We start from the raw sequence: 72089 nt of genomic DNA on the forward strand, positions 1-72089 counted from the left end.
GGGGGCGTGGGAAAATAAGAGACACCTGGGAAAACTAATAGACAAGACAGGGAACACTAATCATGACATAGCCCCCCCACAAAGGAGCGGCTTCCAGACGCTCCAAACACGAACCAGGCGGGGGGCAGAGCGAAAGCGATCCTGGGGGAGGGACGGAGGGCCAGGCCCGTGCAGGGGAACGGGACCAGGACACAGGCAAGGCGGGCCTGGGCCATGGAGCGTGAGAGACCAGGGCGGAGCATGACGTGACGGCGGCCAGGGCGGAGCATGACGTGACGGCGGCCAGGGCGGAGCATGACGTGACGGCGGCCAGGGCGGAGCATGACGTGACGGCGGCCAGGGCGGAGCAAGACGTGACGGCGGCCAGGGCGGAGCAAGACGTGACGGCGGCCAGGGCGGAGCATGACGTGACGGCGGCCAGGGCGAAGCATCCTTCATGGCCCTCCAGGGCGAAGCATCCTTCATGGCCCTCACAGGGCACCTCCTGCCCCCCCCCAAAAAATACTTGGGGAAATCCAAGACCTCCAGGCTGGGAACCGCCACCGGAAAAGGCTCCCGAAGCCCGAGATGCGCAGGTAAGGCTAGACGCAGAGGTGGGGCCGGCAGGGCGAGGCGCAGAGGCGGGGCCGGCAGGGCGAGGCGCAGAGGCGGGGCCGGCAGGGCGAGGCGCAGAGGCGGGGCCGGCAGGGCGAGGCGCAGAGGCGGGGCCGGCAGGGCGAGGCGCAGAGGCGGGGCCGGCAGGGCGAGGCGCCTGGGAACGCCCTCCGGAGCCTGGCGAGCCCAACGAGTCCTCCTCCTCCTTCTGCGACGGCGCTTCACTGGGCTTGATTCATTACAGGATGCAGTAGACTCAGTAGAAACACAGGATGCACTTGACTCAGTAGACTCACAGGATGCACTTGACTCAGTAGACTCACAGGATGCACTTGACTCAGTAGACTCACAGGATGCACTTGACTCAGTAGACTCACAGGATGCACTTGACTCAGTAGACTCACAGGATGCACTTGACTCAGTAGACTCACAGGATGCACTTGACTCAGTAGACTCACAGGATGCACTTGACTCAGTAGACTCACAGGATGCACTTGACTCAGTGGGTTCGTCGAGACTGACGTAAAGCTCTGGTCCGTCGAGCGCGGTCTCGGCTGGGTTGACGTGCAGCGCGGGTTCGGCTGGGCTGACGTGCAGCGCGGACTCGGTGGGAACCTCCCGCGGCGTAGGCTTGGCCGAGCACGTGAGAAGCACCGGTTGAATGTAGCCCACGTGAAGCACCCGTACCTCCTCCGCTAAGCCCACTGCGGACGACGAACCGCTCATAGAAAGAGCCCACTCGACATACTGGATCAGAGTCACGGAAGGATCAGGTCCGGGCATCTGTGACCGAAGTGGGTCTGATAATCCCCCGTGGAAGAATATCTTCAAGCACTGGGTGCTCATTTGCGCGAGAGGCGCCAGTCTCATGAACTCCGCGACGTACTCCTCTATGGAGCGATTCTCCTGATGGAGACGGAGAATCTGCACGTCTGGATTCCAGGAAGGCATGGCTGCTGGATCACGTTGCGGTGAGTTCTTCTGTAACGAAGGTGCGGCTGAAGCAGAGAAGAGGCAGGATCCAGATGCAGCACACGTTTTATTAACACACTAGAAAACAGGATAACGGGACTCGGGAACGAGAACAACCAACATCAACGTTAAACATTAAACAAGAACTCACAAGGACAGGACAGAAACACAGGTCTTAAATAATCAGAGACAAACGAGCTAAACAGGATAACAAGGGGGCGTGGGAAAATAAGAGACACCTGGGAAAACTAATAGACAAGACAGGGAACACTAATCATGACAGTAATATACACATATCTGGAGACATTCAACAATATTATTGATCTGACTGCACTGACACTATTGGATGAGAACGTAACTGTGCTGGACGACGATATCACTGTTTTACTGCAGAAATGCTTTATAGATTAAATGAACTAATTTAATAATTGATTATCTGTACAACAGAACTGAATCAACACTGAACTGACTTCAGCTGAACAATGACACTGTTTTACTTCAGAGCCGCTGTTCAGCCAAAAGGAACTCTATTTGTCACCTGTCGTCACTGTAAATCTGCTTTTTCAATCTGTACTGTATAAAGCGCTACAAAAAAGGGTGGCTTGACTCTCTTTGTGGACTGAAAGTGGGACTAAATAATGTGAATCTTAATTAATCTGCCAGTACTCACATTACTCATCTGTCAAGATCTCAGGTCATTTGTGTTTGTGTGAAAGTTTGATCACAACTCAACATGGCTGCAACTAAGCAACAACAACCAATCTGGATGATTCATGCCCTGTCATGTGACTCGTTTCACATCTCATTCAATTCAGCTGTGACTTACTGTATGCTGCTGTATGCACTTTTGATTAAATGTAATGCCTTGCTGAATAAAAATGTTAAGTTCTTTTTTTTTTTTTTATGTGATACCAACTTTTGTTTATGATTATGAAACAATGACGACAGTGTAACATGGTTTCCACAAAAGTATGAAGCAGCACCCCAGCAAACACATTTACGTTGTGGCAAAGTCTGTGGCACGTTGGATTTCTACTATGGTAACGTCGCTGTACGTGCTGGCAACATTGTAACAACGTAGAATTGTATGCGACAGGGCTGTTGTTGCGCGACATTCAGCAACTTGTACGTTGATGGGCGTTCCAAGTTTACCGCTGTGGCCGTGGTTTTGAGCCAGCGGCTAGTCTAGAACAAAGGACCCGCGAGAGACTTCCCCCCGTCCCCATGTGCTCTACCTATTGAATAGTCGCGTCGCGTTCAACGGATTAATTTGTATAAAGATGGGTATCGGCCTTCCCGGAATGCTTTGCGGGCACAATAAAGTCGCTTGACGTCACCCATAGAAATAAAGTGGAGTGTGGCGCGACAGGAGTGTCACACGCCTCAGACAAGTGGATCCGCACCGTGAGTTCTTGGATCTGTTAGCCACTTTGCCCCTGTTGGCAGATTTTATAAGCATCCTTCAGCCATTCAAGCCTAGATGTGTATTCTGACTGCGTAAAATCTTTCAGTGTGCTATATTGGATGTTTTAATAGTGCTGATTTTTTTTGGGGAGGGCTCTTTTATAAAAGCATAAATTCATAGACATTTATTTTTACCTGTCTGCTGCCTTTCACATCACGGATCAAGATAGTCACTCAGCATGGGTTTATGGGATTGGAGGCATTTTTATTGTGCCATCAGGCAATCAGCGTTGTAGTAATGTAATTTTCCTGCGGCAGGATTGCACAGACCGATTGGCTTTTGACTTGAAGCAGTGTCACTGTCACTGACGTATGCCATCAAAGTACCGCAAGAGTGAATTGAGGGCAATCAGCTGGCTCATTCTGCACAGTTTTTTCAGAGTGACTGCACAAGCTCCGATGATAGCACAGCTGCTTCACAATTGGTCACCAGACTCACTGATGACAACAATGATGTGCCTTTTGTTTGTATTCTGACACCTTCAATTCCACTAATGCTCACAAATCCATGTTTTTATAACAGTAAAAACTCCATTCATGTAACCTTGTGATACAGTGCACTGCATGAGCGTAGCAGGAGGCAGAAAGTGTCCGACTTCATGTCTCGGTAAAGGTCGGACACACCATTGATCAGGTGGCATTTTTACAGTTCAAGTGATTGGTTAAAAAAAACTAAGTGCCCTAAACAAAGACAGTGGATTTCAACTCACCAGCTGAGCAATTTATTTTTAAGGTATTATATAGACCTCCTTAGGTCCTTGGGCCTTAGGTCTACAAGTGTGAATTAAAGGGATTGTTCACCCAAAAATTTAAATTCAATCATTAATTACTCCCATTAATCACCCTCATGTCGTTCTAAACCCGAAAGACTTTAGTTCATCTTCGGAACACAACATCTTTTTGATGAAATCTGACAGCTTTCTATCCCTCCATTGACAGCTACGCAACTACCAATTTGAAGCTTTAAAAAGTTCATAAAGAAATCAGAAAACTAATCCAGATGAATTGAGTGGTTTAGTCCTTATTTTCTGAAGAGACTCAATCGCTTTATATGATGAACAGATTGAATCTAGGCTTTTATTCACGTGTAAATATTCATCAACGCACACATCAGTTTCACAATCTCTTTATGAACTTTTTGAAGAGTCAAAGTGGTAGTTGCGTAGCTGTCTATGGAGTGACAGAAAGCTCTCAGATTTCATTAAAAAAAAATCTTTATTTGGATTCCAAATATGAATGAAAGTCTTACGTTTTTGGGTGAACTATGCCTTTAAGAATCATCAAATTGTTGGTTGAGTGATAGACCAATCAGTGCATAACTACACATCTTGTGCCCCAGGTTGTTGTTGTTTTTCCAACATGAGTTTGCTGTACATTTACATAGGGTTATCCCTGCATGCTGTCAGTGGGTTTTGTGCCAAAGAATTTCATGCAAAGGTAAATGTGGAGGAAGATTTACTAAAGTGGGTTCTGGACCCAATCCTGGTACAAATTATTTTATTTTTTTTGCAAGATTAAAATGACAAATCACAAGATACAGATGATTCTCACGTTGAGAAGAATTTAATATGTATGTGTTCTTTAGTGGCAATACGTGAAACTAAACCCATACACAGACAACTGGGCTTGCTTAGACACGGAATAACAGAACTGGGTCAAAAAACTCTTTCACAGGTGATTCTCCATTGGAAATGCTTTGTAGTCTAGGAATATTCTTAATCTGTGTCTGTGAAAAAGCCAAGGCCTGCTCATCTGCAAATCACCTCAAATTAAATGGACTATTTTTGAATCAGCTCTGATATCATCATATTAAAACAGCCTAAACCCTGATCAGCCAGCGTCCAGCACTAAAATAGCCTCTGTCTCACGTAAAGAAACAGCAAATCAACACAGAATCATTAAACTTAAAATTGCTGTTCGTACAAAAAAAAAATCCAAACACTGTGAATGATAGCTTCCACAAAATTGACCACCTCTTATGTTCCAAACATAACCACACCTGGATGGGGTCAGCATAAATCACCCCTCCTTCCACAAAGTGTTCAGTTATTTTTATAAATAGATATGAATCTCTTGGTTGCAGAGGGCGATAAAGGCAGGACAGGTACAGATTAGTGCATAATTCTGTTAGAGGGCAGTGTAAATCCTGACATTTTTATGTTGTTCATTCGCTCTCTCACGCACTTGTTCAGTCGGTTGGGTTGGATTACACAGAGTGATGTCACAACAGCATCTTTCTCTCTCTCTTTATCGAGCAACAGTGGTGGGCGCTCAGCTAAAACTATTGCATAAGCTTCAATCTAATACTGTACTTTAATACTTATATTGGATGGTTGATGATACTGCCTGCTTTTTGTCCCAGAAAAATATCTGCACCTGTTTTTAGGAAGAAAAAAAACCCCTTTCAAAATGTTTGATTTTATGGTTAAAACAAGTATTTTTTTTGCTAATGGCATAAACATGCACATGTTCAGGGTATATTCTCTGAAGAAGAAGAAAACGTCCACTTAAAAAATCTTTTTTTAAGCAGCTTTTATCTTGTTTTAGCTGTTTTATTTTTTTAAAATCTTGTTTTAAGAATGATTCGATATTTTTACAAAAAAAAATAATAACACCATTCTCACATATTTAAGATATATAAAAGTCCAATTTTATTTTTTAACCATCAAACATTTTTATTTTAATATTTTTGCATATGAACTTGTCATTAGATCCATGCATACAAAGAGTGGAGAGGGACAGAAATAAATAATAAAATAGAGGGAGAAAATAAAAGTATAAAAAAGACAGACTGACAGATTAAGTAGCAGGAGGAGAGGACAGAGACCCTAAAGAGGAGGAATCCCATATCATACATATTTGCTGGGGATTGAATGCAGCAATCCAGGTGTATTGCTTTCTCAAATGGAGAGTAACAGTGGCAAACCAGGTGAGGTCATTTTAAAGCAGTAAACTCCGTAGCAAACTCTTTTGTAGAGTGTTTGTAAAGTTTTGGTCACATTTGTGGCCAGGCATTGTAGAGATATGCTGATGTTCATGGCATCATTTTGACAACGTTGTTATTCATTCTTCACTGAATGATCAACATCAGTGAAACACACTTAATATATATTTATATACAGTAATAGTGCAACAGTGCCCGCCCCCGTTTTTAGCGCCGTTGGTTCCAGAAGTATTTTTCCCTTTCATTTTTCCCATTGGGATTTTAAACAATTCTTTGTTAAAGTATTAAACCATGAACCAAGCCAACCAGCTATCAGATGAATCACAAAGTACTCAAGTACTTGAAAATCAGACAAAAAAACAATACAAGACGGTGTACTTAACAGCTTTATTGAGGGAAAGACCATCCCCATTAAGCATTGCAAATGACATAATCCCTTGACATGTTTCCCAGCAGAGCTATTTGGCACAATTTGATTGCTACAATTTTCTGATGATTGGTGGAATTTTCTGTATAGCATCATGGGAAATGTAGTTTTTCACCAGGAATTCACCTGTTAAACATGATTATAAAAGAAAATAATAAAAAAAATCAGTTGAAATAATGCAAACAGATGGCTTCAGCAAAAGCATATACCATTGCTTACCAACCTCAGAGCTCACAACATGTCTGTATTTAAAGGTTTATATAATTACAAATGCATTTCCCTGGAGAAAATTAATAGTGTGTATACTTCCGGAACCCGACTGTTGCACACATATTTATCATTCACACCTTCATATATATATTTTTTCTTTCAGACAAAGATATTGTTATAAAATCATTACACAAAGTATGTTTTACATAGATTTGTTGATGTAATCACTGTAATCATTAAAACAAGAAATTCATACATACTTACAAGTACTTCTGACCAATGATGAAAAAAGTGCTTTATAAAAAGACAATGATAATAATTTCCTGTTTGTTTTAATTGTGTTGAGGCAACAAATCACAGTTTCAGGGCTGCATCCTGACAACATATTTGGTTATCAGTTTTTTTTTCTCTAAACCAAGTTTACTTAGTTGTGTTCTCTCCACCTCACATGCATATACACTCACGCTGTTCACACAGAGTCCACCTTGACCTGATTGTTGTTGGTCATGAGTGGCGAGGGTTTGCTCTTGAGTCTTTCTTGCGCTTCATTTGAACTTTCGCCAAAGAAGATCCTCGCAGTACATACCGACACCACGATGCGCTTATATTCGCGACGGAAGTTCTGGTTCAACACTCCATAGACGATTGCATTGAGGCAACTGTTAAAGTATGCCATGAAATAACTTGCCACAAAGAGCCATTCAGGTATTAAAGGAACCACACGCTCTGGAGAAATCGCTACTGCGAGCCCGATGAAGTTTAATGGTGCCCAGCACACGGCAAAGAGCACAAAAACAACAAACATTGTGACGAAGTTTCGTATGTCGTGAGGCGTGAGCTTGGGACGATTGTCAGGCTTGACTCGTCGACGCACCTGTATGACAAGAACCCAAATTCGTAGGTAACAGTAGGTGACGATCATGATTGGAAGGATGAAATGAAAGAAGACAACGGCGATTGTGTACGCCGAGCTCGCCGACTGCTCAAACGTACAGGAATAAACCCGCGGGTCATACTGCAAGGAGCCCACAAACAAGTTGGGCACGATTGCGAGCACCGTCAAAGCCCAGATTAACAGTACGTAGCAGACTGAGTTTTTGTCACTGTAGAGCTTGTCATACTTCAGGCTGTGGCATATATAGCAGTAGCGATTAATTGCGATGCCGGTGATGTTGAAAATGGAGCCGATTACACTGACGCCCATCAGGAAGCCGCTAATTTGGCAGTGCATGTATCCCAGGTTCCAGCCCTGGTTAAATATGGAGGTCAGGACCAGTGGATACGGGTAGATGGCCACCACCAGGTCCGCCACTGCCAAACTCACCACAAAGATGTTACCTGAGGGACAGACAGAAAGAGAGAGTAAATGGTAAGGAGTCTATAATGGCATCCAAAAGAAAGCTTAGACAGCTTACAGGTTGGCTTACTGCCCTTATTGTAAAGAAAATAAGTTGAGTTAACTTAAAAGTTAAAGCAACCAGCTGCAAAGCTTTATTTTGAGATCTTCAACTTAAGTAGTTTTGACCAAACACAGAAAATGTTATTATTCAAGTGCATTAAAAAAAAGGAGCAAAATAGAGAGTCTAACAAAATAGAAGTTGGATTTTTGTACAGTCAGGCAATGACTTTACAGGCAGCGTTTGTGTATTAAGATTCTTCCTGTAAACTGATTTCGGACAGGTTTCTGAGGCAGCATAACCGTTTAATGATCTACAGCAGAATAAAGAGCTTTGGTGATTATTATTGTAATACAAATTTTGCACTAGAAATTACATTTTGATTTCATTCACACAAACTGACCACCATTTACAGATGCCATTTTTATTTATTTATTTTCGCTTCACTGTCACAATGATCAAACACAGACATGTGGAATACCATAGGCAGTGAAGGATACATCTATGCTGACTTCAAAAATCAATCAGGATGTGCATTGTTGCTTTCCGTATGCTGCATGGAGGAAGCATTTTTCAGCTTTCAGAAGCAGCCTACATAGTAACTTTTTTTTTTTATCAAGTAAACAAAATATGTTCACTAAGTCTTTCAGGAGACCTTTAATTGCCCCATAACCATGCATGAGCCACACTCCAAACATTTACCTCCTTCGATCCATAGAATGCACGCTCTATAAAGGAGGGTGCACATGTGTGTTTAATGTGAGAGTGTGCAATTATTAGTTTCCCCCATTGTGTGGATGGTTAGGCATGGCCTATAGCTGATGGCTTCATTAGTGAAAGAACATGGGAGGTTTTAATGAATGCACATCTCTAATTGCCGCCAGACACAAGGACTTGACATTGTGTATAAAGCTGAAATAATTAACTAACATTGAAATCAAGAGGGAAACACTAAAGGCAGTTGCAGCTGAGCTACTATTGCTCCCTTCTCTCTGAAGATTGTGTAAGAAAACACATGTGAATGGCAACACAGAGGCTTTATGTCTCATTCATGAACACAATACCATATCTGGAGTTATTAACTTACAATAGCTCTGAGTTTAATTCACAAAAATGAAAGAAAAATCTCAAAAAACTCTTTAATAATTTAACTCCCGTAGACAACAATGAAACTATTTGGAAAGCAAAAATTTCCTCAGATTCTTCTACTGAGATAAAGACATGAATAGTCTCACGTGCTTCATAGATCGGTTTACCAAGATACCAAAGTCTGCAATCATCAACCTGGACCATCTAATGCATTTCTTCCTGTTTGACAATTGTCTCCTTTGTGTCTATATCCTAATTCAGGGGTTATGAAACTGGGGTCGCCACAAGAGGGTGCAATGGAGTTTGCAGAAGAAAAGCCAATTATTTCGTTTTGAAACAACATTATAATGTCAAAATCTTCTCACGCCGTATAAATAGATTTTTGTAGATGAATATCTTTCATGAACATCTTTCATGAAAGAGATCACATTTATTGTAAATAAAAAGAAAAAAAGCTACTCTTTAAAAACAACTGAGAATCACCATTATGTCTCGTAGAGTACTCAAACTCTCATTTGGGTAACGTCACTAGTGCATATCATCTTTAAGGTGGATTTGCAGTGAAAAGGTCTTATTTGCCTTTGAGACAAACCCTTGGAAATCTGGATGTTGATAAGTCATTGAGAAATGGGCAGATGAACCCGTCCTTGTGTGTCAGCTGTCTAGCAGCCCCCTCGCAACGTCAGCACGTGTCAGTAGTGTTGTCAAAGTGTAGAACAGAAGCACTAATTTGCGAGTAGTGGCAGTCGGTCTTGACGATTAGCTTACAGTGGCCTAAAGCAAATCTGTCACTCAAACATCCCCTTGAGCACACCGTTGACATGCCATCCACATAGGGGCACATATACACAAACATTGTCACCATTTGCACAAATATCATCCATGCTTTTCAGGCAAATAACCTTGGCTGTTCTTAAATACCAGACGTCATTTCTTAGACCATCCTCCTTGGAGGCAGAATTGAGGATATCATGTGCCATATAGAGGTCCCGCCTCCATTTCTTCTATACTTACAATCTAATGTAAAGCTTAAAGGGATAGTTCACTCATCGTGTTCTGAGATTTACTCAACCTTGATCACGTCGTTCTAAGCTTCAAAATCATGAAGGAAGATATTTTGAAAACATTTATTTTAGTTATGGCCTAAATTTTGTCTTTCTTTTTTTCTTTTAGTTTGTTATAGAGAATGTGAAGCTGATGTCACGCCATGTTGAGTTCTGGGTAACTGCGTTGTTTATATGCCATATTGGGAGGATCGCGCTGCCTTTCTGCTAGGGACTGTATTATGATTTTCGTGTCGCCATTGTATACTGTAAAAAAAAGTTGCTGCCGTAGATTATTAAGTACAATCAACTTAGATGTTTAAGTAATTTCAACTTAAATTACATTAAACCGACTAAATAAATTAGTTGAATCTTGTATAACTTATGAAATTGCTAAAATTATTTTGATGAATTAAAGCATTAGAAAAAGACATGTTGTCTCACACTTTTTTTAACGTTTAAAAACACCAAGGCCAGAGGTGACTGCTTAAACCCACTGCCCATCACTCAATAAAATAAATCACATTGCTGAGTGTTTTTGAAAGTTTTGTATATTGTTTGGTTTAATAATTAGCATTTCATTTGCGAGTAAGACTCTCGCTCGGCTTGTGAATTAGCAGAACTTATATCCACTTCAAAACAGTTCGCAAGCTTCTATGTATTTGATTTTGGTTGTCATTTGTTGAAATAAATACAAAAAAATAGATTGTGATGGTGTCTATCCGCTGAATGTGACCCTCTCCGATTCTCCTCCGTGGCCATATGGGAAAGTGAATATATTCAATGACAACAATAAAACTTCAGTTACATTTACATGTATCCAACGAAGAAGAGCTTGAAACTGCAGTGAATTGTATGTTTAGGTATGTTTTTGTGTTTTTTTTTTTTAACAAATGTAAGAAGTAAAAAAATTTTTTCCCAAAATGCATATGTTGACTAAAAACATCTTGTTCCACAGAAGAAAGAACATCAAACAGATTTTGGAATAACATGAAGGAGAGTTGATGATCACAGAATTTTCATTTTGAGGGGAACTATCCCTTTAGAGACCTCCTATCTGAATCTAAACATACACTTACCCATGGAGACATTCAAATGTTCAGAAAACAAGTTTGTTTTGAATCTCCCAGCAGTCAAGACTCAATACCTCGAATGGAGCCATTATAGGTTAAGTCTTGATGCACACTGACAGCAGAGGTTACTTGGGTTGTCTCCATGACAACTTCACTGGTGCACTCAGCTTATTTGTGACGAAGAGGGGTAGGCGATGGAGACTAGGCAGCCTTCGTGCTTACGGACGGAAGGAGGAATGGAAGAAATCAAAGAATTGTCCTTGACAAAGTCAAACTGTCAAGTCCCAGGGGAATGTAATGCCATCGGCCTGGCTTTTCTTCTATTCTGCAAGTTTGGGTTATCGAAGCGATTAAGGTGTCACTCAAACTATTTTATTTAGCTTAGAGGTTGATAGGACTGTGAACTTATTCCAGTTGGGTCCCAAACTCTGAATGTTTTCCCTTGCGGGATTTCAGGATGTGAGTGGTACCCAGACTGACAAATGACGGAAGAATATTACCGGAAAGATATGAGACTGGTACTTTTAATGAGTCTGTGACTGCCGTGAAACAAAATGGCCCCCGACATTCCCTCTAACCTCTAAACACTTTGTAATCTTCCAGCATGGGTGAATCACATTAGAATGTGCATATCATCTTCTCTTTTCAGCGTCTTCCATCTAACATATGGAATGGCCATTTACATGTTAAAAGTCAGGGCCGTTTCAGGCATAGCCCAACTCGTCAGGTGCGGCCAATATCCTTGTGACCACATCATTTTAATTAGAGCGGGGTGCCTTGGGTCAGCGCTCAACAGGAGATAGGTCAGCAGGTTGCAATATCGACAAGGTCAAAACGTGTGGCAGCTTCCATCCGGCAGGTCATTACGTATAACCTTCAGGATAATGCATATTAATATATGTTAAATACCTCACGAATATGACTACATTTCAATATGTCAAGGCATGCCATTTTAAAGATGCATCAACTGAGGATGACAGCACTTGCACACATACATTACATTTACACTCGACTATACTTTACAATTAAGATTCTGAATACTGTTTAAGTGTAGAAATGTATTATTATGAATGTCTCTCTACTGTACATATAAGCAAGTTTGATCGCTCCCTGGGGTGTTGAAATGGGAAAGGTTTTCCAAATTGATTGGGTGAAACATTATTTTAGTGGATTCAGCAATATAGTATGTACATTTTAGGGATACCAGCATGACTGAATTTAATTCAAAAAACAATTTTCATGACATTTGGTTCCTTTAATATTTCTTAAATGTCTGCATTCTTCCAGTGATGCGGATGGAACACCATAATAAAATATATGTGGGTATCAAATCCTTCTCCTGGAGGGCCAACGGCCAGCAGAGTTTAGCTCCTACTACATCTGGAAGTTCCTAATCCAAGGCTTTGTCCGAAATCACCCCCTATACCCTCATTCACTTTTCCCAACATTAGTCATCTAATATAGTTCACTTGAGGGAGTGAATGAAAACGATTCAACGAATTCGGACACTGAGTGTGCCGGAAAGGCTGCAGTTTTTGAATAGTTTGTGCTTGCGGTTTAATAACTTTTTTATATTGAACGTTATCATGAAATATGTATAAACCTTAATTAAACAATTTAATAATCAATTAAAAAGGAATTTATACCTGTATGATATTATGCTGCAGCCACATTGGGCCAGCGGTTTGGAAGATGGCCGAAGATTCAGATGCGGGCGCCACCTTCTGGTCAGAATTCATTTGGCACACAACTCTCAAAGTGCATTATGGGTATTCTCTAGCCGTTGAGCATACATCAGTTGTACACACATTAATGCGGTGCATTGTGGGGTTGAAAAAGTGCACTCGATGACGTCCACTATGGTTTCAGACACCACTTCAAATGGCTGTCCCCTCAAATATTGCCCTATTTTAGGGTATGGGGGCGATTTCAGACACAGCCCAAGTAATCCTGAAGACCTTGATTCATGTGTATATACTTGGGGTTTGGAACTAAACTCTGCAGGATAGTTGCCCTCCAGGATCAGGATTGGACATCTTAAAACCTTGCTGTCATCATGACAACCTGCATGCGTCTTATTTTCTGGAAATCAACTGTCAAGTGTGTGATTCATTGTTTACGTCAATTTGAAATAGTGGTAGACCAACATGGGTTTATCAGTCACTGATGTCGATATCTAGTAAGCAGTGTGGCTGATATACTGTAATGCTGACTATGCATTTATGTGATCAAAAATAGTAAAAACAGTAATATTGCTCAATATTATTGCTATTACTTAAATATTATTTAAAATAACTGTTTGCTATTTTAATACTGTATGATTTTAAATGTAATTTATTCCAGTGTAAGCGAAGCCATGAATTTTCAGCAGCCATTACTTTTTCTCAAGAAAAAGGACAAAAACAACTGTGGAATTAGTAATTAACTTGAATTGTTAAAGTGGAATCAGAATCATTATGAAATTCTTTATGATTTACTTTTCAGTTAGATGTTATTATTGCATGAATCACCATCTGTCTTGTGGATGATCCTCATGCTACAAGCTTTAAGTAACTCTGGAATTCTCTGCATGACATGACACCGAATGGCACCTTAAATGGGCCTGTGTGAAATGAGTGAATGAGAGAGTTTTTATTATTATTTTATAATAATAATAATTTGTTACATTTATATAGCGCTTTTCTGGGTACTTTACTTCACTGGGTACTTCACACTTTACATATGAAGGGGGAAATCTCCTCAACCACCACCAATGTGCAGCATCCACCTGCGCCTGAAACCCCACCACACACCAGCATATTGGTGGAGAGGAGACTGATGAAGGTAATCTGTAAATGGGGATGATTAGGAGGCCATGATGGACAGAGGCCAATGGGCAAATTTTGCCAGGATGCCGGGGTTACACCCCTTCTCTTTTTCGAAGGACATCCTAGGGATTTTTAATGAGCTCAGAGAGTCAGGACCTTGTTTTATCGTCTCATCTAAGGGACAGTGCTTTTTGATAGTATAGTGTCCCCATCACATACTGGGGTGTTAAGACCCACACAGACCACTGCCTCACTAACACCTCTTCCAGCAGCAATCTAGTTTTCCCAGGAGGTCTCCCATTCAGGAACTGACCAGGCTCAACCCTGCTTAGCTTCAGTGGGAAACCAAACCAGTCTTGGGTGATATGGCTGCTGGAAATTATGTTCTCTAATTATAATGATATCAAGATAAAAAAGAAATCTATATAGAAGTATACATACAGTATAATAAGCGATTTTCTATCCTGTTTTTGACCCACTCTTTCAAACATTCCATTTTGATGGGCAGGTCACATTGAAGACTTGGAAGTTAATGCCCTCATACAGTATATGATTGGGTAACAGTTTTGCATATTAAAATAATTTTAAACCTCCCGGCAATTACATGTTGTAATTCAATTGTTTTGAAAACTTCCGGTTTTTAAAAATATCTCGTTATGTAGTTGAAACATTTGCCAATGATGTGAAACATTTATGTGTATTACATCTGTTTTATAAGTCTTGGTTGTGGCAAATAAAGTTTAAGTATTTGGAGTTTCCATTGACAAAGGATGACTTGCTGTGTTTTGTGTAAACAGAATTATGAATGAATGTATAGTAGAGTAGAATAAAAAGTGAAAGTGAAAATTGTATACATAGTCATTTTCAGTGTTTTAATAAAATGAAACGTTGTAATGTCTTACTGATGACAAAACAGATGCCGCTCACAGAAGCTTTTATTCAGGATTACAGCAAATGGCTTAGATAAAAAAGCAGCAATAACAAAAGCAGCGTTCTCAGCATTCTTTCTTCTGTATCCGATAATCCAATGCATCAACCCCATAAGTGCCAAAGCAAAGGAACGAACAGAAAATCACAACTATTTAGTTTGAATGTGGCGCTACAGTGTAAATACTCAGTACATATCAAACCATCTGTAACAGACAAAGCAATATTGACATGTTAAAAACATTGTTCACTCATGTGTGTTGCGACATTATTCATGGATCCAATGCAGATGGCACTGAATCATCTTTTATTTGCTGTCTCTCTGAAAAGCCTGCATCAAACTGTCTTGTTTAAAAAGGATCAATGTCTTACTGACGTGACTGGAACTTCATTAAAAAATAAAGTTAATCCATGCTTTCTTAATGTTAGATCACAAGGATGGCAATCCAAAGACTGTTTTCCACAAGTTGCACTCAAGAAAATAAGCATTTTTTTTTTTTAGATTTACGCATTTCAATTAATAGTAAAATGACATCAGAATATGAATAATATGAATATGAATTATATATTTAAGGATTATTCCATTTGAATTAAAGATTGTAAAACAAGCTTTTATTGTTGTTTATATGTCTGGTGTTTTTAATATGCTTTAAGCCAATCCATGTGCAAATTCATGTCACCATTGCTGAGTATTTTCTCCTTAAAACTGCAGTAAACCAAAGACAGTCTCAAAATCGCGGTTTGAAATCGCTGGTGTTTCTGACGTCGCGAACTACCTTGTAACCAGTCATGCCAATGTGAGTGAGTGGAGGCGGGGACCGTGTATACTAAATGAGGCAAGAGTTACGTTCAGGCTATTTTAAGGCATGAATATTTTTATTTTATTTAAAGGAAAATGTTTTTAAATATGTCATTTTGGTGATCAAAGATGACTTTTAGGGGATAAAATGGTTGACTACAGGGGGACTCTAAACTAGAGCTTATAATAAAACATTTTGTAGAAATCATCATGGAACAAGGGAATGGACCATTTAGTTATTGTGATTGGTATTCACAAATAAAAAAAATAAAATGTTTAAATTTTAGCTTAAGGTTTACAAAATGTTTTATTAAGCTCTAGTTTTTTTTTTTTTTTTTTTTTTTTACTCATTTAAAAGTCTTAATTCATAATATGAATAATATGTAAGAATTTTTCAATTCAATTTGATGGAATTTTACAATTAATTGAAAAGCAAAAATCTTGAAATGGGGCTTAAATATATATTTTTTGAGTGTGGAAATTCAAAAATGGAGAGTGTGGAAATCAGTCTTGTAAATCTCAGAGGCATCTCTATCGTTTTGTTTCTCGATTAATCCTATTTTTGCATCTGTCTCGTGACAGGCTAAAGAGGCGATGATGCAGAAGTAGGTGTTGATCTTCTGCAGAGGTAGTCTTTTGTCCCACTATGATGTGATAATGTGACAAAATCTGAAAAGTCGTTTCTGAGCTTGGTTTTAATAAAAGCTGTTGGACTGACGAGTACGTTTTGAGCTCTGGATTTTTTATAGTATAAAAACCTCCTATTTATCAAAAGATCAAGGAAAATGTGATTTCTAAATTCATGACACCTTTAACGCTTCATTGAATAAGATTAAAGCTACAGTAAAAAAAAATTATAGCAATACAGAAAAAACAAAATGAATGGCAATGACTCTGTGAGTGGAAAACTGGTGGCTTTGAATGCAACATTCAAAAATACTCCAATATACAGTCAATAAAATGAAAATGAAAATCTAGGTTTTCAGCTAATTATCAACCAATTACCCTCTCTATTCAGCACCCACATACAGTTGGCTGTGGTCTTTCTGAGACGAAAATAGGACAGGGAACCTGTGACAGAAATAGTCTCCAGTTTTTTTCCCAAGCTGATTACTGTGTCAGCAGAAGCCCTTTCACCTATGCAGTTTACCATAGCGGGAAGCCTGCATGATTCGATTTGGGCTGATACTGATATCATGTTTATAAACGAGAAAGGCAGTCAGACAGTAATGATGAGCCTCAATCTCTCCCTCATGCTCTGTACAGTGATGGGGAATTTTGAGTATGTTTAAAAACAAAAGAAGCACTTTGAAGGCTTTATGAATATCAATAGAAGCACCTCAGAAAAGAAAAGTAGAAGCATGACAGGACACTGAATATTTCTTATGCATCTGAATGGAAATCGTTCTCTTTTACTGTCATGGATTCCCCCAAGGGCACACAGACAAAGCACCAAGGTCAAATAGTTTTCAGTCAATGGGTTTAGTGCAGCACTCAGAGGCAACAAGGTGTTACATTGAGGACTGCAAGCACAGTGATCTGTTTGATTAACTCCCTTCAGTAAACACCATTGAAATTCAAAACCACCAACCCCTCCAACCATGATACCATTCTGCTAGTGTGGAGTTAAACTGAGGGACATGGGAACACAGAGATACATTAACACATTAGCATCTACACACATGTGGCATGAAACTGCAGATGCCAGAAGCTTTGTGGCCATATTTAGAATTACCTCGACACTGTTAAAAGATCACATGACATTATGGGCCCTATCTTGCACCCAGGGCAATTGACTTTGAACACCGACGCATGTATCATTCCTATTTTGCACCCGCGCACAGCGGACTTTTCCCTCCACAGACGCACGTCGGTAAATTAGGAAATGAACTTGCGCTCGCGGGGGCGGTTCAGTGCAAAGAGAAGGCGTGTTCCGGCGCAAAACTTCCATGGTGCTATTTTCCAGTTTTAGAAAGCAATTGCGCCATTGACCAGGAAAAAAACAGTCTAAAGACAGTGGCGCGTTGCGCGTTAGTGATATGGTATTTTAAGGGCGCGTGCTTGGCCATAATGTAGCGTGTTAACGCGCATCCACTTTGATTCTCTAATATAAAAAGATGCAGCAGTTTTCATTTTTGCAAATCATACATTATTACAAGGAAAAATATTAACACACGAGGGAAATCATTGTTGTGTCCGTGAAGATGTGAAAAAGATCTATCTAGATAAAAAAAAATAAAAAAATCTAGATTAGGCTACACATTTACTACCCAAATTATACGCCTGTTTAACCGAACCTAATTTGGGTGGGTTTCTCCCATCATCCCCAATGTCACTTCTCTGTGTTTTACAGCCCTGACGAGAACGTCGGTTTCCTCGGCTGTGAACTGCTCCTGGCGCCGCCGGCAAATCCGCCGTTATAATAGCGATCCACCATGGAACAAGCGCGCCGGCTCTTAAAGGGAATGTGAGAGGACGCTCTGATTGGTTTATTTCACGTTACGCCCAAACCACACCTATGAATAATGAAGCTACTTCAGACCAACCCCTTTTAGATTTGCGTCGGGCGCAAGAGTCATTTATCGCGCTGGGAAAATAGCAACAGCGCCAGGATCCGCCCACAAAGTTACTTGCGCTTTGCACTTTGACACTTGCGTTTCAGATCGTCAAAATAGGGCCCCAAGTGTGAAGGATGACTTTAAATACAACGTGCAGCATGTGACACATGCACATGAAGTGAAGGTGAGGTGTATGATGTCTTATAAATTGTCTTTTTAATTTAGATGCCTCTATTTATTGTTTATTGATTAAGGCATGTATGGCGCTCAAAAAAAAAGTTCCCATGTCTTTGTTTATTAGACATTATTTAAAGTTACACATTTAAAAGTTAGAACTTTTACATTTCAAATGCAACCAAATAAACATTTACCAGACTAGTGGGTACGCAAAAATGAAGACACCTATATCACTACAACCAATATAATTTATTTAGGAAAGGCATTAAATATTAATTCATTATTTTTTAAATGATAAGATAACAGTACCATGAATTATTTATTTATTTATTTTGTACCATGAATTATTATGAGTCATTAGTTTTATATTTATGCATTTTGGCAAAAGCTTTCATCCAAAAAATTTACATTGCATTCAAAGTGGACATTTCATCAATTCATGCATTCCCTGAAAATGAAACCAATGGCTTTCATATATTTTGAAAATATAGAAACTACCGTTAAAAATTCTGATGTTGGTAAGGTTTTTAAATGCTTTTGAAAGATGTCTCTTATACTCACCAAGGATGCATTTATTTGATCAAAAATACAGTAAAACAGTAATACTGTGAAATATGCTTTATTTAGAAATTATTGTTTTACTTTTTTAATGTCTTTTAAAACGTTATTTATTTCCTAAAACTGACTTTTCAGCACCATTACTCCAGTCTTCAGTGTCACATGATCTTTATTATCATTACATGTGTATATATATATATATAATGAAGGGGGTGGATTCTGGTCTTCAACGTGTTAAAAAAACAAATATCTGTTCTTCTAACTCACCATGACAACTATAGGTCACAAGGGTCATTGGAAGTGGAACCAATAGTTTAAGTATCCATTTCTTAATTTCATGTTGACCATTTCAACATGTTCTTTCTGGATCTAAATGTTTTGGGAAGAGTCTCCTGTTTATAGAGCCCGACCAAATCCAACCTTGAAGAAGCTGTGTGTCTGTGTGTGTGTGTGCTCTTATTCTTGGTTACAGGTTAAGGAACAAGTGGCATTATTGGAGATTGACTGACTTGTTTTCTTCGACATGCTGTCCGATGATAAAGACAAAACGCAGAGAAGAACAAATAGAAGTCCTTTTATTTCAATAAAAAAAACCAAGGTAGACTCAGATAATCCAAAGGTTAGCAATAGCAATGAGACAGCGTGTAGCATGCAATACACCAACCGGACAACTGAAGTTGGAAACTGAAGTAAGGAACTTAAATGGACAGTTATAATGAGCCAATGACAAACAGCTGTGATAAATAATGAGTGTCCATTGAAACTGATGAGTGGCGGAAACTGAACAAAGGAAACAGGCAACGGATGAATACAAACTAAAAGTCCATGAAAACAAAAGTAACTAAACATGATTGTGACAACAGGGTCCTGAGTTTGAATTACAGAAACTTCCTATTGTAATTGACTTTTTTATTTGAAAAAGTGTTTAAGTCTAAGTGAAATTACCATTGTTAGGCCTACTACACCGAGTTGGGATTTTTCTGTAGTTCAGCCCAAGTGGACCCAAACCCAGAGTAACATAATGATTTAAAAAAGAATAATAATTAAACAAAAACACCAAGATCAATCATGTATATCTGTATATGTACATTAAGAGTTGTATGATTTCCCTGGAATGTATAGAGCCACAGATAAGTGAAAGAAACAAAGTTCACTGTGTGCATAAGAGAATATGATCACCACAGCATGCACGCTGCAAAACGTTCAAAGCTTCAAATTCTAGCACTGACATCACTAATCGTATAAATCGCAGTAAAAGACATCCTCAAGGCGCATTTGAGGACCCAGCATAGGTGACATAGCTAACTGCCTAGGGCAGCGTAGGGCACTCTGATACTTTTTCTAATCTTTCGCACATTCAAAGCAGTTTCGCTAGATTGCAGCCACCACTCACATTGATACATCGGGTAACGTTTGAGTAGCTTATGGGTCATTTTTCAGAAGCAGCACCCTGCTTTACTCCCTCTCTGCTGCCAGAGGTCCCTTCCCCCTCTGTCCATAAGTGTCCTCACCTAATAGAAGCCAAACATGGACAAGGATTCAAGTTATACAGGTAATCAAGTCAGTAAAATGCAATTACTTTGTTAGGGTTAAAAATGCACATTTTATTTATTTTCAATATTTAATATTTAATTTACAATGATAAACATTACATTTTGCAATTTGAAAGCACTGCCTGTGTCATGTAAAATGGCTATTTAAATTGTAAGTTTGCAGATTTTCATCCAGGTTAGTATTTGTATTTCTCTTGCATATTTTTCTTGTGTTGCTTGCAACGAGGCATCTCCACTTATTTGTCAGCAAAAATACACAGCCGGATGACAAAACGCATCCTCCGATGGACTTTTGACAGCTTCGGGGGTTTTGTGAAAACTACAGATCACATTTCCTCATTCTTGTATCCCAACTCACGGACAAGTGAATTATGGGCATTGAAATTTCCCAGCTTTTTCGACACGGCCCTTTTCTCTGTTTCCTCTCTAGTCATAGCACAGATGTAAAAAATAAATTATATATACTGTGTAGACAGCCAACTTTTATTAAAACCTCATCTTGCCAGTCGTGAATTACCCTTTAGGACATCAAAATAAAGTTGGAAATCAATCAACTAGCCTATGTAATACAGCTGGTGAGTTTGCATTATATGCATGTGATATCTAATATAATGGAAATTATCCAGAATTGCCAGAATAGGAACTAGGCTGTTTTTAAGGCCAGAAACATACAGTATGAGACTATTCTTCATCTCCTATCAGGGGCCAGGGCCCACGGGCAAACTTTTAAAGTGGCCATAGAATGACTCAATCATATTTAATTAAATAGTTTTTGACATATTAAAATAATCTAACTCTAATCTAAACTGAAATGCATCAAATCAAAATGTAAGCAGATGTATTATTATTATTATTATTATTATTATATTTCCCCTCAATTAATAGTTATTTTAAGAATATACAGTTCTTGAAACCACTGGAATCACAAAATAAATCATACTCTCAATCCATGTAAAAAGAAAATTGAAAACAAGCAGTTGTCATATTTACAGCAAATTTTACCAAATATCAGGCATTTTATGTTCAACAGCAGGGTCTCTTTGAGTCAAGAACCACTGCTATATAAAAAATAAAAAAACAGTTCAAGGATGCTATCAGGCATTTAAAATTTAAAAAAGACCAGAACAATTCATATCATCTCTGCTCAGTCATGTCCTTATCTTCTCTCTGTTTGTCTCCTGGCATTGCTTGCCTGCTTGAATTAAGGACAGCAAAGATTGCTGGGGTGAACACATTTCTTCATGACGCATGTACAGACATCTCTCTCTCTCTCTCTTTTGTTTTGTTGCAGGTCTATTCTCCTTTTACTTTTCCTGTCTGTATGCATATGATGAAACTTACTTCTCATTCAAACCATACTGAAGTAGTCAATTGTGCTGGGGGTGGAACAAAAGCTCAAAGTGTCGACCATTTGAACTTTCCAATAAAACACTTCATGCGCTCTTATTCTTAATGTATGATCACAACCTCACACCCACACGCTCTCATGGATCGTTTGCGGCCAGTGCGATAAGACCTCGTGTCACGGGTGTTATGCCACAGATTGCGGACGGTGTGACGGTACCTGTCGTACAAGCTCAGCATCTCCCCAAAGCAAATAGAGATGACAAAACACCACAGGTGGTGTCACACTCCGTGTCAGGCAAGTTCGGAGCAAGACACGAGCTGACAGATCCGTGCCACAGACTCTGAAACATACACACACACGCACATTCACACAAACACAGAAAGAGAGGTGGAGACAGAGAAATACGCATAGTGGTACCGAGGCCTTCACCCTGTCAGATGTCAGGTTTGAGCCCAAGTCACCACACACACACACACACACACACACACTCATATACTCCGGCAGTCCTCATGCTGACATGACTGTCAGTTCAACTTCTCGTCCACCCGAGTGTCAAGCATTAGGCTGTCCTGTTCAAACAAGCATGTCCTCCAGGAGCAGTGGCGTGTGGTGGTCTTCTGAAATGAGGAGACGGTGTTTTATCTCTGCACTTGTTGTTTTTTAGTCCGGTGTAAATTCAGGATCTTTTAAACGATTTTATGTGACACTGAAGACTGGAGTAAAGACTTCTGAAAATTCAACTTTGCCATCACAGGAATAAATTGCATTTTCAAATATATTACAATATAGAACAGTTTGATAACACTTTACAATAAGTACTCATTTGTTAACATTCGTTAATCCATTAGTTAACATGACGTAACAATGAGCAATATATTTTTCAAAGCATTTATTAATCGTTGTTAACGTCAGTAAGTTAAAAAAAAAAATTAGTTTTTAAAAATATGTATTAATATAAAGTATTGTTCGTTGTTAGTTTATGTTAACTAATACAGTTAACTAATGTTAACAAATGAAACCTTGTTAGCAAAAATCTTCCCAACCCAAAACTTTTAAATGGTATCAATATTCAAATTGTTGCATTGTTGATTTTTTCATCTGAATTTTTAAGGCAATTTAATTCACAGCACATGGTTGAAAGGGGATGTTTTACAATAGCAATAAGTCTTATTTTCAAAGTTTCTGTTTATAATGACTAAATTGAGGTGCACACTAATTAAAACCTTGTTCTTACAATGCCCTTAAAGGGATAGTTCATCCTAAAATAAAATAAAAATGCATACATTTCTCAGCCTAGTGCTGTTCTGATGACGTATGACCTTCTTTCTTTTATAGACCACAAAAGGAGAATTAAAAAAAAAAACTGTCTTGCCTAGAAAAAGTAGTGAGAAATCCGTGACACGAAATTCAATGTCTAGAAATCCCAAAAAGGCTTCTGTGTACTTTCTGCACTGACCAGAACTCTGTTTGTCTGATGACATGTGTATGCGATAAGTTTTTGTAACGATAAAATGCAGCGGATATATTCACCTCTAAGTAGAAGGTGTGATTGTATTTCGTGTGGCGTTTTTGTTCATTCTTTTGATAATAATTATTTTGGCCTGGTTTGAAGTCAGCCGTTACATTTGTCCACTTATGCATGTCATACATGCCAGTTAGCGGGAAAACCAAGACCAGACTATACTATACTGTTAGCTCCTCTTAAACCGATCCCGCTCTCTCTCTCTGGTTTGCCTAGGGTTATTCTATCAGAGCAGGGTTCCCATTTTACATCAAAAGTATTTACACAGATGCTGAATGAATTAGGAGTTAAGTATCAATTGGCGAGTGTGTATCATCCAGTGTCTCAGAATGCGTTAGAAAGATTTCACAGCAACTGGTAGAGATTGGGTGGACCATTGACGATGTTAGCAATAAGAGAGTGATAAACGAGAATATTCAGGAGTTGCTTGGATTCAGCCCTGCAGTGTTTGACCTCTTTCCATGAACATCTTCACCAAGCCTGTCAGTTAGCTCAAGCTCATCTGATGGAGTCCCATGAGATGAAAACTCGTTTTGACCAAATGAGTGTGGGGCGTGAGATTCAGCCTGGCGAGTCTATACTGGCTCTACTTCCTGTGCCTGGAACAGCCTTGCCAGCTAAGTTTGTTGTTGCTGGCCCTTATGTTGTTGAGAGAAGACTTAGTGATACTAACTACGTTGTTGGCACTCCTGATCGGGACGTAATAGTAGAGTTTGTCAGGTTAATATGCTAAACATCACTCGAAATGTATAACATCAGATGCTCCTGTTGTTAAACAGGTGTCTGCAGCAGTTTTGCTACCTAATTAATGTCCTGAGGACAGACTGGTTGCAAAAGATGCTCAAACTTTGTGTGCCCGCCGGCAGAATTCAGTTATTTTGAGTGATCTGCAATCTTACAGTATCTCTCCCACTTAACTGAAGAACAGAGCAAAGCTGTTAGTGACTTTATTGTTAAATATCTTAACCTGTTTCTTGTTGTATATATACACAACAATATATCTGATGTTCTTTCTCAGACTACATTGATGTGTCATGACAGTGATGTACAGGATACCCAGCCAATTAAACAACACCCGCATGGAATAAATGTAAAGAAAAGGGAAGTCATGAAATCTGCGGTATTGTATCTGCTAGAGCATGGTTTTGCGACTCCTAGTCAAAGTCTATGGATTTGCAACCCTCATCAGGCTACTGTATGTTGGAGGTGGTTTGGCTGTGTGCAGCAGTTTTGAGTTCTCATCTTCAACCCCAGAGTTGTATGTTGTGTTAATGTAAGTAATTGTAGGCTTTGGGTACTTTTACTTTACCTCTCTAACTACAACCTATTGTTGAGACCTAAAAGGGGGAATTAAGAGTGAACCTCTGTGATTACTTATTGTAAATTTGTATGCATCCATTTTGTCTTTGGATTATTTTATTTTTTTAAGTTTACTAGTTTAATCAATTATTTGCCTATTTCTATTTTGAGGGGTTAGGGAGGTGGGTGCCATTTTAATTTTGAATTTGACTTTTTCTACTGTTTATGTTAGCTAGGCAGTTAGTTTATTCTGTCGTACTTTTGTTTTCTTTTAGTATTGGTTAATGAGGGGTTAGAGTGATTATACAGTTTGTTTTGGCATTGTCCCCTTCTGGAAGTCTGGAACCCTATTTTTCTTTTGTTTGTTTTTGTAAATAAACACTTTTCTTCAGTGAAGTTAAATGTGGTTGTTTAAATTTAGTTGTAAAGCAATTCTGGGGCTGGAGACAGGGTGTTAAAAAAAAAGAAAAAATACCGCCATCGTTGAGTCCATCATCACTGCCTCCATCACCATCTGATACAATGCTGCCACGGCCAGCGACAAGGGCATGCTGCAGTGTATCATTCGCTCGGCAGAGAAGGTGATTGGCTGCAATCTTCTATCACTTCAGGACCTATACACCTCTGGACTCTGAGGAGAGTAGGTAAGATTGCAGCTGACCCCTCCCACCCCGGACATAAACTGTTTCAGACTCTCCCCTCTGGCAGGAGTCTGCGGTCCATCAGGGCCAAAACCTCTCGCCACAAAAACAGTTTCTTCCCGTCTGCAGTTAGCCTCATTAACAAGGCCCGGGTCCCCCACTGACACTCCCCCCTTGCAAATTATACAAATGTCTTTGCACATGTAATTACTATCTTATTTTATATCATGTACAACTTGGCACATTGCACATATTTGTTGTTTATTTTTTAAGTCTCGTTGTTGTATATTTTTTGTTGTATATTTTTTATATTATTGTCCATTCCATATTGTATTTGTATTGTCCATTCCATATTTGTATATTTTTACATTTATTTATGTCAACTAAACGTTTTGTCTACGTGTAGCACCTTTGACCAAAGCAAATTCCTCATATGTGTAAAACACTATAAATAAAGTTACTTCTGACTTCTGACTCCTCTGCTGTTGCACACTCATTTCACTACCATCCAGTTTGCTTCGCGCGCCTACCATTGACTTATTTGGAATTTGTAAGAAAAATAAATAACATACCTGTACAGCCTCCACTATAAATAGTGTAATTGGATTTAAGATTAGTTTCTGGAACAGAAGCAGCCCACAGCTCCATTGAGTAACAATTGAATACAAGCATATATGAGACATGTACGAAGTAACTGCTGACAGCAGATCATGGAGAAGTCAAGCATGCCTTTTACACATTTCTCATATTCATTGTGTGTGTGGGTGTGTAGGTGTGTGAGTGTGTGCTTGTGAACTGTTAGGCCGCGGGCTGAAGAGCTGAGTGTATTATGAGGGTCAGGAATATAGTGCTTCATCATTTCACCTCATCAGTTGTACAGAGAATACCGCACATGGGTATAGTCAGCACACGAAACACATACATCTGATACTAATGCATCTAATGCGCATGAGCATACGGACATTTACACAAACACTTGCTTAGAAAATTAGCATAAATGGACAATTCTCTTGTTTTAAATAAAGGTATAGATAGATAAGATGAGAGATAGATAGATAAGATGACAGACAGACAGACAGACAGACAGACAGACAGACAGACAGACAGACAGACAGACAGACAGACAGACAGACAGACAGACAGACAGACAGACAGTTTATGTATATACCGGTAAGTTCTTTGAACAAATATGCTTGTTTATCTGACAATCTTTTACAATTATTTACCAGATATTCAATTAGTCTCAGATCCCACTTTATTATAAACATTATAAATTCTAATAAAATGTATCTAAAAAAGTGTGTGTAGCCTATATGTACGTTATAATATATTCAACATTATTTATTTATTTAAGAGCATATAAATACATAGACACATAATTTATAACACATCGAGTGGTTAGAATCCACCGAGGTCATGGTTACTGGAACGCGACAAGGGTCACCATGAACAAAGTGTATTTTGCCCTTTTGTGCTGCTGAGTAATAGTTATGATTTGAGTTGGAGACGGTCCTAGAAAAGCATTAAACACATTTATTGAGCATGAACAATAAGAAAGCTTGTTTCCAGAACATTCCATGTTATGAGTCCATGATTTCAGGACAATCAACCTTTAAGAGCGTCAGTGTCAGCAATTCCCACTCCCAGTGAGAAATGTTGCGCAGCTCGCTTCAGGAAAAGGTATACAGAACATCATAACATGAGCAATAAAACCCAGTGGTAGATGTGGCTTAGAGACTTTTCCATAGTTTTCCAGTATAACTATAACACAATAGCATGCATGTAGTGTACTCTGAAACCACAAAGCGAGCTATCAGGCCCATACTGTATATCCAGAGTGGCAGTTACTTTAACACCTTACATTTGCCATTAGTTTCTCTGGAATCCACATTAAGAGGCGGATATCAGAAGAGACACAGTTCAGCTCTGGCACGCTGCCCTATATAAGGGCCTGGTCAGCGTTTGTATATGTGTCTGTGTGAGTGGTATGGGACCTACAGATCACAGTTTCAGAAATGTTGCCTCCAGGCAAAGAAACGTCTTCACAACTGCTAGATCAGGTACAGTGTTAGGGAAGAAGCTTTGAAACTTTAGCTTTGCAATGTACTCATAGCTTAAAGTAACAGTACTCTTAGTTGGGGTTATATAGAAATATTTAAAATATTTTAAACATTTTATACACTGAATTGGTTTATACATTTTATAGAGTGTAAATTGGCATATTACAGGAAAGTTCATCAGAAGGGGATCATCAAGGGACCATGGTATTACAAATTTGAAAAAATATCTTCAAATCTTTAGACTTTTTAAGAAAAGTAGTAACTATACACTCAATTCATTTAAGCTGGGAATGTTTTCAAATATATCTCATTTTAGAATTTATTTCGTGCATTGGTTTGGTCAGGTTTGTAAAATGGATAGATGAATCCATTTGTTTGGTCAGTTAACTGAACAGACAAAAAAAGTATTCAGAAAAAAAAGTCTGAATGAAGTGACTCAATTCCATATATCGTACAAAAGATAAGGCTGCTCATAACAGCGGGTTTCATTATTCCTTTAGTTCATTATTCCATTCAGCTGCAAAGCGTGTATAACATCTCGGTTACATATGCTAACCCTCGTTCCCTGAAGGAGGGAATGGAGACGTACGTTGTGACTGACTGATAGGGAACACTGTGTCATATGCAATTGTAAATATCACACTAAAATGTAACAATATTACATTGCTACATGAAAAAGTTTGTTCCTGTAAAAGCTACACTGACAGTTTAGGAAAAATATGAATTTCCCAACACTGATCAGGTAAAGGTAGTGACAGATACCCTGGCTTGCCGCAGATTCTCAGATTGTAAACCCACACCTCTGACAGAAAAAGAAATGGTAACCAAAAATCAATGATTAGAGGTGGAAACGAGCACAGCAGAAAAAAAAAAATGAATACCACATAGGAAGGTTCCATCATTCAATGCTCACCTATTCAGCACACTCTGTTCATTATTGGTGCTTACGCAAAACATTTCTATTACCGCTTCTTGCTATTACCGCTTCTTGATCTTCCGAACAAAACTCTGGGCTATGTACATGTAATGATTGATACCTTAAATCATGTGGCTTACAAAAGAAAGCTATGCTATGACAATTAAAAGCACAATGTAAACACACTACATGCACACAAAAATGGTGGAAAAATGATCTCCCCACACATACCTCGCCACTGAAATATCATAGACGATGTACTGAAGCCTATGTGGGATACCTGGAGGCCCTTGCCATATTTCAACAAAATCAGCACCAAAATATCATAGAGATGCAAGGGTGACTGCAGAGACCAACACCAACAACCTGGCAGCGATATTCCTGCCAGGAAGATTCTTATTCAAACATAATTCAGGTTGAGAATACCCTAATATAATTTAGTATGTGGAAAGGCTGCTTGTGATGAACTTTATGATTCTTCATGAGCCTTCCTCTTTTACCACCTGCATTATTATGGTGGTTGTTGTCAGTATATGTTTAAACAACAGAAGTTGTAACATGAAACCCAAGTGTCCATAACTGATAACACATAATATTAAGAAACACATTTATTTAAACTAAATACTTTCAAATGTGAAGTGTCAATTCTGGGAATGCCAGTTTATAGTTTTTCACTGTAAATTATATTTTAATTTGCCTTGTCTGTTTTTTTTTAGTTACTAGTAAAAACTATTTTAACAGTATTTTACTGTAAAAATGACATCAGTTAAATCAACAGTTAGATCTTACACAGGTTTCCCTGTACCGGTTTTGCAATATTTTAGTCAAAATTACACTTTTTTTTTTTTGTAGTGTAGCCATTTTTAAAAGGGCTGTACTATTATTCACTAGTATAGAGAAGGTGCACAAAGTCGTTGACTCAAACACAAAACACACTAAAATAATGTAATAAACATTCATAAAGGTACAAAATAGATTTTCGTAGCAGTGTGCGTTGTTAGATTTACCGGTTTAAATAGCAATTTTCTTGTTTGTAAATGACAGTTTTATACTGTAAAATCTACAGGTTATTTTGTAAATATGTTACAATTTTTAATGTATTTTTTACAGAATTATTATTTTGCCAACCACAGGTGCTGAAAAAAAATCTGTAATAAAATATTCAATATTTCGAGTCATCTGAAACACGATTGGCAAATTTCTTTGGAGATAGTGGACTGTGGTGTTAAAGACGTAATAAGATCTGTAATGAACATGTTTTGCTATGGTTCTATATCCTCCTCTATATTTCATGACTCAAGCTCAAAAAGGCTTCTTGAAACTCCATACATTTCCACTCAATAGACGATGCAGTGTTTTGTATAATAGGTGAGATTTCAAGGCCCACTCAATGTCAGACTGTCCAATGTACATTTGAGCTTAGACTCAAATGTATATTGAAAGCACTATCTGGGTGTTTGTTCGTGTCTGTTCTGACATCCTCATGGATGACTTATGACAAGACTTTTGTAATAGAGTTAGAAGGACCTTTGTGCTAAAATTGTGCTTCTCTTAAACCATTACTGTACAGTAAATAGAAAAAATGCTATAAAGTTATATGCTCTCTACTCCCAGGATATTAGTTTGGGGTTTTTCAGTGTTGAATTGTTAACCATGTTTTAGGAAATGACTTTCAAAACAATCCAATGTCTCTCCCATATAGAAGTTTAAAATAAGAAATAAAGTCAGTCACACTGTGAGGTATATATTTGCAATAAGAAACAGTTGCAATTGCAAAATGTAAAGATGCAATTTAAATTTGTATTTATTTATTCATTTATTATTGCTCTAATAAGAATTTATGTTTCTGAAGAATAAGGATGTAAAACCTTTATTTCCTGACTATAGGTGAAAGACAGTTGTGCTAAAGAACATTTTCAAAATGATCTCACATTAACTCTACACCTACTATTTAATGTATATTACCCAAAATCAGATTTAACAGAAAAGTATAAAATCCTGCACTTTAATAGGATCATATCATGGTTCATGTACAATGTAATGTTCCTTAATGTTTTGAGATAAAAGAGCTTGTGATTGTAAAACTTCATCCACAGTCCAAATAGACTATCTACTGGAAGTGAGCTGCAAAAATGCAATTACTCATTCTTATTCGGCACAGATTGTTTTGTGAGACTTTCACAATGTAATGCAATGTTTTTCAAAGGGGCTGTTACTGAAAAATAAGGGAATTAAAAATTGGAAATGTTTTTGATCCATAAATGCTCTCAATTACTCTGAAGTTGAGGAGAAATTACAGTACGTTATAACAACACTAAATGACTGATGACACCATCCAAACCATTCAAGAGCTACTATCCTAAGCCAAACTAAGTATACAGGGGGAAAGTGTTGCTTAGAAAAAAATGCAATTAGTCAGACAACACAGATTTTTGAAGATTGCTCAATGTAGAAAGATGCTTTTTAGTCAAGAGTGTCTTACATCATACAAGTATCTTAACTAGCTAAACCTTGTATCCCACTAAAGCTGTACATCTTTGCTTCTCTAAAATAGGATTAACTCGTGATACACAGACACATGAATCCAGGTGTTCGTTATGTCTTATATGGCTTATCAATATATGCAGATGATTTCTTGCTTTTCCTCTTTCATTCCCCCGCTTCATAAAACCAATTACCAAGGCTTGAGCTTCAATTTGCAATTACTGGCCACGCATATTCTTGACAAAGATTGGATTAATCCTATTTCTGCCTGCTAGCTTTTCAAGTGCACTCCATATAGGAAGCACTTTATAACAAACCACTTATATGATGTTTTTTAACAACGTGGACAAAGTCTCTTAAAAAGCCATTAGTATACATATCCAGATTCCATTAACATTTCCAGTCAGCACAGCAGCTGCTAAAAAAAATCAAAAAGGCAAGATATTTTACCCACCATTAAATAAACTATCTGCCTCTTAAAAATCATATTTTTTGTCAGTATCAGCAGTATGGTGTATAGTTTATCAAAAAGTCTTGCATAATATAATATACTACTGCTATAGGTTTTATTTGGGAGGAATGAAAAACAACTCATCATCTTCCAGGAAGAGAAATGACCAGATAGCCACTCTATTCCCCACACAGAAAGATCCATTGGACATTGCGACTGAACCCTTAGTCGGCTGGAAAAATTATAGCAACTCCCTTTAAGTTTCTGAAATCATTACAGGAGGTGCAGAAACCATTCAGCCACTGTGCAAATCTTATTCTCAGGGCAAAATAATTTAATTGATTCAGTGCTTCTGCGGATGGGATTTCTCATAGGCAGAAATGTAGAATAAATTAGTGTCCAATAGAATATGGGAAAAAACAAGATGGAGAAAACAGAAGGAACAAACACATGCACGCATGCGTGTATGCGGAAACAGTTCATTCTTCTTTGTGACATTATCAAATATTCTATGCTCACAGCACGTACATGTGATCTAGCCATGCCTCGTTTGATTGGCCAGCAGGATGATTCCTACATTTCTGTTACTCTTTGCTTTAGTAAGCAGATGTATTTAGCCTCAGTTGACCTTAAGAGATCATATATAATCTGCTTAAATCTGTCATATTTCTTTCTCATTTCCTCTTCCTGACAAAGACAAGAAGCTTTTGGTGTATAATTCGGACTTTGTGATGATACTGAAGTGCATTTAACTTGTAAATACCATCATTCCGACATGAATGCATTGTATATAGCTAATATTTCATTAGGTTTACACATTTGTCATTTTTTGCATTCTACATTTAATTGGCCTTCCTGTAGCTAAATCATAGAGCATGGCGCTAACAATGCCATGGGTTCAAGGTCATGTGCTCAATTTCCAGGCAAAGCCAGAACTGATAGCATGTGTACCTTGAATGCAATGTTAAGTTATTTCACACAAAGTGGGACAGTACAGAACTGCTGACTCTGAGACTTGCTCTCTGAGGAAGGTGTCAATCTATACCATGTTAGAGCTGATTCTAAAATAATATGTGATGTTCCCATGCATTTTAACAGCATGTTTACCCATATGGATCCTGACTGGCAAACCCTAGACTGAATACATTTGTATATTTTACGTGTGTGTACGTGTGTGTGCGTCCTTGTGTAAAACATCAATGTGACTCATCCTATTGAACAGTGAGCATGTGATCAAGGTGTGAAGTGTTTACAGTATATGTCAGTAATGCTAAAATTACTGAATTGGAACAGATGGATTCGTGTGACTTTAAAAGGACTTAAAACTGTGATAGACAGATAGATAAATAGACACACAGACAGACAGATAGAATGATGGACAGACAGAAATATACCCATGTGTCAATCTATACTATCTATGCATAGACAGTCAGACAGATGCAGGTCTATCTGTCCAGACAGACAGAATGATAAAAAAAGAACGACAGACAGTCAGACATAGTGACAATATGATAAAAAAAATAATGACAGACAGAATGATAAAAAAAGACAGATAGACAGATATAGATAAACATTTTTTCTGAGATGGTAATGGAAGCCTGCCAGTGATTTGCTGTATTATACTGCCCATCTATTCATGCAGCTTTGTCCCCAAAGCACATTACAAGGCTTATGGCACAAGTACGTCACTCTCTCTCATACATTTATTTCCCTGGTCTCTCCTTATCCCTCTTGCATGCAGCTAGATGGACGAACGCTGACACACACACACACACACGCAATTATGCATTGTAAAATAAAATAAAAATGTTGTGTGTGTGTTGGAAAAGAGATTAAAAACTATTTAGAACAATGGTTCTGTCAAATGCAATGCCTTCAAATGGAGAAAAGAACTTGGCCTTAGATAATAAAGCTAGTATAGCGTAATAATAATAATAAAAATAGTTTTCTGATAATATACCTTAAAATGAAATAGTTTTTTTCTTGTTTTAAACATTCACATCAATACATTGTTATTGTGCACATTGTTTTTTTATTTAATGTATGATGCTTCTTCTGTATATTTTTTTATGTTACTCTACGTGAACTCATAAATTGCCCCTTGGGGATAAATAACGTGTTTGAATTAAATTGAATCATTCAAGCATTATATAAGTCATATGCAAGCTCTGTTGACTGTCACTCCTTATACCCTGAAGGCTGTTTTAATGATTTCACATCTACAGTGGCATACTTTAAAGTAATGGCTTAAAACTTCAAAAAAAAAAAAAAAAAAAAAAAAAAACAACAACAACAACAAAAAACAAGGTTTCATCAAGTAGGCTATATGGTCTCATTTGATAGAAAACCTTTCAAACTGTGTAGAAAATAGATGTATCATGTTTAGAGGATCTTATATTACAACACTGCTAAGAAAACCCCAGACAAATTATGCAATTTAATGATTTCTTTTGTTATTATTGGTGCTTGACATGATGACTATTAGAGTATATATGACAGGTCATAAAATAAAGTCTGGGCTTGTTCACAATCATGTCAACTGCATCTGGGACACATTTGGTGTTGATATCTCAAAGCAATCAAAAGTTATGACATTTGGAACTGTAGTAGTCTAAAGTCTAAAAACAAAGTAAAAAAAAAAAAGTCTAAAAAAGTGTTTTACTGAACTACTTACATGTGAAACGCCACAAAGCCTAAAAATATTTATAATTACATATAATAAGTAACAAGTAATAAGGTCCTGGTTGATGAGTCATGATCTTCCAGCACTTTCAGCTGTGCGCTCATATTCTATAGTGCATGGTAAATCAAGACCTGTCAATCTAAGCGATCAAACCAATCAAAGCGTGCTCCAGTCGTAAAACAGTGTCCGGATGATCTCTACATATCGCCCCTACCCAAATGATGGGAGAAACAAAGTTTTCAAATATTCGAATGATACCAATTGCTTCGCAAAATGATTCACTGTTTCGAAGCGTTCAAAACACCACCCGCTGCTGGTCAAAACAAAAAGAAAAATGTTATTACTTTTACAAACCGAATGCAAATGTTTCATTGAAAGTATAATCTATCAAATGCAATTAACTAATCATCTAATACCATTAAATATTAAGTGGCTTTATAATATGTGTTCTTTTATCAATTTTCAGTGCTGGTTTTGTTTGTTCTATGGATGGCTTAACTAAACAGGCCAAAAAGAGACTATTAATGACTGTTATTTCTTATAATTATACAAATGTCTCAATGTCTCATATACAAATGTCAAACATCAACAAATTTAACGAATTTGCATGATTGATGGGTTCACCGAGATCTCCCTCCAACAGTGAACTATTGAAATTTCAAAACCGTTATGACGTAGCGAAGCCTCCTTTACTGAAATCAATGACTTTTGCAGTTTAATACAAGCTCTGAAAAACGAATTCGAAACAATCTTGTAGGGTTCAAAGCTTCATGAAGCAATGTTTCGAAAGTGCCCATCTCTACTCTATACCCACCATACCCGAGATCTAGTTTCAAACTCACTTTCAAATGACGTTGGAAAGCACGGTGTCATGATCGCGATTCGATCAGATTCCGGATGTCCTATAGCTTTAGCCAAGCAGCATGTCATGTCACTCCGTGAGGATTTTCTCAAGATCAAGATGTGCAATTTACCACGGTTTACTAATGCTTCATTAAATTGTGATCGGTTCATGAGATCGGCCAAATTTAGTGACTACCGATTGAGTCATGTAATGTGATTATTGGCCAATACCAATCTGCGGCCGATCGATCGGAGCATCCCTAATCAGAAGACAGGTCGGTGATGAGAGGCATGTAGATCAAGAGAACAGGAATTATGTTCTCTCTGGCATTTCTCAGTATTGGGCCATCTTTGTAAATGGGTCCGGTAATGTGTCTCTGACCTATGACAGAAACCATTAAAAAAACCTAGTATCTCATGGTCATGCATCTCTATTATAGCTACTAGCGGAGGAAAGGGGAGGAAAAAGAGAAGGAGAAGATCTATGCAGAGAATAACATCATCCACAGTCTTTGAGATTCACAGGTAATGCATCAACTACAGGAATATATGACCTATTTCTGACTTTAATTTTGGGTCACTCTCATTACACAGCCTGTGAAAAATAAGCTTCCTCTTTCACTCGCACTCCTTCTTTATCATATACACAACCACTTCCTAAATGACAGAGAAACAAAATAACAAGAGTAAAAATAAAAAATAAAGCTATTGTCCTTTAGTTCTTTGAATCTTTATTTATGGTCTTTCGAGGTCCTGAGCTGTATATAGCTATAATGGAGTTTGGTGTGGCAAGTCTATCGTGCATGGCACACACACTGCAACTGGCGATAAATGACGGATGTTGTGGCCGTGGGAAGGAGAATAATTGGACATTTCAAACACTCCCAGCTGGCATACAGTTGACATGGAGGATGTACAGAAAGAGCTCGGAATGTCGGTAAAACGACTTCAACAAGATATCGCTACCAGATGGAATTCGACATTTTATATGATGCGAAGCTTGGTCGAGCAGAAGAGGGCACTAGGTGCTTATGCCGCTGATTTCGAGCTTCCTGCAACTTTGACGGCAAATCAGTGGGGAATTATAGAAAATATGATCACACTTCTCGCCTCTTTTGAGCAGCTGACCAGAGATATAAGTTCTGCAGAGGCCTCTGCTGCTGATGTGATCCCCGCGGTTGTGGCACTGACACGACTGCTTGGCCGGCCGAGTGACACGGACAGAGGAGTGCAGACTACCAAAACTACCCTGCTGGAAGCCGTCAATCATTGCTTCAATGGTGTGCATTGTGAGGCACTTTATTCTGTTGCAACCATTCTTGATGTCCGCTAAAAAGTCCGGTACTTTGACGAGGAAAAAAAAGAGGAGTGCTCGAGACCTGTTGCTCAAAGTTTTGGATGACATGAGCGGCAGTGCAGATGCCAGCACAGAGGATCCCCCAGAGAAGAGGACACGAACAGGATCACTACTGGATATGTATGACGAAATTCTGGAGGAGAATGTCATGTTTGAGGAGCAAGACAAGACCGCGTCAGCGTCACAGGTAAGCATCAAACATGCACAAATGTCGGTTATAATTATTTTTAGAATATTTCACTTTTGGGCCGAAAGCATCCTAATTAATAATGCGAATTTCGCTATTATTATTCTGCAATGTCATAATAATTATAGATAATCGCCTATTTATCATAATTTGCTATGTGTACAGTAGTAATAATAAACGTGCAACTTATAAATCATTTGATTTCTGGAAATAAACGTTAGTGCTCTGTTAATGCCTAAAGCATAAAGTAAAAAAAGTAAAAAATCCGTAAGTGATATTTTGGTATTCTGTTACTTCATAGGTCATCTCATACCTGGCCGAACCCACAATTCCCAGGAACCACAGTCCATTGGAGTACTGGAAATGCAACCAGGCCCGTTTCCCTGCCCTCGCTCCTGCTGCACACAAGTACCTGTGTGCGCCCTGCACAAGCGTTGACAGTGAACGGCTTTTTACCATTGCCTCTGATGTGATAGATGAAAAGAGAAATCGAATGGACGGTGAAAAAGCAGAGATGCTAATTTTTGTGAAGAAAAACCTACCTCTGGTATTTAAAAAAATAGCTGAACAAGCCTACCAGTCAGCCGAAGTTGTCACCCTAGTTAGTTGGACCAAAAAGGTTTGCACGACTCAAGTTCAAGTAAAGGTTAAGATGTCCTTGTATTTTTATTTTATTTTTTGCAATACAGAGAGCACATTGTTTGTCACTTGTTTGTCACTGAGTTGTTACAGGACTGTCTGTGGCTCACAAGATAATATGTGGAGCTTGGTTTTAAGTTTGATTATACTTTAAAGTGGGTCCTCAGGACTGAAGTGGAGGTCTGGACTACAGCTGCTTGTTTTGTGCACTTGAAGTGTTTTCTGCAAGTTTCAGTACAATGTCATGTTAACCACTATGTTGGGGGAGCATTTGGTAGACCTGTTCCAGTAGGAAAAGATGTAAAAAAAAAATGTGGAACATGTATTTGTATTTATTTTACTCCTAAGGAGTGAAGTTTCGAAGTCTAAACTTAAAAATAAAAGGTGGCACTGGCATATCATTTATTCTCCAAGTGAAATAATTTACCTGTTTTTCAGGGCTGAATGTCTGTCTACATTTGTAAAATGATACATTTATGGTAGAATCAGTACAGGAGAGAGACTTGAATTTCTCTTCAGTAAAATTAAAGTGTAAATATATCAGGCGAAAAATTTGTATATATCGGTATCGGACAAAATTAGTTTGAAAATATTGGCATATCGAATATCGGCCAAAATATTGTGCATCCCTATTTTTTTACCTTTTAGACAAAATACAAACTTCTCTCTGGTGATGTTTGCCTGACTTTTCCAATCATTAATCTGCTTAAACCCTGCCCCTTTCTTTCACATCTGCCTCCATCCAATCAACAACTGATGGATAGAATCAAATCCATGTCCTACATGTTTTTTTAAATAATACACTAATAATACACTCTGATGTACATCACAATACAGAAGAAAATATCTGTCGCTTTGTTTCACCATGAGTTGTAAAATTAGTCATGATATACAACCATTGTATTGATTTCCCACAATCGGATATTCGTTCAATTATCTGCAGAAAAAAAAAAGTCATAAGGGCATAGAATGCATAAGTTATATAAATTCATTATAAGAATAAATGATGACTATTTTCATTTTAGGTGACCAATGAATGTTTTCGTTCTTCTGATAAGATAGCAGTAAAGTAAATAAAAGGCAGACAATTCAATTCATTATATTTTTTTAAACTAACAAAACATGTACTGTTGAATCATGCAAATAAGCCTTGAATATTATCTGAATTAAACTGCTTGCTTGTGTGATAGTGTTGATGAAAAACACTATTGGCAGAGCTCCTCTACAAGTGTGTGTGTGTGTGTGTGTGTGTGTGTGTGTGTGTGTGTGTGTGTATGTATGTGTGTGTGTGTGTGTGTGTGTGTGTGTGTGTGTGTGTGTGTGTGTGTGTGTGTGTGTGTGTGTGTGTGTGTGTGTGTGTGTGTGTGTGTGTGTGTGTGTGTGTGTGTGTGTACACATTAACTTCCTCCAACAGCAGGGGGCCACAGACTGAGAGTGATGCACACAGACAAATATGTCACAAAGAATGAGTACACCCCAACCAAAATATGTCTGTGCAAAAGAACGAATGTGAGGGAGAAGGGGGTCACAAAGAGGTAAAACAGAGAAAGAGGCAGACAGAAACAGATGGAAGAGGTGGGGGAATACAACCCAAAAGACTGAAAAAGGGGTCCTGAGGACAAGTAAACAAGTGTGCATCCGAGAAGCATCTCCGCACAAACACATCGGGTTATGCGTTCCGCGTGTTGTGCCTTTTAAAGAACATGTTTTGCGATGCCCACAGCAGGCATGAGTGATTTCAGTGCCTTTCATGTTGACTGCTTTTCGGGTCACTGACTCTAACCTCTAGCAGCAACACACGCACACACACATAACTCCTTTCAGTCATCACACTGCCACCTATCCATTAGCCCAACACACACACGCTTGCCATGCTCACAAACTCACACGTACTGCTCCGTTAGCTCCACTCACACCACACCAGAGACACACACTTCATTTATTAATTTCATATGTAGCGGTAAGGAAGTTACGGCTTAAACGCAGCAAGCTGCTAATTGCTCAAAAACAGCATTAATAACATAACAGGAGAAATTATCACGCTGATCTTACCGATGTGGAGCAGACCGTTAAAAAACTGTATGGGTCAAAGAACCTGACTCTAGAGTTCTTTAATTAACTTTCACAAGTTGACATGCTCATTTAATCCTTGAAAGTGGTAAACACATTTGGCCATGAAATATGGGGTGCCTGGATAACAGAAAACATCTTTTGTGAAATTGAAATTTGAGATTTGTTTAGGTTTTCAGCAACAATGATTCGCAGTTATGAATTACATGTTGACGTTACACCTTTACACCTAAATTACTTTTTAAAAACTCTTATTTTTATTAAATTTCATTATTTCACACTTAAACCATGAAATCAAATACTCTTATTTTTTAATTGAATATTGCAGTATTTATTATAAATGATTCATCCGTGCACAAATAACTTCTCCCTCCTGCAACATCTTTTCTCTAATGACGTATTTACTGGAGCAAGGGTGGGACAACTCACATCACAGCAATAGCACATCACACCCACGGACTGTTGGCTGAACACCTGATGCAAATGGTACACTTTTCTAAAAACACTTCAGGAGTTTTGTAGTTGCGCTCTCATTGGTTGAATTCTACAGGATGTCCAGGAGACGTGTGCGTCGCGTCCTTTATCATTGGTCCGCCTGGAAACAAATTATGTGACGCCAAAACCCCTCGTGGAAGAAGAAAGCGTTGTGTTTACAACTGTGACAATGACCGCTTACCATTATCAACTAAACGCTGGATTTTCAAAAGTATGTGAAGTCCGTGGCTCCATTGTTGCAGAAAACTTGCACAATGTCCTTGAATGAATAATTTATTAGATGCACGCAGGTCTGTTATTGTAGGGACATCGACATTATATTTTCACACCCCTAAACATGACACGGAATAAAACAAACTGTGATTGGCGTTACATGTCAGTCAAATGTCCTCTTGGGCGATCCCTGCGATTTTAGCCGTAAGTCTGAAGGTCTGGCATTGCGAGACTAACAACAATCCAATCAATTTCAGACCAACAAAGTCAAGTCCCGCCCTTACATTTTTTTCTTATTCGAGAAGCTGTTTTCCTGGACATTCACCACAACGGGGAAGCAAAGACTATCACAACTTCCGTTTCATACGGACTTAACTCCACCTAAGCCTAAGCTCTACAAGCCAGCAAAACACAACAACTGGATTGTTTCCATTATATATCAACAAAGCTGTAGACTTATACACTGCAAGCAATGTGGGATGCAAAAAAAGCATAGTCTTGTTAGGGAAACAAACAGTTGTTCAGTACAAATATATATACACATATTCCAAATTAATTCCTTAAAATCGGGTCTACCGATAAATGGCAGTACTTGTTGAGCATCTATAAAGAATAGTGCAGGTCAAGTTTTGTTTGGTTAATCATTCAGCTTTTTGAATAACAGCAATTCAGAAGTGAGAAGTGTGTAGCTTAAAGCTACATTGTGTAGGATTTTCTCCCATCTAGCGGTGAAAATGTATATGACTACCAACTGAATATTTCTTTCTAGCCCCTCCCATTCTGAGGGCGTTTTAACTCCTACAGTGGCTGTATTATTTAAAATCTGCCGGCAGTCGCGAGTAATCTCCCCCTCGCATTCGTCATGGTGCCACTGAGTGTAAAAACGTGAAAGGCGAAGCTTGAATTTCCAGGTATGTCCCTCTTTGGCTAATGTATTTTCAAGATGGAGGCGCAAAATGGCTTCCGCCATTCGAGCAGCTCACCCGTATGTATTATAAATGGCAGATTCTACGCTTATGAGAATACTTGATTAGTTGGTAGGAGTAATTACACATTAATGAGCACATATAATTTTGAAAGAACAGAGTGTTCCCTTTCGTCCTGGGAACTCCGACGTGTCGTCGGGGAGTTCCCTGACGAATTGGGATCACGCTAGGGAGACCAAATGCCTACGAGAGAATTAAAACGAGCCAATGAAAATTGGCATGCAGGAATGCATTCCGCAGCCCGCCTACCAGCGCGGGTATAAAAGGCGGAAGCAACGAATGCATAGTTCTTTTTTTGCTTCGGAGCCGACCGGTTGTGTCCTCTCTGAGTGAATGAACTTTAAGATTGTATATCTTACGCTCAACGAGTCTGCTGTTTCGGGACGGGATCTCTCTGTGTTGGTGAGACGGCGTTTCAGCGACCGCGCGATTCCTGTCTGCCGGCTGCGTTTACACGCTGTTATTTCAAAAGCTGTTCTCACAGCTGGTAAACGGTTGAGTGCGCACAGCGGGCTTGCAGTTTCCCCGCTGTGCTGCCGCGTTGGGTCCCTGTGTGCTTCAGCACAATAGAGAGAGTACTTTCTTCCTGAAAGAGCAACACGAGTGAAGATCGCGTCCTTTTCAGGATGACGTTTCACTCGTGTGTTTCTGGATGCGATCGTTTCCTGTCCTCATTTGACGGCCACGTTCATTGTTTCACATGCCTAATCGGTGTGTGAGACTATGTTCGTGGGTGGTTCATGTCCTCTCAGGAGTGCATGACCACGTCGGCACGTTGTTCGTCTCCCCTTTCACGTAAAGGCTTGAGCCGCTCAGCGTGCCGTGTGCCGTCGAGCGCTGGCTGACATCGCGGGTTGTCACGGCAACCCAGCGCGCGTCATTCGGCTCTCTAGATGCGTGGTCGAGACTCGTGTACCTCTACGAGGTTGAGTCCCTTTTGCTTGTTTCCCAATCTAGTTCCTTTTCTAAAAAGGAGAGGACTACTTTGGCTAATGAGCATTTTGTGATTACAGGGGGTTACAGTGCGGAATGTCTCGTCAGGTGAAAGACCCTCACGAGCTTCCCACTCCTCTAGCGCATCGCAAACATGCTGAGACTGTGTTCGTGGGTGGTTTATGCTTTCTTATGAGAGCATGACCACGTTGGCACGTTGTTCGCCTTGCCTGAAGGCTTGAGCGCCCAGCGCGCCGTGTGTCATCGAAATGATGGCCACGTTCACTGTCTTGCATGCCTGGTGACGGCCACGATCACCGTTTCACATGCCTAATCAGTGTGTTGAGACTGCGTTCGTGGGTGGTTCATGTTCTCTCATGAGTGCATGACCACGTCGGCACGTTGTTCGTCTCCCCTTTCACGTAAAGGCTTGAGCCGCTCAGCGTGCCGTGTGCCGTCGAGGCTTTCGGATGGGATTCTGGTCCTTCTCATGGGGGACCAAGCATTTCATTCGGGGCTCCAGGGGAGGACAGATGTCGATCGCTACATCGGAGAGAGGGCTGTTATACTCTGAAAATGATGCTGCGTTCCTACTATAATAGTATGTTCTCATGCTGAAGATTCAGACTTGACAGCTACACTTCCTGGGCTATTCTAAAGTGTCTGGGTGAGTGTGAAAAATGGAAGCATTTTGGTGCCAATATGGCAAGCCAAACATGCCTAAATCTGCAGAAGTTTTTCCTCTCTCACTACCCCTGCACATTCAGTGCACGTGGGTAGTTCTGACTCGGGGTGGAGCTGCGCTTGTGACTGACCGTAATTAGTCACAGTGCTGGCCCTCGGGCAGACGATGTCCACACTGGTGGTCCAGAAGCGCCTTAAAACCCCGAACGGCGACACTCCCGCTCCCCTCTCCCCAGCTCGCGGATAGCAGTGACGCAGCCTCGGCTGCGTCGCTCCGGTCTGCAGCTTGGCCCGGAGGCGCAGAGACCAGGACACGAGGAGTCAGGGCCTCGTTCCTCGTCTCTCCCCCTCCCTTCGCCACCGGGCAGCCCGCAGCAGAACGCTCGCTACAACGCCGCCAGAGCAAGGTCCCTGTCTTCCACCTCGCTTCTCCTCCGCGGGTACGCCGGTGGTTCGGTTGGGCACGTTGGGGCGGTCTCTAGAAGCCTGGCTAGCGCTTCTGAGTCCGTCCCAATGGCTCATCCGCACCATCCGGTTCGGCTATGCAAGTTCAGCGGCATCCACTCAGTGGATGCGCCTGTCTTGCGGAAAGAGATCGACGTCCTGCTGGCGAAGGACGAGGTCGAGCCGGTCCCTCCTGCCGAGATGAGGTCTGGGTTTGCTGCCCCTACTTCATTGTACCCAAGAAAAGCGGTGGGTTACGGCCAATCCTGGACCTGCGAGTTTTGAATCGGTCCCTGCACAAACTCCCGTTCAAAATACTCACGCAGAAGCGCATTTTCGAATGCATCCGTCCCCAGGATTGGTTTGCAGCGATCGACCTGAAGGATGCGTACTTTCATGTCTCGATTCTTCCTCGACACAGACCGGTTCTACGGTTTGCTTTCGAGGGCCGAGCGTGTCAGTACAAGGTCCTTCCCTTCGGGCTGGCCCTGTCGCCCCGCGTCTTCACGAAAGTCGCGGAGGTGGCCATTGTTCCCATGAGAGAACTAGGGGTTCGCAATGCGATCACAGGGACATGGTGTTTCGGCACCTCAGCCAGTTGGGGCTTCAGGTCAACTGGGACAAGAGCAAACTCTGCCCCGTGCAGAGGATATCTTGTCTTGGTATGGAGCTGGACTCGGTCACTCGGACTGCGCGCCTCACGGAGGAACGCGTCCAGTCAGTGCTCACCTGCCTCAGGTCCTTTTGAGGCAGGACAGCGGTTCCACTGAAACAATTTCAGAGGCTCCTGGGGTATATGGCAGCCGCAGTAACGCCGCTCGGCCTGTTACATATGAGACCGCTTCAGCGCTGACGTCACGATCGAGTCCCGAGGTGGGCGTGGCAGAGCGGCACGTTCCGGGTCAAAGTGACCCCGCACTGCCGCCAAACCTTCTCCCCATGGTTAGATCCTGCGTTTCTTCGGGCCGGAGTGCCCTTAGTCCAGGTGTCCAGGCATGCTGTGGTTTTCACAGATGCTTCTGCCATGGGGTGGGGCGCCACGTACAAGGGCATGCAGTCTCGGGTCTGTGGACGGGACCCCAGCAGCATTGGCACATCAACTGCCTGGAGTTGCAAGCAGTACGCCTAGCCTTGTGTCGCCTCAAGGGGTTTCTCAGACACAAGCACGTACTGGTCCGTACGGACAGCACTGCGACCATTGCGTACATCAACCATCACGGTGGTCTACACTCCCGTCGTATGTTGCGACTCGCCTCCCACATCCTCCTATGGAGTCAGAAGCATCTGAGGTCGCTTTGTGCCATTCATGTTCTAGGGGCGCTCAACCGTGTGGCAGACGAGCTTTCATGGCAGCCTCCCCTGCCAGGAGAATGGCGACTCCATCCCCAGGCGGTCCAGCTGATTTGGAGTGTCTTCGGAGCCGCACAGGTAGACCTGTTTGCCTCTCCAGACACGACCCATTGCCAGTGGTTTTACTCCCTGACCAAGGGGACCCTCGGCACGGACACCCTGGCTCTCAGCTGGCCCTGGGACCGGCGCAAGTATGCGTTTCCCCCAGTGAGCCGCCTTGCACAGACTCTGTGCAAGGTCAGGGAGGACGAGGAGCAGGTCCTTCTAGTGGTGCCGTATTGGCCCACCAGGACTTGGTTCACGGAACTCATGCTCCTCGCGACATCCCCCGCTTCGCCGATTCCTCTGAGGAAGGACCTCCTCTCTCAGAGACGGGGCACTCTATGGCACCCGCGTCCAGACCTCTGGAAACTCCATGTCTGGTCCCTGGACGGGACGCGGAGGTTTTAGGTGGTCTGCCACAGGCAGTGGTAGACACCATCACTTCCGCTAGAGCCCCCTCTACGAGGCGCCTCTATGCGTTGAAGTGGAACCTGTTCGTCGCTTGGTGTTCCTCCCGTCAGGAGGACCCCCGAACTTGCCCGATCTGAGTCGTGCTTTCCTTCCTGCAAGATGGGTTGGAGCGAAGGATGTCTCCCTCCACCCTCAAAGTGTATGTTGCTGCAATAGCCGCAGATCACGATGCAGTAGAGGGTAAATCTATGGGGAAGCACGACCTGATCATCAGATTCCTTAAGGGTGCTAGGAGGTTAAATTCACCTCGCGTTTTGTACCCTGTACCCTCTTGGGACCTAGCTCTGGTGCTCAGAGCTCTTCAAAGTCCTCCTTTGAGCCTTTGTCAACAGTGGAGCTTAATATCCTGTCCAATAAGACAGCGCTCCTGTTGGCATTGGCCTCTTTCAAGAGGGTCGGGGATCTGCAAGCTTTTTCGGTCGACGAATCGTGCCTAGAGTTCGGGCCGGCCTTTTTCACGTTGTATTGAGACCCCGGCTTGGATATGTGCCCAAGGTTCCTACCACCCCCTTCGCGGATCAGGTAGTGAACCTGCAAGCGCTGCCCCAGGAGGAGGCAGACCCAGCCCTAGCTTTTCTCTGTCCCGTCCGCGCCCTATGGGTTATGTTGACAGAACGCAAAGCTTAGGACCTCAGATCAGCTCTTTGTTTGTTATGGAGGCCAGCAGAAGGGGAAGGCTGTCTCCAAGCAGAGGTTGGCTCACTGGTTAGTGGATGCTATCACCCGAGCGTATGAGTCTCTGGGTGAGCCTTGTCCTCCCAGGATGCGTGCTCACTCCACTAGAGGTGTTGCCGCTTCCTGGGCTTTGGCTCAAGGCACCTCGCTGACAGACATCTGTAGAGCTGCGGGCTGGGCGACATCTAACACGTTCGCTAGGTTTTATAGCCTGCGTGTGGAACCTGTTTCCTCCCGAGTGCTCGCTACGGCCAGTGGTGCGAGGGAATAGGTTGTGTCGGCTTGCTACGCCACCCTGCGCTTCGGCCAGGTACGTGCGTTTTTTGCTTCGTTGGCGCCAACACTGGTGAGCCTCGTGAGTTCCTCTATCACCCCTCCGGTGCCTGGCGTAGCGGACCGCCAGCGCCAGGTCTACTACCTCTAGTGGAGTTGCTAGTAGACTGGGTGTTCTATAGTGGTCTCTACTGTGACCCATGATGCCACGTGCAGTTCAGCCGTGTCTTCCCCTTGACAGACTCTTTCTGTCGTCCCTGTTGAGTTCGCTCCCACTTCCTCGGATGGGACCACCTCAGGGACTGTCATATGTTTCACTATCCCACTGGGCTAGTACATATGTGTATTCCAGGCCTTCCTCGGGCAGGCTGGGGCTTCCGCAGCGTTCCCTTCCCCTTTTTTTGGGGTTAGGGCACGTTTTCCCAGTGTTATCCAATATCCACTGAGCGGGTCTTGTGGAACAGCAGTGTGATTCCTAGCTAGCTCCCGCAACTTAGTCAAGAAACTGCTGCAGGGTAGCTTAGCTGGGCGCTGGAAGGGGCCAGCACCATGACGTTTTATTAGGGATCCCAATTCGTCAGGGAACTCCCCGACGACACGTCGGAGTTCCCAGGACGAAAGGGAACGTCTCGGTTACGTATGTAACCCTCGTTCCCTGAGTACAGGGAACGGAGACGTGTCGTCCCTTCGCCATGTTGCTGTACCTTCGCGGAGGACTGGACACCGTTCGGCTCCTCAGCGAAAAGCACTATGCATGCGTTGCTTCCGCCTTTTATACCCGCGCTGGTAGGCGGGCTGCGGAATGCATTCCTGCATGCCAATTTTCATTGGCTCGTTTTAATTCTCTCGTAGGCATTTGGTCTCCCTAGCGTGATCCCAATTCGTCAGGGAACTCCCCGACGACACGTCTCCGTTCCCTGTACTCAGGGAACAAGGGTTATATACGTAACCGAGACGTTTTTTGCTAAGAATCAATTAAAAAATTACACAGTGTAGCTTTAAGAATTAGACAGACCAAAACAAATATGAAACACTTTGACAGTTTAGATAATAAAACAACTTAATAAATATTATTAATAAAAACATCTTGCATAAATATAATACCAGTAACAATATTTATTATTAGTGAACTATTTATTATGCATATTGTGTTTTATTGATAATAATCTTTTCTATAATGTCTAATACTTAGTTTATTTTTATTATTATTGTGTCAAAAAGCAATACGTATACCGTTTAATCTGAATCTACTGTTCTGGAAGAGAGATCACAAATCAGCTGTCGGTGAGAAAAGTCATGCAAAATTAATTAACTACTTTCCATAAAAAGCAACAATGTAACATAAATTATTACATATTTGGGAGTAACATAATAAATGTAACATGACTTTTGAAACAAATGTTTTCCTACACATGCTTTGGGATTCAGGCCCTGAGTGAAAAACTTGTGATCTTTATTGGAAGCACTGCTCCAGGTATTGTGTGTTTGTGTGTGTATTCATCTATGTGTGCGAGAGAGCACCTGAGCTCTACAGGGGGTTACAGATGCAGCCGTGTATACAAACACTAACACTTGAGCACAGCAGGACGTGACAGAACCGAAACACACATCACCAACTTCCTGGAATTTACCAGGCTCTCAGCTTATTATCGCTAACAATGGTCAGAACAGAAAGAAAGAGGACACTGACAGATTGAATGCCCCATGTAACCCTTTTCGAGCTAAAAGAGGGCCTGTAAGCACGGGGGGGGGGGGGGGGGATGCAAACATGTTACCAAAAAAACAGACAAATCAGCAGTGATATGATGGTATTTCAGCTCATGGATGTGATTAATGATTCCCTCTATGATGTTCCTCGTGCTGCTAATCCTCGTCCACTCCATCCATCTTTTCTAGAAGTGGATAAAAAAATTCAGCTGAACTGAGGTGACTTAAGTTTTCTCTTAAACACTTAAAGCTACAATATGTAATTTTTTTTAGCCACTAGGGTTCGCTAACATCTTACAATAAAGTTTTTTAATCGCAGGGCGCGATTGCTAATGAGAGACAGATATCAGCGCTACACGCGAGTCCCGCGGATATCAAGGACATTTAATTCAGACGAACTACACGCAAGTGCAACTCATATGGATCAGTTTATTTGACGAATTAAACTTGAGAGGTAACGCAGCTCTGTTTCACTTGGTCTACACTATTACACTAAACTGCATTTGAGTATGTTGAAAGTTATAATGTTATTCTATGTGTTAGTTTGTTTGCTGTATGAGACTAGTTTGCTGTATGAGACAATGGCAAGGTTCGTGAGTACAGAACACTGCAGTGACTGTCGTGTGTATGGCTCAGAGAAAGCGAAGTCAAATCATTTTGTAATCGGGACTAAAAATTTAAAATTTGATCAATTGAATTGAAATCAATTAATAAAAAGATGGTAAAAATTATATTATAAGAGTTATTATTACTTATATTGATCATATTTATTGTTAATAACTTGACAGCACTTAAATGTTTATTCTTACAAGTTAAATAACAATGTTTGTGTAATTCCTGTTTTTCGCCTTTATGAGGCAAAAAAAAAAAAGGCTGGTAAAAAGTCACAGTGGCTGGTGGTCAAACAAGTTAACTTCAGGCCCTGTTACTATGGCAGTACAAGCGGAAACCAGGGATAACGCGGACATTACGTCATTGACAGGCGACAAATTACAAGGGACGGGCACTATTTAAAATTGTGAATTTCTCTGAATTTACTAATTCTTGGAAAGATTTAGGATAATGTAAGCACACAGTTGAAAGAAATATATAACACTGTGCAACTGGTTTTTGGATATTTTGATACAAAATTCGTACATATTGTACCTTTAAGGTTCGAATATGGTTAGTAGGGCACACATGAGGACAGAAAAGTTTTACCTAAATGTGCAGAGGGGTCAGACATGCAGACACAAACTGAGAGGATGTTTCTTACAGTAGAGTGCACTCTTACTTTAACTCTCCCTTGAAACACGTTATACGCCTGTAAAAGCTTAACGAGTCAAGATGGGACAGTTACCTTGTTCAGCTTTACGGCCTAATGGATTCACATTAGCTCTGATTCCTAGAATCCATGTTTATTGAATGTGGATTTTGAATAACAACTAACAGATTGATACATGTGGCCCTAAAAAATATTTTGAAAATACTAAGGTTTAGACAATGCTTTTTTAATGCTTTAGATTAAGGTTTTTTTTAAACGTTTGAATTGCAATAAGAACCCCCATCATGAAGGGACTTCTTTTTTTTTTCATTACGGATGAAATTTATTTACATGGGTTTCCTCACTTTTTTTTAAAGTTAAGTCAACTGAACACTTTTTTACAGTGTTTCAAAGCAAAACATTTCCTTCCTCATGAAGTTTGGTCCAAAAACTTTTGAGGACCAGTACAAACATGTACGTATTAGTAACCAAGCAAGAATACCTAGCGTACTTCTTTCCATGTAGAGTGTAAAAACCGCTTTCAAATCTCAAATCTCCCAGGTTGTCTTTTTGAAGCCAGTCCCACACATTTCCCCACTGGACAGAGCTTAAAGTCGCAATGAAACGGAAGTAGGCTACTGTTGGGGTCTTTGGTTCTTTCCCTCTAACTCAGTAGCACACGACCAGTTGTGACCTACCACTGTAAATCCATTTCAATCCACTGAGAACTATAAACACTACATCTGTGAATGAATTCCTTTTAGACTTTGGAAAGTCTTCAGAAAGGATATCATTGGGATCATCTGCACTAATTTCTTGGCTACGCTTATTAGAGAGGGCAAACTCTTCCCACAATTCACTTACAGTAGCCTACAAGGCTTCATCACTTCCCACCGCACATCAAAATGACACAATAATAAACAACCACAGCAAAATAAACAGCAACAGTGAAGTGAATGAATCAATGTTGTGTGTGCATAAACCCAAGCCACAAAATAGCAAAGAGTATAAAACGGAAGGGAAAAAAGGAGTCAGCCAATACAAATATAATTTGTGACAAACAAATTATATCAGGCTTATTGGTGAGAACACCAGAGGGAAAACACTGCCAACACCTCAAGCAGAAATTAAGCTTACAGCTGCTAGTGCATTTATCCAATCTACCAAAAAAATAAACAAATATATATATTAGGGCTGTCAAACGATTAATCGCATCCAAAATAAAAGTTTGTGTTTACATAATAAATGTGTGTACTGTGTATAATTATTTTGTATATATAAATACACACACATGCTTGTATATATTTAAGAAATATTTGCATGTATATACTGTATATAAATTTATATATAATTTATGTTATATATAAATATAAATATTTTATATAGAAATAACACAGTTTTCTTAAATATATACATGCACGTGGGTGTATTTATATATACAAAATAATTATACACAGTACAGATTGTGTGTGTGTGTGTGTGTGTGTGTGTGTGTGTGTGGGAGGGGGGTCCATTAGTTGATTTCCGAAAGTGAAATTATTTTTTTTAATGAAATCTTTTATTCAATAAGGAATTGTTCGAGTGGAAGTAAAGGCATTTAACACAAAAAAAACCTATTTCAAATAAATGCTGTTCTTTTCAACTTTCTAATTATCAAAGTATCCTCAAAAAATGTCACGGTTACGGAAAATATTAACAAATGTTCCTTTAGCAGCAAATCGGCATAATGATTTCTGAAGGGTTGTGAGACACTGAAGTCTGGAGTAATGGCTGCTGAAAATTCAGCTTTGCCATAACAGGAATAAATTATATTTTTAAATAGCCTATATTAATATAATAATATTTTACAATATTACAGTTTTTACTGAATTTTTGATTAAATAAACACAGTCTTGGTGAGCATGACACTTGTTTCAATAACATTTGAAAAAAATCTTACTGACCCCAAATCCCATGTAGTATATGACAAATGACCAACAAAACAAGTTGTATTTCTTTGCTTTCATTGGATTAAGAACACTGAAACAGTTGTAAAAAAAAATATCAAAACCATCCCCATCCAGCTAGAACCACACTCCATGTCTTCACTGCACACAACTGTCTTCACCCAACATAAGTAAAAGTGTGCTTATGAATAGCAGCACCAATTGTACAAATACTACAAAAACCACTCTAGTGTAAACCTGAGCTGTGTGCTAAAGCCTGTGGGTTGCATACAGTAAAAGCTCTCCGTGACTACACACACCACACACATCCTCCTCTGACCTAAAAACAAGGCTCCGATTGCCCGCTACACGTACAATGATTTGAGAGAGACATCCCAGATTATGGGTGAGCACTGCAATCACACAGGCAGCGGCACAGCACTCCTCCCCCATCACACGCTGTCACTCGTTCATCTGGCACTAGAGGACAGCCATATGTCCAGCAGTTGTGGTGGCTGCTTCGATCATTCTGAATCTCAAACAGGGACTTTATGGTAATTGTTCGTCTTGTGTGTGTTTTTCTGTGCATTTCTTCAGATGTGAAGCGAGCACGGCAGGAGCAGAGTGGCCGGGGGGGTCCACAGTAAAGTGTTGTCCAGCATGTTTTATCCTGCTCTGCTAGGTTTGCCTCCGGGCTGCTGGACAAAATCCAGGTGTGACTCCATCATAAAAGTAGCACCTTTAAGTGAGCCAGTCCTCACTTCATGAAAACAGGTGAGGGAAGAGCCATGTTTAAACGTGCCGTGTGATTAATCAGCACAAAAAAAGTGTCCTTTCAAAAGGAATAAAAACTGACATAAGCTTTATTTGTCAAATGACATTATATTTCAAGGCTACTAAGTGTTCAAGACAAGTACTCATCAGCTTAAGATTTGCACCTAAATCTAAGCTTTACATGTTAATGCATGTGTGTGTGGTCTTGGTAAACCCTGTTATGGGGACATTGTTTTGGTCCCCATGAGTAAAACAGCTCATATATCATACTAAGTGATGTTTTTTGAAAATGTAAAAATGTTGAAAGATTTATGTGATGGGTAGGTTAAGGGGTAGGGTTAGGGTTAGGATGGAATATACAATTTGTACAGTATAAAAGACCCCTGTGGATAGTCCCCATAAAACATGGAAACAACAATTAATGTCAATTTATTTAATTGCTAATTGAAAAGTCAGAGTGGTAAATTTACACTGCATGTAAAATTATTAATATTTTATGAAGCACTTACATGTTTTTGTTTTTTATTAATTAGCCGTATTAATTGTTGATAAAAATGTATTGAATTTGGATTACAGACATTTTACAGCATCCATGCAACATGTTTCGTTAATCGTATCATGATCCCACTAAACTGTTCTTATCTTCCCCTTAAGAAAGGTTGCAATCTCTCTAACACTCTTATCTCTGCTCTTTCTCTGACAACTATCTGGTCTTCCACTCTCTGTCTCGGGGGCTTCCAATCATTTCTAACAATAGCAGTCAATAACACTCTGTCTTCCCTGTAAGCACCTGACAAAAGAAAAATCAAATAGGCTTCAAATAGGCTTACCTATTGGTTTTAAATACCAAGAAATTATATCATATGAGTCTGCAATTGATTTATTGATTTCTTATACTTATACTTACTCTTGCTAGGCTAAGCCAGTTAATTACTGTAAACATGCGTCTTTGGATGTAGTATTTGATGTGGCTTTTACAATGACTTGGCAACACAGTATGGGCTTGTGTAAGCACGTGTAGGCTATATTTGATTCGTTTGATTCCTGTGGATTAGAAATGAAATAGGGGATTATAATTGTTACCAAATGAATGAAAGCATGAATCACATGTTCCGCTGGCGAAGTAGAGTGCAATCTCTACTTTTCTAACGTCACAAATATCCGTTCTCCTACAATGAGCGCCATGGAGAAAAAAAAATCTATTTCCACAATGTGGGTCAAAGCTTAATTAAATTGAGTCCGATGTTATTCTATATGAGTCACGTTTCACACCACAGCATCTGCTGATATTACGATTTTGGACAGGTTTCCTGTCCTTGTGTTAATTTCCCATTCTATGATTGACATGCCAAGAAATACAATCCCATGGCACTTTATACTGATGTGGACAGATGAATGCCAAAATAAACTGCCATTTATCCGGCTCAGCATGTCAATCAAATCAAACGAACAAGTTAATTTTCCCTAATAGAGCCAAAAAGCCTTTGTAGGTTCAGTTCAGCGTTTAACACACGGATAGGCTACGTGCCAGCCAGACAATCGCAAAAGATAAAACAGCAAAAGAGAGGGAAGCCCTGAAGCACAACTGCTGACAAGTACACAGATATTATGGAGTCCCTAAAATAATTCATTTAACCCGTTCAGACCTGAATAAAAAAAACTTAAATATTTGTAACAGTTATTCTAATGTCCAAAATGGAAATTGGTTCTGAACAGTATAGCAACTTACAGATAATTATACATATGGATTCACATCTTTATTTAGAGAGAAAAAATACATTAAAAATCATTGTAGTGTGTGTGTTTATTTAATCACTGAATTAAAAAAACAAATATTAAACAGTCAAATAGCTGGTATTCAATTAGCATACTTGTTCTGAATGGTAAAAGGTAATCAAAAACAAAAACAAAATAAAAATCTAAATGCAGCGATTATAGACAAGTACTATACACTAAATGAACGGAAAATGATGATGGCCCTTATATCGCCTTCTGTTGGGTTCAAACCTGCATCCTTTCACTGACCAGCTACAGTTTGTTTTATTTATCACAGTGCCATGCCACCTCCAACTTTGGCATCTTACAAAAGAAAAATACTTTAGAAGTTTCGACTAAGCATGAAGAAGAATTGATAAAATGGCCTGTTTCTGTTACAGGCAAATTGTTTTGAAAATAAAATAGGCCTACATAATAACTTTATATAAGACACTCAAATTTGATGAAGACTGATCAAAATGTGTAGTAGGATTATTACTGAAATCCCATCCAGCTGTTTTGCAATAGCACACAGCACACATATTTTGTTTGCATTGAGACCAAAGTCCATTATAATCGACATCTCAATCAGTGATGATATTATAACTCGCCTTACTAATGCCACCTCCAGGCTTCATTTTAATATCTTATTATTGATGTTCAAATGTAATGGCAGAATTTATCCAAAAACATAACGTCCATTGGAATGGACACTGAATGACCATCTCTAGAGTTACTGCCTTATATTTGATGTACTCGACCAAACATGCATTACAGTGTCCATATTAAATGTAAAGTCATAACATTGTTAACGAAGTGTGTTAACAAGTTGCTCAATAATTATATTAAGCACATGTCGCACATTTGTATGACTCTGTAGCCTATTTATAATCACATTGTAACATGAACACTGTAGCCTAGTGCGGAATCAACCAGAACATAACGTTTTATTGGCTAAACATTGTCTAGTTGTGAGCACTGGTATTCCTTTTCGACATGTCACGTTTGCAAACAGTCGTGCGTAAAACACGCACACATTTGTAATTTGAAGTACAATTTAGTTGCTTTTGAAACCAAATCTTAAGTATCGAGCGTTAAGGGCAAACACGAAATGTAGGCTACAGATCTAGGAATAAAACCGGCGAGTTGATTTGATGGAAAGAAACGTGCGCGCATATCAGAGATGAGTGCGCGCTCATCTTTCTGAATCCTGCCTGTCAGTGGTGTATCCTCTTCTGTCTCCATGCTTCGAAACAGCAACTTTAAGCAGTTCATGTGAAATAAATGTGACAAGCGTATCAAACGTGAATGTACCTGTGCTGGATCGTTCGCACAACTCACCTGCGTTCCTTAGTTTTTTGTTTCTGTAGACGGAGAAAATCACCAGCAGGTTTCCTAAAATATCCACCACTATAGTGAATATGAGGAAACACCCGAGAGTAGTAGTGACCCAGGGTGGCCGGTGAAGTGCTTGCTCGCTAGGGTCCAGTGCAGAGCTGTTCAGAGAACTCCCATTTATAAACATTGTCTTCATGAAACTTTTCTCAATCAACAAAATAAACCGTGCAGTTCAGGCGGCGCGCGTCTCTCCGGTGGGATCTCATCTCTTCGTGGGGTATGGATAAGTTGTGCGCCCCGGACAACTTTCCTCGGTTCACTCGTCGGGGCTTCCGTCTGTCGGGGTCTGCACTTTTATGGCTATGTGTGCACCCATCACAATGTTGGTGCATGACATCCACGGGCAACTTCAAAGCTCCAGTGAACATGTGATTAACTGCAGAGTTGTGTGTGTTGCCACCCTGTGGTCATCAACGGTAATGTTGCTTCATTCACTCATTTCATCTTGGGCTGTATAATGAGCCCTCTCTCATCCCCTCATTCAATATTATTTATCCGCATTAAAATAAGCTTTATTCCGTTTTTCATTCAGAAAAATGTAGGGTATTCGTGATGGAGACTCCCAGGCATCTCTCTTAATAGCCTAGGCTACTATAATAATAATAATAATATTCACACCTGTTTTACGAATTATAATATATAAAACAATAGAATAATAATGATAAAATAGTTATTTTCGGTCGTCTAATAATTTGATTGCCCAAGCAGCATAATTATAAAAAATGTTGTTCTTCTAATCCTCTCATTTGATTGGCTGAGCGTTCCAGTGAGGTATTTTAGAGTCAGTCCATTGCTTGGCCACATATAAAGCAGGGGTGTGTTTTCATTGCTTGTGTGTGTGTGTGTGTGTGTGTGTGTGTGTGTGTGTGTGTGTATTAACCTTACGTTTTGTTAAAGTAAACCTTAAGTTGTTATAAGTGAAACAAACGTAATATAGAGTAGGTCTACTAATAGCCTATCCCAGCAAATTTAGTAATTAATTTATTACTAAGGAATCTTTTAAAAGGTATAATAGAAAGATTTGTGAATTTGCCATGCAGAATATGGAAGTTCACAGTATAATCCAATTTTGCTTCTGTATAAAGTTAATATATAGGCTATCTAAAAAGCCATTTATGAGCATTATTCATTTAAGCTATTAAAGCTTTTAAAAACTCACACCACGTTACAATCACCCTTCAAGTTTTAAATCATTCAAATGATGCAAATGATAACGTTCAATGAATAGGAAAGCCTATTTTCAGACGTATCTATTGTAACCTAGTACCTTATCAGACACTGATTTGTCAGGAAATTTTTACTGAGATACAGCAAAACATTACAGGGGCTTATGCCCCAGAAGAAAAGTATCTAGCGTCGCCCCTGGTAGGGCGCGAGCAAGAGGCAGATGATTCTATAATGACACTCATACAGTCTCATTCCCTTTTGTGACTGCAACCTAAAAACTTAAAAGACTCTCCTCTCCTGTCTCCTCGCCTTTAGTTCAAAAACGTGAGCTTGCGATGTCCCATCAGCACTCTACCCCCAGCAGAACTCAGATGTATCCACTGTTCAAGCAGCCTGTCTGCCTCCAGCCATTACGATGCAATTTTAATGCAGCGCAGTGCTCCTAATGGCTCCAGTCGTGACAGCAGTTAATTACTGTCTCTCACTCGCACTGTCTCTCTTCTAACAGTCAGGCGGTCTAAAGGGAGACTTAACTGTGAAAGATTTTTACATTTACAATCAAGAAACTCATGCTAAACTATATGCAATCCTGTAATGTAGAGCATGAGACGTTCCTGACCAGGAAAACTGAAGGCGAGGGGAAAAAGAGATGAAATGTTGATGGGCAATATAACTGTGTAGAGATAAATCCCAAAATTTACACTTTTAACCTGCAACCATTTTTATGAAATCCTATAAAAAGTTAAAATTAAATCAAAATTGACGATTCTCTTTTTTTAATGGAATATTGCAGTGAGAAAGGGATGATGGTCAGTGCCGGTCCTTCACTTGGGGGCCCTAAACTTTGTAAAGGGGCCCCTATGTGTTCATTAAAAAAAATAAAAAAATGACAAGCATATTTCAGTCGACTTTTATCTGACTTTTTAATGTATCTTTTTTTAAAGGGGTCCTAGTATGCTTTTTCACTTTTTCAACTTTAGTTAGTGTGTAATGTTGCTGTTTGTGTATAAAAAAGATCTGCATGGTTGCAAAGTCCACTCCAAAGGGAGATATTATCTTTAACAGAAAGCAGTTTTCATGAACTACAACAAGCTTCTTTCGGATCTTGTGAAGTCACAATGTCACTCATTTAAATAATCCCTGCCAGAGGAATACGCGATACGAGACACTGTTTCTTCCAGCCCGGTTCCAAAACCCCTTTGTTTGACCTTCCTAAGGCAGACGATCTTAGAAAACAGTGGTTAGATTTTTTTTAACACCGTTCCTGAACATTATAACCCCAACGTATATATGTGTTCTGCACATTTAACAGTTTATGTTGTTCCTGCTATGTAAAAAAAATGGCAAAGTTGTTTGGCTCCTCTAGCCTGCTAGCTAACATTAAAGTGTTGGTGTAGTGTTAAGCTACAGGGTTCTCGCTTTTGTAAGACTGATTACAGATGCTTAGGAACTTACCTCTCTGAAAAAGAGTCCTGTTATATCTGAGCTTGCAGCATTCTCAGGGTCTGAATCAGGCTTGAATTGGTTTGGCAAAATTTAGGCCATCGTTAATATTTACACCTGAGCAGATGAAACTCTATGGCATAGCCCAGGAGGGAAGTACCACAACCAGATTGATTACCTCATGGTCAAGCGTCGTTTCCAGACTAGTGTTGACATTGCAAAGACCAGGAGCCGACATAGGAAGTGACCATGATCTTGTGATGATGACCTTCAGACTCCATCTCAAGAAGACCAAGAAACAGTGCAGCATAAGGATCAAATTTAACCTTGACAAACTCAAAGACACAAGCAAAGCGGAAAATTTCTAAGCAATGATCGGAGGGAAATTTGCTCCACTTCTCGCCCTCGCTGACAATCAGGACACGGAGGTAGACACAATGATAAGCACCTTCAACACAGCTGTGACCGAAACAGCCAATGACATCCTTGGAAAACACCGGCCAACAAAGAAGTCCTGAGTCACAGAGGACATACTGGATTTATGCGACAAGCACAGAAAACTCAAACGGAAGAAAAGCGAGATTGAAGGGAAAAGACATTACAGAGAAATCAATCAGCAAGTTAAGAAAAGTATGAAAAAGACAAAAGAGACCTGGATTGAAGAACAATGCAAAGACATAGAATTAAGTTTACAGAAAAACAACAGCAGGAAAGCCTACCAACTTGTGAAAGATTTGACAAGTACAAAACAAGGGCGAACCATGGACTCAATCTTTGATTATTACCCTCCCGAAGAAAGGCAACCTTCAGCTATGCCCAAATTACCGCACCATCAGTCTGATCAGCCACCCTAGCAAAGTGATGCTGAAAATATTACTAAACAGACTGAGACCGCAAGCAGAGGAGATCATTGCCGAAGAACAGCCGGGTTTCAGAACAGGCCGCAGCACAACAGAACAAATCTTCAATATCAGAATAATTTGCGAGAGGTACCTACAACATCAGCAAGAACTCTACAACGTATTCATAGATTTCAAGAAGGCATTCGATAGGGTTTGGCATGCGGCTTTATGGGCTACCATGAGGTTATACAACATCAATGCCAACCTGATCAAGACAATAGAACGCCTCTATGACAAGGCTACCAGTGCAGTCTACTCCAATAACACCAATGGAGAATGGTTTCGAACCACAGTCGGAGTACGCCAAGGCTGCCTGCTCTCCCCCACTCTCTATAACATCTATTTAGAACGAATTATGACCGACGCATTGGAAGACCATGAAGGTACAGTCAGCATCGGAGGCAAGACGATTACAAACTTGCGTTTTGCCGATGACATCGATGGATTAGCTGGAAAAGAACAGGAACTCGTCGACCTTGTGAAACACCTTAACGAGGCCTCGGCAGCATATGCAGATCAATGCAGAGAAAACCAAACTGATGACCAACAACACCAATGGAATCAGAAGCTTGAGACTGTTAACAGCTTTAAGTACCTGGGAGCCATCGTTTTGGATGAAGGATCTAAGTCAGAAATACTCTCAAGGATAGCCCAGACCATAACCGCCATGACCAAATACTGTCATCTGGAACGACAGTAACATCGGCTCGAAGATCAGGCTGATGCGTTCCCTGGTCATGTCAATATTTCTATACGCATGTGAGTCATGGACTTTGACAGCTGATATTGAGAGAAGGATTCAGGCAGTGGAGATGAGATGCTTCCGTAGACTTCTTGGCATCTCCTACAGAGATCACATCACTAATATAGAAGTGAAATCCCAAATTGAGAGTGCCATCGGGTCATATGAAAACATCCTATCTTCAGTTTTTTTAAAAACGCAAGCTGAAATGGTATGGGCACGCCACAAGATTATCAGGACTTACCCACATAATATTACAAGGCACAGTACAGGGAAGCAGATGAAGAGGTAGACAGAGGAAGAGATGGGAAGACAACATCAGAAAGTGGTCTAGAGCTGAGTGACAGTGCGCAGAGAACTGGAAGGAATGGAAGAAGCTGGTTGCCAAGTCTTCAGTGGTGCTCCTATGGTTCAGAAGACTACGGGATAAGAGAAGTGAAGTGAAGTGAAGTGAAGTGAAGTGAAGTGAAGTGAAGTGAAGTGAAGTGAAGTGAAGTGAAAATGAAACTCGCGGTTATGTTAAGGGGCGTGACATTTGCGGAACATGCTCTAAGCAGTTCTCCAATCACAGCACACTTGGCCAGCAAACCAATCAGAGCACATTTCGTGTTTCAGAAGGAGGGGCTTCATCAAAACAGGAACAAAACAGAGCATTCGAGGCAGACTCAAAAATGAGGTGCTGCAAAAATTTTACATATGTGAATAATAAGTGGAAACTGTAAATTTTAAGAACTTTTAACTTTAACAGTTAAAAACATGCAAAGACACTATTTTTCTTAGCGTTAGGTAAGGGTTGCATTAAAACTATATTGGAAACCTTTTACCATCTCTTTTATCAACAATTTTTCAAGAGCATTTTATGTATAGATTTGATTGTTTTACGGATTTTCTTTAAATATGAAAATCCATAAGACAATATGAAATTTTAAAAGTGTGACAATCTACAGACAATCTAAACAAAAAAATGGCAAGCTAAAAATTAAACATATAATTTATATTTGTAATGTGCAAAAAATATGTATGTATATGTATGTATATATATATATATATATATATATTGTTTGTTTGTTTCAATTTTGTACCAAAAAAGATTGTTGTGGCAACCACTACAGCCCAAAAAAATGCACTATAGGTTTAACAAAACTCAATTGTGTAATTGTTTATAAGGAGCCAAACGTATCAGTGAGGAGACTGAGATGAAAATTTGAGTATTTAATTATATAATTTCCAAACATGCAGAATTTGATTTTCTCCCGTAATACCTGTATGTTCACTTTTGAACAACGCTTGCACAGGTAGATAGTAGAAATCCGAAGAAACTAATGTGTTTTGTGTTGTTTGGAAGAGAGCAATATTTCGATGACTAATGTTGTTTCTATGAATGTCTGTTTTATTTGAATCTCTAAAACAGACCATGTGGAAGACAGCAAGACAGCACTGTGTGAACTCAAAAGCCTTCACCCACCTGTCACAGCCACAGGACATCATCACCCATTTGTGCGTGTGTGTGTGTGTGTGTGTGTGTGTGTGTGTGTGTGTGTGTGTGTGTGTGTGTGTGTGTGTCTCCAGGAAGAACACATAAGAGTCATATTAATAAATAATGACGTACCTTATGCTCAAAACCACAAGACAATAAATAATCTGATTCTGGCCTCACTCCAGATTAAATATGAGCTTCATATCCACATGTGCAAAGTCTGCAAACATCTGAGCCAGTGCCCTTATCAATCAGGAGCTGCTCTGTTCTTGACCTGACCTCCAATTTAGTTCTGATTATTGTAGCACACAAAATTTTGCCATCTAAAGGTGAATGACTGACATAAGAATGCTAACACATTTAAGTGCAGCACCAATGTACTATCAAGACAAAAAATAAATAGTGAATATATGTTGTATACAATACAACAAACAATTATTTGATTAAGGAATGACATTTGCAAAAATACATTTTGACAAGAAACTAAAATAGAAAAATATAGCTGCAAGCAGCGATGGAGGGCCCAAGCCGGTGGCACCGCCACCCTGGTGCCTTCAGTTACACTAAAGGCACCGACCGGGCTGGCGCTGCCACCGGCTTGGGCCCTCCATCGCTGCTTGCAGCTATATTTATTTATATTTATATATATATATATATATATATATATATATATATATATATATATAAAAAGCCGCCACCCCGTTGCCTTTCGGGTTCCTGTGCACGACGGGCAATAACGTAACCCCGCTTTGACTGTCGAGAAGAAGTCTGCTTTAGAGCTTGCATCAGTGTGAGTCTTTCTGCTCCCCTCCAAACACACACAGAAAAGGGGGGGGGGGGCTGTCTGTGTGTGTGCCCTCACACACACACACACACACACACACACACACACACACACACACACACACACACACACACACAGAGAGAATGGCAGGGGGAACTCTGTCAGAGAGAGACAAAACCACATTCAAACCAAAATATCTGACTTCCTGTTGGTCGGAGCTTATGACTGTAAATGAGAAAGTTGTCCGGATCGATAAGCACAATATAGAGACCGAGTTTTGTGACTGTAGGTAAAAATAACCCACCCACTTTAGTCAAAAGTATCTTGAAAGTAATACACTTCCTGCTGCCAGTTGGTGGCGCTATAACTTTGACTCACAATAGTCACATCCATGTGATCGCCCTCTTACAACAAACACACTGCTGAAGTTTCATCAAGATCAATAAATGTATGAAGACGTTATAACACATTGTGTTTTTCTTTTCTCGCCATAACTTCGTTTCCTCGCCACGGCCAAACCGTTCGAGATATCAAAAATCCGTCCGCAATTTAGCGTCCTCAATGTCTTGACTTCATGCTGACCGAGTTTGGTGGCGATAGGATAATTTTTCTTGGAGGAGTATATCAAATTCCAGGGGCTTGCATTTTCATACAGCCCATGATAGCCGACTTCCTGTTGGACTGGCGTAAAACTTAGAGCACGAAAGTTGTTCGGCCCGATTAAATCTATATGTGTACCGAGTTTCATATTATTACATGCAAACGTGTTTGATATATGGACCAAGTTTTTCGGACCACGTTCAAGGGGGCGCTGTTGAGCTCCCCTGCCACGCCCGGGTACCAGCTTCAGCCCAGCCCTGATGGCCGCAGGTTCTGACCTGTGTGCAAAGTTTCAAGAGTTTTCAAGCACGTTAAGGGCCCCAAAAGTGCCCGAGAAGCAGGGGCGATTCCAGGATATTTTAAATGGGGGGGCACAGGGGGGACCAAGAACCAGTCAGGGGGGGCCAATCAGAAAATTCAACTGAAAATAAATACTGGTTTAGAAATATTAAGCATGATCACCAAAATCTTGTGCAATGCCACGTGCTCTAATATAGATGGTATTACATTTTTCTTTTTTGCATGGATTAGGGGTTCTCAAACTTTTTGGAGCCAGGGACCCCTTATAAGGGAAATCATTTTCCACAGAAAATTTTCCACTGTAAAAAAAATGCCTTTCTTACTTAGTATTTTAGTCTTGTTTCCAGTCCAAATATCTCAAAATTCTTAAATCAAGATGCATTTACTAGAGGAGTAAAATTACATAAGATATTAAGTCTTGTTTTCTGGGGAAATAAATCAAAATTAAGTGAGTTTTTGCTTAAAACAAGCAAAATTATCTGCCAATGGGGTAAGAAAAATTATCTTGTTTCTGTTTGAATTAAGTTTTTTTTTTTACCCCATTGGCAGATAATTTTGCTTGTTTTAAGCAAAAACTCACTTAATTTTGATTTATTTCCCCAGAAAACAAGACTTAATATCTTATGTAATTTTACTCCTCTAGTAAATGCATCTTGATTTAAGAATTTTGAGATATTTGGACTGGAAGTTAATGAGGGAGCGGGTACTGAAATATTTTTGCACAAATGGTCTTCACCCAGGGTCGTATGCAGAGTTTTCTAAATAGCCTACTGAGGTCTCAAAAGTGATCTTACTAGGGGGGTTCGGGGGCATGCCCCCCCCCCGAGGATTTTTTGTCTTTCTTGATCTACACATGTGCATTTTAAGGTGTTTTAAGGCAAAAACATTACTACAGCTTTCCAATTCCATTCCGTCTTTGTTATTCCAATACTTATACACATTTGAGGTACACAAATATAGCCTAGCCTATATTTATACAATAATAATGGAAATATGTTTAATAGGTGATTGTGTTATTTAATTGCGCTTATATCCACTGTAATTAGCAAGGAAAACACATACAGTATATCGGTGTTAAATAGAAATACATTGTAAAATGTTATCCAGGTCTCATCCTGGGCACAGTATGCTGACCTGTAGCTATATTTCCTTTCCCAAAGCTGAGCTTTGGATACTTTTCATACTGATTGTTTCTATTGTTCGTTTAAAACTTCTATCTAAAATAGCAGTTTAGTTTAGCTATTTAAATCTTATCTCGCACTTTATGACTGTTAACTGCAGCGTCGTGCGGGAATTCACACTGGGCTTGTAGCTTCGATATTTCAAAATATATTTAGTGTGTAACTTACATACTTTCCTCCTGTTTTAAAAACGCGCAACTATGCTTCCTCTTTGCGCGAGTCTCAAATCAAGCAGTGATTGACAGCGCTCCCTCCTGATTTAAAAAACGCGCAACTGTGATCACTTCTTCTTCGCGTTCGCGCGAGTCTCAAATCAAACAGTGATTGACAGCGCTCTGGTCCAATGGTGCGGTGGGCATTTTCAGGTTGACAGCAAATCTAACCCAATGAGATTGGAGGGGGGGGCACCAGGGGGGGCCAATCATATTCCAGGGGGGGCCGGTGCCACCCCGTGCCCCCCCTCTAGACACGCCCCTGCCGAGAAGTCCCACACAGCAGAGAAAGGGTTAAAATAAAGCCCTCCTCCTCTCTCACACACAGACACTGAGAGAGACTGGCAAAATTCCCATCAAATCACATTCAAACCAAAATATCTGACTTCCTGTTGGTCGGAGCTAATGACTGTAAATTAGAAAGTTGTCCGGCTCGGGGAGATAAATATAAATACCGATTTTTGTTACTGTAGGTAAAACTAATACCCCATTTTTGACTAAAGGTGGCGCTACTGAGCCCCTTACCACGCCCGTTTCTGAAACTTCACACATGCCTAGTACCTAATAAATCTGATATGCATGTTGAGTTTCATGCAATTTGAAGCATGTTAAGAGCCTCAAATGCACCCAAAAAGAATATAAAAGTTTAAAGCGTTGCCATGGCAACAGTATTTAAGATATCAATAATCCTTTCAAAGGTCTACATCTGCCGTGTGTTTACATTATACACATAAAGTTTGAAGCAAATCGGGTAAAAATAAGAGGGTGAATTCAAAGCATTTTGAAAGTGACACACTTCCTGCTGCCAGTTGGTGGCGCTATAACTTTGACTCACAATAGTCACATCCATGCGATTGGCCTCTTACAACGAACACACTGCTGAAGTTTCATCAAGATCAATTAATGTATGAGGATGTTATAACACACTTCCTGTTTCCAATATTCGCCATAAATTCGTTTCCTCGCCACGGCCAAACCGTTCGAGATATCAAAAATCCCCTCGCAATTTATCATCCTCCATGTCTTGACTTCATGCACACCGAGTTTCGTGGTCATCCGATGAATTCTCTAGGACAAGTGTTTCAAATGCCAGAACATGCGTTTCCATACAGCCCATAATAACCGACTTCCTGTTGGACTGGCGTAAAACTTAGAGCACGAAAGTTGTTCGGCCCGATGAGATCTATACGTGTACCGAGTTCCATATTATTACATGCAAGCGTGTTTGAGATATGGACATGTTTTTGAATCCCATTCCAGGGGGCGCTGGCGAGCCCCCCTGCCACGCCCGGGTCCCAGCTTCAGTCGGGCCCTAATGGCCGCGGGTTCTGACATTTGTGCAAAGTTTCAAGAGTTTTTGAGCACGTTAAGGCCCCCAAAAGTGCCCAAAAGGTAGTAATATAATAATAAATATATATATATATATATATATATATATATAAATATAGCTGCAAGCAGCGATTACGGGCCCAAGCCGGTGGCACCGCCACCCTGGTGCCTTTAGTTACACTAAAGGCACCGGGCTGGCGCTGCCACCGGCTTGGGCCCTCCATCGCTGCTTGCAGCTATATTTATATATATATATATATATATATATATATATATAAAAAGCCGCCACCCCGTTGCCTTTCGGGTTCCTGTGCACGACGGGCAATAACGTAACCCCGCTTTGACTGTCGAGAAGAAGTCTGCTTTAGAGCTTGCATCAGTGTGAGTCTTTCTGCTCCCCTCCAAACACACACAGAAAAGGGGGGGGGCTGTCTGTGTGTGTGCCCTCCCTCCCTCCCTCCCTCCCCACACACACACACACACACACACACACACACACACACAGAGAGAATGGCAGGGGGAACTCTGTCAGAGAGAGACAAAACCACATTCAAACCAAAATATCTGACTTCCTGTTGGTCGGAGCTAATGACTGTAAATGAGAAAGTTGTCCGGATCGATAAGCACAATATACAGACCGAGTTTTGTGACTGTAGGTAAAAATAACCCACCCACTTTAGTCAAAAGTATCTTGAAAGTAACACACTTCCTGCTGCCAGTTGGTGGCGCTATAACTTTGACTCACAATAGTCACATCCATGTGATCGCCCTCTTACAACAAACACACTGCTGAAGTTTCATCAAGATCAATAAATGTATGAAGACGTTATAACACATTGTGTTTTTCTTTTCTCGCCATAACTTCGTTTTCTCGCCACGGCCAAACCGTTCGAGATATCAAAAATCCGTCCGCAATTTAGCGTCCTCAATGTCTTGACTTCATGCTGACCGAGTTTGGTGGCGATAGGATAATTTTTCTTGGACGAGTATATCAAATTCCAGGGGCATGCATTTTCATACAGCCCATAATAGCCGACTTCCTGTTGGACTGGCGTAAAACTTAGAGCACGAAAGTTGTTCGGCCCGATTAAATCTATATGTGTACCGAGTTTCATATTATTACATGCAAACGTGTTTGATATATGGACCAAGTTTTTCGGACCACGTTCAAGGGGGCGCTGTTGAGCTCTCCTGCCACGCCCGGGTACCAGCTTCAGCCCAGCCCTGATGGCCGCAGGTTCTGACCTGTGTGCAAAGTTTCAAGAGTTTTCGAGCACGTTAAGGGCCCCAAAAGTGCCCGAGAAGTCCCACACAGCAGAGAAAGGGTTAAAATAAAGCCCCCCTCCTCTCTCACACACACAGACACTGAGAGAGACTGGCAAAATTCCCATCAAATCACATTCAAACCAAAATATCTGACTTCCTGTTGGTCGGAGCTAATGAGTGTAAATTAGAAAGTTGTCCGGCTCGGGGAGATAAATATAAATACCGATTTTTGTTACTGTAGGTAAAACTAATACCCCATTTTTGACTAAAGGTGGCGCTACTGAGCCTCTTACCACGCCCGTTTCTGAAACGTTGCACAAGTGTACTAGGCAATTAATGTAAAGTGTCTGTCGAGTTTCATGCAATTTCAAGCATGCTAAGAGTCTCAAAAGCATCAAAAAAGAATATTAAAGTTTGATGCGTTGCCATGGCAACAGTATTTAAGATATCAATAATCCTTTCACAGGTCTAGATCTGTCGTGTGTTTACATTATACAAATAAAGTTTGAAGCAAATCGGGTAAAAATAAGAGGGTGAATTCAAAGCATTTTGAAAGTGACACACTTCCTGCTGCCAGTTGGTGGCGCTATAACTTTGACTCACAATAGTCACATCCATGTGATCGGCCTCTTACAACAAACACACTGCTGAAGTTTCATCAAGATCAATTAATGTATGAGGATGTTATAACACACTTCCTGTTTCCAATATTCGCCATAAATTCGTTTCCTCGCCACGGCCAAACCGTTCGAGATATCAAAAATCCCCTGGCAATTTATCATCCTCAATGTCTTGACTTCATGCACACCGAGTTTCCTGACGATTGGTTGAATCGTCTAGGTGGAGTATTTTAAATTCCATTGCATGTGTTTTTTAAACTACGCCAAATAGCCGACTTCCTGTTGGGCTGGGGTAAAAAGTCAGAGCATGAAGGATATATGAACCGATGAGATCTATAAGTGTACCGAGTTTCATATTATTCCATGCAAGCGTGTTTGATTTATGGACCAAGTTTTCGGACCCCGTTCCAGGGGGCGCTGTCGAGCCCCCCTGCCACGCCCGGGTACCAGCTTCAGTCCGGCTCTAATGGCCGCGGGTTCTGACCCGTGTGCAAAGTTTCAAGAGTTTTCGAGCACGTTAAGTGACCCAAAAGTGCCCGAATAGTCGTAAGAAGAAGTCTGCTTTAGAGCTTGCATCAGTGTGGGTTCTGCAAAAGTGCGCATCGAGGGCACATATCAACCACAAAGTATGCGTGAGCACCCTTCTGAAACCTAAAATGAAAAATAAGACACCCTACAGTCTCATGGACTTAACGGCCACATGAAATCAGCAGCCATTGTAAGTACACAACACCGAAAATTCCTATGAAGTGTGGTATATATATTCATTGAAATTACTGTACTTTAAAACACTTGTTTAAAAGAAAAAACACATGTATACATAGTATAAAACACTAGATGGCACAATATACCTAGTTTTAATAGTCTTTCTGCCCCCCTCCCCACACACACAGAGACAGGGGGGGCTGTCTGTGTGTGTGCCCTCCCTCCCCTCCCCACACAGACACACACAGGGGGGCTGTCTATGTGTGTGTGTGTGCCCTCCCTCCCCTCCCCACACAGACACACACACACACACACACACACACATACACACACACACAGAATGGCTGGGGGAACTCTGTCAGAGAGAGGCAGAGAGAGACAAAACCACATTCAAACCAAAATATCTGACTTCCTGTTGGTCGGAGCTAATGACTGTAAATCAGAAAGTTGTCCGGCTCGATGTGCACAATATACATACCAAGTTTTGTGACTGTAGGTAAAACTAACCCCCCCACTTTTGTCAAAAGTAACACTTCCTGCTGCCAGTTGGTGGCGCTATAACTTTGACTCACATTAGTTACATCCATGTGATCGCTCTCTTACAACAAACACGCTACTGAAGTTTCATCAAGATCAATTAATGTATGAAGACGTTATAACACATCGTGTTTCTCTTTTCTCGCCATAATTTCGTTTCCTCACCACGGCCAAACTGTTCGAGATATCAAAAATCCGTCAGCAATTTAGTATCCTCAATGTCTTGACGTCATGCTGACCGAGTTTGGTTGCGATTGGATGAATTTTCTAGAAAGAGTGTTTCAAATTCCAGGGGCATGCGTTTTCATACCACCCACAATAGCCGACTTCCTGTTGGGCTGGCGTAAAACTTAGAGCACGAAAGTTGTTCGGCCCGATGAGATCTAAATGTGTACCGAGTTTCATATTATTACATGCAAGCGTGTTTGATATATACGGACAAGTGTTTGAATCCCATTCCAGGGGGCGCTGTCGAGCCCCCCTGCCACGCCCGGGTACCAGCTTCAGCCGCGGGTTCTGACCTGTGTGCAAAATTTCAAGAGTTTTCGAGCACGTTAAGGGCCCCAAAAGTTAGGGATGCATCGATCCGATATTCAGTATCGGTATCGGCTCCGATATTGCCATTTTTGCCAGATCGGGTATCGGTCAGACGAGGCCGATCCAAATCCGATATGGTGCGTATACTATTCTGTGCTATTGTTAAGCCCCACAAAAGGCACAAAAACATTATAAAGCACCATAAAGTTGTCGTGCACTATATTATAAGTGTTCGCTGTTCGGAAGCCATTATATAGTATAATGTGAGATAGAAATTAATATTTAAGTCATTAAATTCAAGATCACGTTCACTTTTCCCTCCGCTGCGGCTGTCAGTCATTCTCCATTCAGCATCAAGCAGTGCGTCACGTTCGGTTACGAGTCAACACGATGAAAAACTCTCTCCAAGATGATTCAAAGTTACTATAATTATACTTGATCTGTAGATAAAGGGCTATGGTTTTACATTAAACAACTTTATCTTGCTGGACTTTATTGCTGTACCTTAATCATGTTAACGTTACTTTCTACCGGGTGTCTCTCACAACACTGGAGTAGAGTCAGAGCATTATAATTGTTCTTCACGCGCAGATTAACTGACATTTAAAACTGTTTAAAGAAAATGCTCTGTTTAAAGAAACTATTGCATAGATGGATAGATACTGTATAATACACTACGCATCAATATGCCTTTCCTTTGTGATTTGAACTTTTCAATGCGGAATCGACGCGCTGCGCGCTGTGACTCGTGTTGCTTCATGCGCATCATTCTGCGCTCGCGATGCGCATAAGCGCTGTGTGCCGCACTGTACTGGAGCCTTTCATATCATAATACAGCGACGCAATGAACGATTATTTCTAGTTCTGTCCTATCTATCATATGTTGCTGCCTCATTAAACCGCTGTGCTATAAATTTAAAACATGTCTCAATTTTATAGTAGGCCTAGGCTATATATAAAATAATTAATCTTTTTGATTTTTGTTATCTTGTTTTTCATGAATGTATTTTACAACAATACAAAGAGCAATGTGTAACGTTTTACCAAATTTAGTGTTACACTTATTGTCTCATATTTGTTCCCCACTAAATGTTTTTTTCATGTTCAGATTTAATACAATTATTGTGCACTTGTGATTTTTTTTTTGGCTAAATTTTACTGCTGAATTATCCACTAATCTAGTTTATAATAGCATTTTTGTCACAGATTATGATCATATTTTTTTTTATTTGTTGTTTTTCTTTATAATGAAGTTGTCTGTATTAAGTAGATTGTGTTTAACACAAAATAGTGACTATCAGTTCAACACACAGAGTTATAGAAATTCTACTTGATTAAAAATAAAAAACTGTGCTGGTATCGGATTGGTATCGGTATCGGTCGATACTCAGAATGTTTGGTATCGGATCGGATCGATTCTGAAAAAATGGTATCGTTGCATCCCTAAAGTGCCCGAGATTTTGCACACAGCAGAGACAGGGTTAAACTAAACTAGCCCCCCTCCTCACACACACACACATACACAGATCCCCCCCTCCCCTCCCCACCCCACACAGACAGACACACACACACAGAATGCCAGAGAGACAGAGAGAGACACAATTCACATTGAAACCACAATATCTGACTTTCTGTTGGTCGGAGCTAATGACTGTAAATTAGAAAGTTGTTCGGCTTGATAAGATCAAAACACACGCTGAGTTTTGTAACTGTAGGTAAAACTATAACTAAGTTATAACACACTTTATGCATCCTTTTTTAATCATAAATTCGTTTCCTCGCCACGGCCAAACCGTTCGAGATATCAAAAATCCGTCCGCAATTTAGCATCCTCCATGTCTTGACTTCATGCACACCGAGTTTCGTGGTCATCGGATGAATTCTCTGGGAGAAGTGTTTCAAATGCCAGAACATGCGTTTCCATACAGCCCATAATAGCCGACTTCCTGTTGGACTGGCGTAAAACTTAGAGCACGAAAGTTGTTCGGCCCGATGAGATCTATATGTGTACCGAGTTTCATATTATTACATGCAAGCGTGTTTGAGATATGGACATGTTTTTGAATCCCATTCCAGGGGGCGCTGCCGAGCCCCCCTGCCACGCCCGGGTCCCAGCTTCAGCGCGGCTCTAATGGCTGCGGGTTCTGACATTTGTGCAAAGTTTCAAGAGTTTTTGAGCACGATAAGGCCCCCAAAAGTGCCCAAAAGGTAGTAAAATAATAATAAATATAGCTGCAAGCAGCGATTACGGGCCCAAGCCGGTGGCACCGCCACCCCGGTGCCTTTAGTTGCACTAAAGGCACCGAGGTGGCGGTGCCACCGGCTTGGGCCCTCCATCGCTGCTTGCAGCTATATTTATATATATATATATATATATATATATATATATATATATATATATATATATATATAAAAACCGCCACCCCGGTGCCTTTAGGGTTCCTGTGCACGACGGGCAATAACGTAACTCCGCTTTGACTGTCGAGAAGAAGTCTGCTTTAGAGCTTGCATCAGTGTGGGTTCTGCAAAAGTGCGCATCGAGGGCACATATCAACCACAAAGTATGCGTGAGCACCCTTCTGAAACCTAAAATGAAAAATAAGACACCCTACAGTCTCATGGACTTAACGGCCACATGAAATCAGCAGCCATTGTAAGTACACAACACCGAAAATTCCTATGAAGTGTGGTATATATATTCATTGAAATTACTGTACTTTAAAACACTTGTTTAAAAGAAAAAACACATGTATACATAGTATAAAACACTAGATGGCACAATATACCTAGTTTTAATAGTCTTTCTGCCCCCCTCCCCACACACACAGAGACAGGGGGGGCTGTCTGTGTGTGTGCCCTCCCTCCCCTCCCCACACAGACACACACAGGGGGGCTGTCTATGTGTGTGTGTGTGCCCTCCCTCCCCTCCCCACACAGACACACACACACACACACACACACACACACACACACACACACACACACACACACAGAATGGCTGGGGGAACTCTGTCAGAGAGAGGCAGAGAGAGACAAAACCACATTCAAACCAAAATATCTGACTTCCTGTTGGTCGGAGCTAATGACTGTAAATCAGAAAGTTGTCCGGCTCGATGTGCACAATATACATACCAAGTTTTGTGACTGTAGGTAAAACTAACCCCCCCACTTTTGTCAAAAGTAACACTTCCTGCTGCCAGTTGGTGGCGCTATAACTTTGACTCACATTAGTTACATCCATGTGATCGCTCTCTTACAACAAACACGCTACTGAAGTTTCATCAAGATCAATTCATGTATGAAGACCAAGGCCGGACTTACCATTGGGCTTGACTGGGCTCAAGCCCATGGGCCCCGCTCAATAGGGGGCCCCGCCCTTTTACGTTTGATTTTTTTCAATAATATATCCAGGGTGCGATTTGCCGGGGGGGATGCGTGGGATTTCCCCCTTTCTGGTCAATGTATCCCTGCCTCTGCTTAATTATTTGTATCCCCGGTGGGGATAAATTTATCCCCCCCTCAAAGTGATCATAGTGCTACTAGTGGCGAGACGGATCACAAAACTTATCACGGATCCGTGGTTTGATTAAAGTCAATTTTATTTTAAAATGATTACTCACTCACTCTTGAGCGTCTGGCGCGAGTGATTTCAATGTTAAGTCAATGTAACGCGCGTCTAGAGGTCCTGCGGCGCGGTGTTTAGCGCGGCGCGGTAGACGCGAGCCTCATTCGCGCATCCAGTTTGCGCGAATGAGGCGAATTGCTAACACAGATCATGTCTTTTCTATCATTTCACTGTAGCTCAGCATCGCGATCAGTGTTGTGCC

General features: G+C 40.4%; 1 protein-coding gene across 3 annotated transcripts; it reads right to left on the reverse strand.

Moving 5' to 3' along the window:
* Nucleotides 1–6317: 6317 nt before the first annotated feature.
* On the reverse strand, nt 6318–54805 carry mtnr1aa (melatonin receptor 1A a). Of its 3 annotated transcripts, none has more exons than XM_079615130.1 (3): nt 54404–54805; nt 20433–20550; nt 6318–7949 (listed from the first exon to the last, which is right to left on the reverse strand). In XM_079615130.1, the coding sequence occupies exons 2-3, from the start codon at nt 20470–20472 to the stop codon at nt 7081–7083; spliced, it is 909 nt and encodes a 302-aa protein (XP_079471256.1). In that variant the 5' UTR covers nt 20473–20550; nt 54404–54805; the 3' UTR covers nt 6318–7080. The 3 variants fall into 3 exon arrangements, with proteins under 3 accessions (XP_079471256.1, XP_079471257.1, XP_079471255.1); XM_079615131.1 differs by lacking the exon at nt 54404–54805 and adding an exon at nt 22157–22287 and having other exon boundaries at nt 6340–7949; XM_079615129.1 differs by lacking the exon at nt 20433–20550 and having other exon boundaries at nt 6344–6527; nt 7076–7949; nt 54404–54782.
* Between the last annotated feature and the right edge of the window lie 17284 nt (nt 54806–72089).

This window comes from Phoxinus phoxinus, assembly GCF_949152265.1.
Source record: "Phoxinus phoxinus genome assembly, chromosome: 6".
NCBI lineage: Eukaryota > Metazoa > Chordata > Actinopteri > Cypriniformes > Leuciscidae > Phoxinus > Phoxinus phoxinus.

What these genes read in the sequence shown, in the direction of transcription:
- mtnr1aa (XM_079615129.1), bottom strand. Translation starts at nt 54,596, where the DNA reads ATGAAGACAATGTTTATAAATGGGAGTTCTCTGAACAGCTCTGCACTG. An exon ending in CAAAAAACTAAGGAACGCAG is followed by an intron (nt 7,950 to 54,403) that starts GTGAGTTGTGCG and finishes TCTGTCCCTCAG; the next exon opens with GTAACATCTTTGTGGTGAGT.